The sequence below is a fragment of the Clytia hemisphaerica genome, unplaced genomic scaffold, assembly GCF_902728285.1.
Source record: "Clytia hemisphaerica strain Z4C2 unplaced genomic scaffold, Clytia hemisphaerica genome assembly, whole genome shotgun sequence".
NCBI classification, from domain to species: domain Eukaryota; kingdom Metazoa; phylum Cnidaria; class Hydrozoa; order Leptothecata; family Clytiidae; genus Clytia; species Clytia hemisphaerica.
In genome coordinates this window covers 882,678-954,766 of record NW_027103564.1, presented here as the reverse complement: position 1 = coordinate 954,766, position 72,089 = coordinate 882,678, and the positions used below count along the sequence as shown (strand labels likewise).

General features: G+C 33.4%; 1 long non-coding RNA gene across 2 annotated transcripts; it reads left to right on the top strand.

Annotated features, from left to right (window-relative positions):
• Window positions 1-35,767: 35,767 nt before the first annotated feature.
• On the top strand, window positions 35,768-70,379 carry LOC136800914 (uncharacterized). Of its 2 annotated transcripts, XR_010845774.1 has the most exons (4): window positions 35,768-35,936; window positions 39,681-39,858; window positions 42,781-42,970; window positions 69,661-70,379. It is a non-coding gene; the product is annotated as an uncharacterized lncRNA (long non-coding RNA). The 2 variants fall into 2 exon arrangements; XR_010845773.1 differs by lacking the exon at window positions 69,661-70,379 and having other exon boundaries at window positions 42,781-43,040.
• The last annotated feature ends 1,710 nt before the right edge of the window (window positions 70,380-72,089 follow it).

The window sequence follows — 72,089 nt, the reverse complement described above, 5'->3', positions numbered from 1 at the left end:
TCGAATTAGATGTACATAGACCCCCTTCATGTAATTAATCACTAAAGTGATATAATGTGATAAGTCACCATTAAGTGCGTCCTTAAACAAGCAGTCATCAAACAATAAAAGAAATCTTCAAAATGGATGACCTTGACAGTGACTTTTTTACGGACGTACTGTAAACTTTTTACATCAAAGGTTACTATTTGTCAAGAGTAAGCATTAATTTTTCTAGTGCTGTTAATATCAATGTCTATTATTCTAAATCGAACATTTCATTCTGGTTTTTAAATTGATCACAACCAATAGGAATTTTAATTAAGGTCATCCCATTCTCTCCTACCGTGTACATGTAAATTTTAATGGTCAAAGAGAATTATTGAAGTAATTTTTTACACGTAGATATTATATCATTTTGTATGTTATGTTTTTTATAGATTTGTACACTTTATATTACAGACTTTTGCCCTTTTAATCATAATTACTCAGATTAGAACTGACTGTCATAAACACTTCTAACAATGGATGGAAGAATGGAAATATGGAAAAATGATTCATTAATCTGCATTAGTCATTATCGATCGATTGAGGAGACTCAAACGCAACACCCTCTGATTACTGATTAAATTCTATTGTGAAAAGTCACATTTCATTTCATCGTTACGTTACATTTATCACTAATACATTTCAAAGCAACTGAAATTTCCAGATTCATCTCGGGATACTTATCCTAAATCATCTTGGTTTACTCGTACGTAAAGTGTACTAATTCATCTCATAATAACTCATTCTGGTTCATAATTGACAATGAATCAAGTGGAATTGATTTACAAGATTTACAATGATTTACAAGATAGAAAGTAACATATTTCTTATTCAATATATGTTATATCACTTCATGTCAGATGGTCCCTATCAATTCGGTATTTATGCTCGTTTATTAAATGCTCACTTCAACCGCTTCCTCGCCATACAATCCAGAACTTCGAATAGCGAATAGAATTGGTTGCCAGTTTGTTTATGTTTCAAAGAATGACTTGGTTTGTTGATTTACTTGTTATAAATAGAGAGACACTTTGTTTAACAAAATACATTTATTTGTTTTATGTTTGGAAGCCGGAGATCCACCGGATGTGAAAAAAAAAGCCAAATTTGCACTCAGTGTTTTTATTTGTAATTTTAGTTTTATTGGATTGTATCCTGAAACGCGTTGTCAACTGTTCATAGAAAAATGCTTTATGTTATATGACAAGAAAATTATGTTAAACAAATGAACATTGTATCTTTCTAAAATTCGTCATCGCAGTCATCACTTTACCCCTTTACCAAATGCTACTTTTAGGCTGGTTTTTCCACGAATAACAGATTGAAACCAAAATTTACCACCAGATTACGAAAAAATATTTATCGAAAATAGAGTAACTGCTAGATTCAATCCGTCGTCAAAAATAAGCGCACACAGTGTTTTATAAGGCTTTACTTTTTCTTGCCTGAAAAAGGTTAGAGATTCGATTCTAACACCCTTCGGGCTGCTTATATCATGCTTATATATACTTCATTGCGCGAAGCTTTGGAATCGAGCGTTAAGCAAAGGACGAAGACTAATCTCGGGCGTTGTTTTACCGCCCCCATTACCGGAATTACAATTTTAAGTATATTAATGAACATCCATCTCCTTTGTATTTTTGTAGAAAGCACTGCTACCTTCGTTGCAGCCTGGTTAAAGGGATAATCAAATGGTTTGAGATATCTGGCAAACTTTCTATTGTCCTAAGCAAAACCTCAAAATATTTTTGCCTAAATATTTTCCAAAATCGAGATATTTAAATATTACAAGTTTTCGACTTTCAGTAACAAAACAATAGAATTTCAACGTAAGAACCCTGTGAGCACCCGGATTTTCAGAAATTTCAAATTGTGATATCTCGGCTGGAGAATATTTACCCAAAAATGCATGTTTTACCCAAGCCCACACAATCTTTCTGTAGGTCAAACATCTCAAACCATCTGATTATCCCTTTAAAATAAGCAATGGATTTTGATAATACACCTCTTGGGAATACATTGCTAACTAACAAAGTCAAAATTTCGACAAAAATAATCTCTGTTTTATGTTCTACTGTTCTCAATATTTCTAAATTTTGACCTAAAAGTGTCGAGTAATTTTAGAGAGTGTCACATTAAAATTTTGATATTCTTGCAGAGGGTCTCAACTTTTTGGCAAGCTATTTTTTTTTCAATTTACAAATAAAAAATTCCTGGAGTGAAGAAAGTGATTCAAAAGTATGCACGCAGTTGAAATTATGAAAAATTTTAATGAAAACGATTGCAAGGAAAGACGAGATAACACCCCCAAAATGCATGGTGTATGGGGCATAATAAAATAGAGATTCCCGCAACCTCGTCCCCATCATGATTACAGGCTTTATTTACGTTGCGATTGACGCCAGAGTAATTTTACGCGTTCGAAAACCAGACAATGCCTAGTACTATCAGTAAGAGCATAAAAAAGCTGATAATGCACAGGGAACGAGGTTGAGATTCGCTGCAACAGTCTACAATATTAATTACATTTACAATTAATGCTCATCTTTTACGCCCACACGCCCAAATCTGGCTAATTAAATTAGCCAAGAAACCCTCAATTTCCTGGCTCGGGGAGGGCTGAGGGTTTCCTGGCTATTAGCTACCTAATTTGCATATTTGCGTACACCAATAATTCCCACCATCCTTTTCGTCCCATTTTTTTTTGACGTGATTGGTCAGATACAAAGGCCCCCAGCAAAGAAATGTTTTGAAAGTTCGCCCAATTCCCTGAACATTCCTTTCACCTTCCACCTTTGATCTGAAAACAACGCAAGTGAAAATGAAGAAAGGTAAGCCAAAATTTGATAGTTTTTTATGTTTGTCAAAGAAGAAACAAAACAGGCATGAAATCTAAAGAATAACTTTAGTGACCTATATAAAATAATTAGAGCTTTGATTTTTTTTGTAAGATTAAATCAACTTTTTTGTCTTCCTTAAAATTTTTAGAACATTCCCAAAAAGGAGCTGTGGATTTGACGAACACTGTTCAATTTTCAACTACCAGCCCTGATGAATCATCCTATTCCAAGCCTAGTGAATTATCTCAGGCAAAACCTAGTGAATCATCTCAAGCAAAACTTGGCGAATCATCTCATGCAGAACCTCGTTCAAAGCCTGGTGAATCATCTCGTGCTAAACCTGGTGAATCATCTCGTGCTAAACCCAGTGAATCATCTCGAGCTAAACCCGGTGAATCATCTCGTGCTAAACCCGGTGAATCATCTCGTGCTAAACCCAGTGAATCATTTCGTGCTAAACCCAGTGAATCATTTCGTGCTAAACCCGGTGAATCATCTCGTGCTAAACCCGGTGAATCATCTCGTGCTAAACCCGGTGAATCATCTCGAGCTAAACCAGGTGAATCATCTCGTGCCAAATCTGGTGAATCAACTCGTGCTAAAGCAAATTCATCCTCTGCAGGTATGTAAGAATTCTTTTACTTTTCAATCTGGACTGACCATTTCACTCCTAGATTCCAGTCAAGTGCAAGAAAATTAACATTTGAATTGGAAGAGTGCCAGTTTTCATGTATACCGGGGGTATTAGGTTTGCATGGTGACTGGTAGTTCCAAGCCAAAAATTCAAAATCGACCCTTAGAGAGAGTAAAAGAATTGTCGTTTTTGAGAGACTTTCTCAAAATTTTTGCTTGTTTTTTGTAAAAATTTTGGATATCACGACCCTTTGAGGCAGTCTAATACATGATATGCACCATTGCAATGTCTTCCATGCCACCCAATAGCTTATTGGTTGTATTGACTGATTTTACGTCACTTACAACCAATCAGCTATTAGATCCGTGATGTAATGTCAGAAGACATTGCAATGGTGCATATCATGAATAGCAAAACCTCCCTTTCAAGGCTCACCCTAATTTTCAGGGTAGCTCTGGTATTTTATATGATTTTTTTATATTGGGGTATTTTTTTACCACTGCCTGTCATGCCCTATTGTATTATGTCCATTTATAATTTAATTTGAGTTAGTTGAAGGCAAAAATGAATCACAAATACCTTCACTTCGCCTCACCTGGCTGACTCAAAAATTGCTGAATTCTGAGTCAAAGAGTTGGTAAATTTGTCAGATTTTTTTGTATTCATGATGTATTTTTTCATGGGTTCCAGCTTTTCAGTTTGCAAGTTTGTTTACATTTTATTCTGACATTTTAAAAATATGAGCCATTTTTGCTGTCGAAAGTTCAAAAGTCATGTTTGAAACCACACGAGAAACCTTTTATAGCTTGGCTGTCCGTGCATGGCAAAAGATAAAAACAGAAAATCCCAACTAAAATTTGTCGACCGACCGACTTTAAGATATTTGTGATTGTCCAGACTATTATCCAAACTGATAGCTCAATTAACTTCCCTCAGTAAAATCTATTTTTTAAATGGTTAATTTAAAAGTTTGTTCAATTTGTTTGAATAACCATACCGGCTGTAATTTATTAACATTATTTATCAATTATAATCCATAGCTAAATGATGTAATCAATGCCAAAAAAATTGGATATGGATTGGTTATCAATTTGTTTAAATCTATAACTAATCCATTGATTATAGATGCTGAATATTAAAGTATAATACTAAATTTTGTTTTTTTGCTCATTCAAGGTATTTGCTATGTCCACAATGTATCTCCGGTGAAAAGAAGCAGTTCAAATAATTCAGATTACTTTGAATGTATGCTGCAATTTGAGGATAGTGCCAAGAAAAGTTTGTGCTTTGTGCCCAACAAGATTAAAAATAAGTTAGTTTGATATTCAGTTTGATATTCAGTTTGATATTCGAAATTCAGTTTGATATTCGACTTTTTCCTCTACGAAGGAGAGCAGACATTTATAGGACTTCTAAACTTCAAAATATGTTAGCCACTATTCCTAAGTATCATCTCCACCAAAAAGGGTCGCTCTCCACCGCAATGGGGGAGCTCTAAAATTATACAACCACTTACTTTGAAAATCGACTAATTAGCGTTTTGAGCCCTATGATGGAGAGCAGTCATCTGTTGTACTTCTAAACTTCAAAATATGTTAGCCACTGTTCCTAAGTATCATTTCCACCAAAAATGGTGGCTCTCCACCGCAATGGGGGAGCTCTAAAATTATACAACCACTTAGTTCGAAAATCGACTAATTAGCATTTTGAGCCCTATGATGGAGAGCAGTCATTTGTTGCACTTCTAAACTTCAAAATATGTTAGCCACTATTCCTAAGTATCATTTCCACTAAAAATGGTCGCTCTCCACCGCAATGGGGGAGCTCTAAAATTATACAACCACTTAGTTTGAAAATCGACTAATTAGCGTTTTGAGCCCTATGATGGAGAGCAGTCATTTGTTGCACTTCTAAACTTCAAAATATGTTAGCCACTATTCCTAAGTATCATTTCCACCAAAAATGGTGGCTCTCCACAGCAATGGGGGAGCTCTAAAATTATACAACCACTTAGTTTGAAAATCGACTAATTAGCGTTTTGAGCCCTATGATGGAGAGCAGTCATCTGTTGCACTTCTAAACTTCAAAATATGTTAGCCATTGTTCCTAAGTATCATTTCCACCAAAAATGGTCGCTCTCCATCGCAATGGGGGAGCTCTAAAATTATACAACCACTTAGTTTGAAAATCGACTAATTAGCGTTTTGAGCCCTATGATGGAGAGCAGTCACTTGTTGCACTTCAAAACTTCAAAATATGTTAGCCACTATTCCTAAGTATCATTTCCACCAAAAATGGTCGCTCTCCACCACAAAGGGGGAGCTCTAAAATTATACAACCACTTAGTTTGAAAATCGACTAATTAGCGTTTTGAGCCCTATGAGGGAGAGCAGTCATATGTTGCACTTCAAAACTTCAAAATATGTTAGCCACTATTCCTAAGTATCATTTCCACCAAAAAGGGTCGCTCTCCACCGCAATGGGGGAGCTCTAAAATTATACAACCACTTACTTTGAAAATCGACTAATTAGCGTTTGAGCCCTATGATGGAGAGCAGTCATCTGTTGTACTTCTAAACTTCAAAATATGTTAGCCACTATTCCTAAGTATCATTTCCACCAAAAATGGTGGCTCTCCACCGCAATGGGGGAGCTCTAAAATTATACAACCACTTAGTTCGAAAATCGACTAATTAGCATTTTGAGCCCTATGATGGAGAGCAGTCATTTGTTGCACTTCTAAATTTCAAAATATGTTAGCCACTATCCCTAAGTATCATTTCCACTAAAAATGGTCGCTCTCCACCGCAATGGGGGAGCTCTAAAATTATACAACCACTTAGTTTGAAAATCGACTAATTAGCGTTTTGAGCCCTATGATGGAGAGCAGTCATTTGTTGCACTTCTAAACTTCAAAATATGTTAGCCACTATTCCTAAGTATCATTTCCACCAAAAATGGTGGCTCTCCACAGCAATGGGGGAGCTCTAAAATTATACAACCACTTAGTTTGAAAATCGACTAATTAGCGTTTTGAGCCCTATGATGGAGAGCAGTCATCTGTTGCACTTCTAAACTTCAAAATATGTTAGCCATTGTTCCTAAGTATCATTTCCACCAAAAATGGTCGCTCTCCATCGCAATGGGGGAGCTCTAAAATTATACAACCACTTAGTTTGAAAATCGACTAATTAGCGTTTTGAGCCCTATGATGGAGAGCAGTCACTTGTTGCACTTCAAAACTTCAAAATATGTTAGCCACTATTCCTAAGTATCATTTCCACCAAAAATGGTCGCTCTCCACCACAAAGGGGGAGCTCTAAAATTATACAACCACTTAGTTTGAAAATCGACTAATTAGCGTTTTGAGCCCTATGAGGGAGAGCAGTCATATGTTGCACTTCAAAACTTCAAAATATGTTAGCCACTATTCCTAAGTATCATTTCCACCAAAAAGGGTCGCTCTCCACCGCAATGGGGGAGCTCTAAAATTATACAACCACTTACTTTGAAAATCGACTAATTAGCGTTTTGAGCCCTATGATGGAGAGCAGTCATCTGTTGTACTTCTAAACTTCAAAATATGTTAGCCACTGTTCCTAAGTATCATTTCCACCAAAAATGGTGGCTCTCCACCGCAATGGGGGAGCTCTAAAATTATACAACCACTTAGTTCGAAAATCGACTAATTAGCATTTGAGCCCTATGATGAGAGCAGTCATTGTTGCACTTCTAAATTTCAAAATATGTTAGCCACTATCTCTAAGTATCATTTCCACTAAAAATGGTCGCTCTCCACCGCAATGGGGGAGCTCTAAAATTATACAACCACTTAGTTTGAAAATCGACTAATTAGCGTTTTGAGCCCTATGATGGAGAGCAGTCATTTGTTGCACTTCTAAACTTCAAAATATGTTAGCCACTATTTCTAAGTATCATTTCCATCAAAAATGGTGGCTCTCCACTGCAATGGGGGAGCTCTAAAATTATACAACCACTTAGTTTGAAAATCGACTAATTAGCGTTTTGAGCCCTATGATGGAGAGCAGTCATCTGTTGCACTTCTAAACTTCAAAATATGTTAGCCACTATTCCTAAGTATCATTTCCACCAAAAATGGTCGCTCTCCACCGCAATGGGTGAGCTCTAAAATTATACAACCACTTACTTTGAAAATCGACTAATTAGCGTTTGAGCCCTTGATGGAGAGCAGTCATTGTTGCACTTCAAAACTTCAAATATGTTAGCCACTATTCCTAGTATCATTTCCACCAAAAATGGCGCTCTCCACACAAAGGGGGAGCTCTAAAATTTACAACCACTTAGTTTGAAAATCGACTAATTAGCGTTTTGAGCCCTATGAGGGGAGCAGTCATCGTTGCACTTCAAAACTTCAAAATATGTTAGCCACTATTCCTAAGTATCATTTCCCCAAAAATGGGCGCTCTCCACTCGCAATGGGGAGCTCTAAAATTATACACCACTTAGTTTGAAAATCGACTAATTAGCGTTTTGAGCCCTATGATGGAGAGCAGTCATCTGTTGCACTTCTAAACTTCAAAATATGTTAGCCACTATTCCTAAGTATCATTTCCACCAAAAATGGTGGCTCTCCACCGCAATGGGGGAGCTCTAAAATTATACAACCACTTAGTTGAAAATCGACTAATTGCGTTTTGAGCCCTATGATGGAGAGCAGTCATCTGTTGCACTTCTAAACTTCAAAATATGTTAGCCACTATTCCTAAGTATCATTTCCACCAAAAATGGTCGCTCTCCACCACAATGGGGGAGCTCTAAAATTATACAACCACTTAGTTTGAAAATCGACTAATTAGCGTTTTGAGCCCTATGATGGAGAGCAGTCATCTGTTGCACTTCTAAACTTCAAAATATGTTAGCCACTATTCCTAAGTATCCTTCCACCAAAAATGGTCGCTCTCCCACGCAATGGGGAGCTCTAAAATTATACAACCACTTAGTTTGAAAATCGACTAATTAGCGTTTTGAGCCCTATGATGGAGAGCAGTCATCTGTTGCACTTCTAAACTTCAAAATATGTTAGCCACTATTCCTAAGTATCATTTCCACCAAAAATGGTCGCTCTCCACCGCAATGGGGGAGCTCTAAAATTATACAACCACTTAGTTGAAAATCGACTAATAGCGTTTGAGCCATAGATGGAGAGCAGTCATCTGTTGCACTTCTAAACTTCAAAATATGTTAGCACTATTCCTAAGTATCATTTCCACCAAAATGGTCGCTCTCCACCACAAGGGGGGGAGCTCTAAAATTATACAACCACTTAGTTGAAAATCGACTAATTAGCGTTTTGAGCCCTATGAGGAGAGCAGTCATCTGTTGCACTTCTAAACTTCAAAATATGTTAGCCACTATTCCTAAGTATCATTTCCACAAAAAATGGTTCCTCTCCACCGCAATGGGGGAGCTCTAAAATTATACAACCACTTAGTTTGAAAATCGACTAATTAGCGTTTTGAGCCCTATGAGGGAGAGCAGTCATATGTTGCACTTCCAAACTTCAAAATATGTTAGCCCAATTCCTAAGTATCATTTCCACCAAAAAATGGTCGCTCTCCCCAAATGGGGAGTTCTAAAATTATACAACACTTGTTTGAAATATCGACTAATAGCGTTTTGAGGCCCATGAAGGGGGGCAGACTCTGTTCAATTTTGATGAATATTATAATGTCTCCTTTTTGGATTATCAGCTCAGCAATGTTTTTAAAAATGTTCATATTTTTTGCCTTTTGTAAAATGGTATTTAAGGTATTATTTTTTGAGAAATTGTTTGATCTAAAGACTTGCAGAGCCTTAAAATGTTCTTCCGATGTTACCTAAAATTTTTAACTTGAAAACCTCATCTTCTTAATATACGTTGTTCTTATAAAAGTACATGTTGTAATTTCTTTACAATAAATCTAGTCGGAGTAATTTGCACCAGTCAATTTTGAGTGGCATTGTTTTTCTATCAATAACATAAGTTTAAGTAATAAGTATTTTCGTTTTTCATAACATAAATTAAGTATATACAATACGTTAAATTATTACTTACGTCGACAGTGTATAATTATAAGCGGTAAGTCGACCTTGCGTAGTAGATGGTGGAATTATTTACGATATTAAGGGAAAATTGAGGGGAAAAAAGTTATGTTAACATTACTACAATTAGTCGACCTAACGTTTTATCAAAACTTTTGGTACGAAAGTCGACACAAAATTTTTGTCGACTTTCATCACTATTTTTTAACTTGATAATATCGTTTGTAAAAATTCTTTCTGATTTCAATGGAACAGCCATCCTAGTCAACATTAGCTTCCGAAGGAAAGAAAGTAATGACTACTTATTGATTGTTTTTTTTTGACTGTCGACTTCGAATATAAAAATTTTGAATGTCGACGTTAGATCAGAAAGTCAAAAGTCAAGGTTGACTCCCAAGTGACCATCATTTGTAGGAGCAAAATTATACACACGGTGTTCAACAAGAAGTCGAACCTGCCGCGTTTTTTTTCAGGCATTATACAATACCTGAAATGCGAATTTTCGCGCATTCGAAGATAATGCGAAAATTGGTTTCTCCTCGTTCTCGCTCTTCTCATTGGTAGGGCATTTTGACGGTTCAACGGGAGGAAAGGAGTGGAAAAAACTTTTAAAGATGGTAGATGCTACACCAAAATTAGCTCGGGTTCTCTGCAAGACATCTAGACATAGTCAAGCACAATATCAAAACTCGCGAACAAAGTTAACCACAAGCCCCGGGGGGAGGGGGTACTAAGGGTTGCGAGCTGACGGGGGGGTGCCGCCCGACTTTCGAACTTTGGACCCTTACCGGGACTAAAAAGGAGAAAACAAAGGAAATTTTTAGGAATTTTACGACCCTTAGCGGGACAAATTTGACCAAATTTTGATCTTTCCGGGTGTAAAAAGTTGAAATTTTCCTATTTTTCCGACCCTTAGTGGGACTGAAATTTGATTTTCTGATTTTTCCGACCCTTGGCGGGACTTTGGAAGTCCAAAAAGGTACCCTTAAGGGCGGCACATACCGTACCCTCCATTTGCCTAAGTACCCCCCCGGGCCACAAGCTGTACACTCAAAGTTTCCAAACATGCATACAACGTACTTATCACGAGAACTGCTATTATTTTACAAACACTACAGTATATGGTCCCCAAAACGGAGACGGCCCCAAAAACGGAGGTCGTTATAAAAATGAGGATTCTGACTTGTAGATTTATCAGAATTAAACAATTTTTGTTTACTTTGAGAGAATGATGGTTATACTTAAAAATGAGCATGTTTTTGATGGTTTTGGAGACAGCTTCAAAATAACATATTTGCGTCTAAACGAAATATTTTTAATACGATGAATCCGATTACAGTGTATTTTAACACCAAAATTAGATAAAAATTGCATATAACTCACTCTAGCTGCTTGGATATTGAAAATAAGTAATGAAAATGGGGTATAGGAAACTTTCTACACCTAATGCCGTTCAGAAAATGCAGATACATCTGTGACTTTAGATGATGGGTAAAAGATATCGCATCTTAAAGGTCAACCAGTATATTGGGACCCTAGAATCAGCATTGATAAAACCGAAAATTCTAATTATGAGAAACAGCAAAAATTCTTGGAATTCCATTCCTATCAGCTTGAGTTAATAGTTTATAACAAAAAATTAACATTATATATAAATTTTTTCGCTGAATCAGCAAAAAGGGCAAATTCTATCATTTTTTTGCAAAATATAGGAGAAAAATACCTTTAAAGCTTAATATTTTCAGTTTCAATAAGCTTTCTCTAAAATTTTCACAGCCTATTCCATACATAAATGAGACTATCTTAAAAAGAGATTGGTTTTCAGAAACTTCATTAAGACGTTTTTAAATCAAAATTGTCATTTTGAAAATTTATAAAATTTCAGTTTGGACTTTGCAATATCAAAAATCTTGAAATATTTCATAAAAATCATAAATTTTACATCCATCGGGTCGTAAATTTAAGGCAAAACACAAATATGTTCGTAGTTTTCCCCCTATTACCACTGGGCTTAATAATTTGATTTTAACTACACCTACGTTTTGGGGGCCCCAAACCTCCATTTTGACAACCAGGGCTATACTGTAAAAATTTTATCAAACAAATTTATGCCCAGAACCCTCTAAATCACATTTCCAAACTATGGTCAAAATTTTGTATTCATATCTTAAAGATATCTCGAGAAATCGCTAAAATCGCAAACCTCCGTTTTGGGGGCCGTTAGAAAAAAGCTACCTATCTTTAAGCAATTGAAAAATATTGTTGAAATTGAAAATTTAAAAAAAAAAACTTCCGGGAAATAAAGTAGAGATATTAAAGTTTTTCATGCAGCAAAAATTTTTGTAAAACCTCTTTTCCTCTAGATTTGAGAGAAATTTTAAATTTGATCGACGTTTTGGGGGCCATATAATGTACATACTTATTTTACATCGCTATGTCCAGAGTCCATGTCGAAACAGAACCAAAACTACAATTTATAACGAAAATAATTGGGAGAGAGTGTCCAACCATAGCATGTACATATGTACTATTGTCCAATAGTGTAATCCGTGTGTTTTGTGGGAAACAGGGGAAGTACATGACATGTAGGACATGTACAATATGTTGGGTACAGAGTTAGAGGAGAAGGAAATCTTACCCACACTCTTATAACCAATTCTTCTCGCATAACACAGGGATGACATGGATATTTCAGTAGACTCCTGGTTATTCAAAGCTCCAAGGGGGGGTGTAGAGATGAATAGAAATAATTGAGTAATAATAGAAAAAACCTTTTTTTACTACGCCCACCAAAGCCACATTATCTCAAATTTTTCGTGATAAACTCAAACAACCCAAAATAGGTTTCGAAAGTTCTTACTAGAGACAAGCCGATATCCTTAAAGGCTACTTTATCTCGGGATATATACATTGCTTTCGGGTTACCATATACCTTGTAGAAAAGTGTCACGGAACGAATGAAGAATGCCGTAACATCGTACATCGTCGCAAATTACAATCAAAGTGATAAACTTTCTCGTCTTTAGGGAAACTTTCTGATATAAATTAAATCATTAAATTATAAAATAAATTACAATAATTTCTAAGTGAGTTCTTGGCATTACCCTACCCGTACTTTTTGTTCTATTCTCTTTAACCCTGAACATCAAGGATGGATTTGATGATATGTGTAACTAAAGAAATTAAATTAAGGAAATGAAAACTCTCAAGTAGTAGTGTACTGTTGTTAACCGGTATGCCCAGCAAAAACAACAGGAATGTCAATGGAATGATTCAAGAATTAGCAAGTCTTTTACTTTAACGGTATTTACCGATTTCTAACCGCAATAAGTGAAGTGTTACATTTTCGTCCGTCGTCGTGATTATACCGATGCACTATTATCTCTGCATAACGCTAGAAACAAGACACTTGAATTGGAAATACTCTTAGGTACCTTTATACCCTGCTACTAATTATTTACGAACATTTTAATTTACCCCCCCCCCACCGTGGTTTTCACAAAGTAGAGTAAAATGTACCGTAATAATCTTAAGAAGTATCCCACTCGAAAGCAAAGAAACCGCTGGAGTCAATCCGGAGTCAAAGTTGCGACACGCATAAAAATCTATCTCTATAAATAATCAACCAGACCCAGGAAAATCAGAGGGAAACCTTGGAGGAGCATCTAACGAATCGAAGGTGAAATTGCAAAACATATTTTGATCATTTTAGCAAGTATATGACCGATTTGGGAGATAGACAGTGAAATGATTATTTGGTAAAAACCTTTTTAGAAAGTCTATTTCTTCCTTTAAAAAACTTTTCTCTGCTTAACAGAATCAGAAGTTAAAGATTATTAGTCAAAGCAATGTTGGATACATTTGCGGGAGCCTAGGTGGTAAAACTGAAGAGGAGACAGGAAAGTTTTCATTTTAGACATGGCGGGACAGGGCAATGAAAGAAGGTAGGTGCTCTTAAGTTTAAAAAAAGACAAAATCACCTCTTTGGAAATTTAAGTTTTCCCAGTGTTTACAGTTATTGCGTGGACTATAGAAATAAAACAAAACAAATAGTTCAAAATGTTCAAAATTTTACATTTCTTGACTTTGACCTAAATATTACTCGTCTACGCTTAATTGTAGGGGGCGTGGAATAAGCAGGAGTGCAACAAATGACTGCTCTCCATCATAGGGCTCAAAACGCTAATTAGTCGATTTTCAAAGTAAGTGGTTGTATAATTTTAGAGCTCCCCCATTGCGGTGGAGAGCGACCATTTTTGATGGAAATGATACTTAGGAATAGTGGCTAACATATTTTGAAGTTTAGAAGTGCAACAAATGACTGCTCTCCATCATAGGGCTCAAAACGCTAATTAGTCGATTTTCAAACTATAAGTGGTTGTATAATTTTAGAGCACCCCCATTGCGGTGGAGAGCGACCATTTTTGGTGGAAATGATACTTAGGAATAGTGGCTAACATATTTTGAAGTTTAGAAGTGCAACAAATGACTGCTCTCCATCATAGGGCTCAAAACGCTAATTAGTCGATTTTCAAAGTAAGTGGTTGTATAATTTTAGAGCTCCTCCATTGCGGTGGAGAGCCACCATTTTTGGTGGAAATGATACTTAGGAATAGTGGCTAACATATTTTGAAGTTTAGAAGTGCAACAGATGACTGCTCTCCATCATTGGGCTCAAAACGCTAATTAGTCGATTTTCAAACTAAGTGGTTGTATAATTTTAGAGCTCCCCCATTGCGGTGGAGAGCGACCATTTTTGGTGGAGATGATACTTAGGAACAGTGGCTAACATATTTTGAAGTTTAGAAGTGCAACAAATGTCTGCCCTCCTTCGTAGAGCAAAAAGTCGAATATCAAACTGAATTTCGAATATCAAACTGAATATCAAACTGAATATCAAACTAACTTATTTTTAATGGAAATATCACATTTTCAATATTTTTCCAGGATTGGAAGTCTTTTATTTCGCCCAGTGTTGGATATTATAGAGATAGTTTTACGAAAAATGACGATTTATAACTCAAACTGGGTATTACAGGAGGGCTTCGCCCTCCTACTCCTACATAGCCCATGTCTGATATATTCGACATTGGTACTTTTAAAAAAGGTTAATCTGAAATAATCTATACGTTTCAATGAAATTTTAACCGCCTCCTCTAACTATTTACCTTTGCTCAAGAATATCAAACCAATCATTTTCAAGTGATTCCACGAATTGCTCTCTGGTTCTTTTTCTTCTTTAAATTGTCCAAAAATGGAGTCGTAAGTTTGGACAAGAGAACTATTATCCTCATCATAAAAGATACTATCTTGATGGTGTTGAAGTTCTTGTGTTTTCTTACTGAGGGCGAAGATATCGAGTGTCAAAGGCTGTTGTTGACGTTTTTCTGGACTTTCGAGGAATGTATAGAATGGACTTAAGGAATATTTGGGTTCTAATTTACTTTTGTTGGTGTCTAATGCGTTGGTCTTCTCCATTTACCTGTTGAAAAAAAGATTTCTTTAAGAGGTCCATGGTACTGTAGGTTCGTTAGTAGATCTTATCTGATTCTAAATTTAAAACAATAAATTTCAAAACAAATCAAATATCTTTTCTTGTCAATGCTTATTTACATCCCGTGTGCACGATTTAAATTAAAAGCTCGTCTCTTGAGTGAAGATGCTTTTCGACCCCAAATTGTAAGCTTTTGTTGTTTTCCGCTTTTATTATTCCTTTTTATTATCATCATTATTACTTTAACAAACTTGAGAAGCAAGAAGGCGACCCCTGAATTATAGTAAACACAAATCCTCCGTACACTGTACACGAAAAATTAATAATTTTGTGCGATAATTACTTACAATAACCTATACTGGGTCCATGAACAGCTATAATACATATGTTCGAGCTGAAGGTGTTATTTCAAATAATGCAAGTTGACGAAAGCTTTTCCCTCTTTACCAACATTTTAATGCGACTTAATTTCGCAAATCTGCCATTTTAGTTTTTTTTTCGTTTAGAGAGGTTTTTCTAAACATTGGTTTTGCTTTTTTTGTTTGATTTGTTTTGTTTACCAGAGATTCATTAATTATTTGTTCCCGAATTAATGCCGAATAATTTGTCTGAAAGTTTATCAACTCAATAAAAGAATTGAACTGTTGGAAAGTACATACACATAGTGGGGGCGTACGGTATTTTGGTATTGCGGAAAGCGACCTCAGGCAAATTAAGGCCTGTCCAGATTTTTTAAATTTACGTTAATTTTTTATCACCGTTTCCACTTGTCATAGCATATCACTTCATACATCGAAAGAAGCGTATTGGAGTGTAGATCACTGGAATTGCTGTGCCATAATTAATTTTTTAACCCAAAAAAGATATAAGGCAAAAACCAAAAAATGCTGACGTCAGCAAAACTTGTTTTTTGAATAACTCCAGTTTGGCTTATGGTAAAAACATGAAATTTGGACCAAAGTTGCACTCTTTTAGAAATTAGATGAGTGATTTTTGATAAAAAACACAATTAAAATGTATCAAAAAATCATTCAATGAGAGAGAATGTGATGTGGTTGGGGGGACTTGTAGCTCTTTGAGCTACCTTTGCCCAGTGAGGTTTGTGAGTGTGTGATTTTTGTTTATTTTTTATGTTTCCGTATCCAGCCCACTTGAACGATCTAACATAAGAGCCTTTTTTATTTTTTTGTTGACGGAGAGGATCTAGGAGGAGAGGAGAGGGATTAGAAGGTGTGGTTAACGTTAACGTTTAACGATGATGAATCGTGTAGGATAGTAATAATAATAATGAATAATAAAATAATAATAAAATAATGAATAATGGATAGTGTATAACGAGTAATGAAAAATGAAAAATGAAAAATGAAAAAAAGAAGAGAAGAGAAAAAGAAGGATGGAAAACGAAAAAATGAAATATGAAAAATGAAAAATGAAAAAAGAGAAAATAAAAAAGATAATTAGATTGTTGCTAATATTTCATATAGTGTTTTTTTATCTGGGTTTTGTCTATTTATATAGTTAAAGTTATTTAGAGGGTGGTGTTCTGTTAGGCGCGCCTTTTCAAACCAGTTTTTTGCTAGTTGTTTGAATCTATCTTCTAGTGATGTTATGTTTGCTTCTTTGTACATATTGGTTATTCTGGTCCATCTAGGTTTGTCTAGAATTATACGTAGAACTTGGTTTTGAATTTTTTCCAATCTGTACAATTGAGCGTTTGAGAGAGATAGGAGACAAATATGTGAATACTCAAGTCTTGATCTTAATAGACTTTTATAGAGCATAAGGAGTTTATTTTTTTTCATGTTATATTGGTTTTTAAGGGTTCTGATGAAGTTTAAGAATTGATAATATTTATTGATCTTGTCTGTGGTGTGACTGATCAGATTGAGTTGTTTGCTGATCTTTAGACCGAGAAATTTGATTTCTGTGTCTTTTTTTAGCCTAACATTTCTTATCCAGATTGTAATTTTACTGTTGCCAAAATTTATGTGTTTGGTTTTTTCAAGATTAACCACCAGACCCCATTTTTCAAACCACTCGAACAGAACTTCCATATATTCATCCAGTGAGGATTCGTTGGCTCGTTTATATCTTTCCCAAGCTGCAAGGTCGTCAGCGAATTGGGACATTTTTATTTTTTTCTTTGTGGGTTTTGGGATGTCGGAGACAAATAGGGAGAAGAGAATAGGAGAAAGACAGGATCCTTGGGGGACTCCTGCCTTTAGATCAAAGATACATGACTCGAAGTCACAGTGTTTAATATATGCTTTCCTTTCTTTCAGATATGAGTGTAAGATATAAAGAAGGTATTTTGGAAGATCGAGTTTATATAATTTGAAGAGAAGAAGACTATGATTTACTTTATCAAAGGGGTTGGTGTAATTTAAGATGCACGATCTAACGATTTACGATGCACGATTCGCGATCTGTGCATAAAATATGTTAATTCATGCGTAATTATGCAAATTATGATTAAATATTTAGGCAATTTACAAACTTTCATTTGCTGAAACTCAATTATTTTTGAAAACATCATTTATGTAAGATTATACAAATTATATTTAAATCAGTCATAGATAAAAAGAAAGTGAAAACCACGTGCATTCACCTTCTGTACTCTCTCTCTTTTTCATAACTTGAATCAATATAGGGGAATTGTTTACCGAAAGAAAATTCTTTCTCATAATAGAGCACCAGTTTTTTTGCTTCGTACATTACGGTCCGCAAAACATATTGTTTGCCAATATATTCTTTTATTTGCTTTAAGAAAGAAAATCCTATATTCGATTATGATTGTTAAAACTGAGGAGAGCAAAAATATTTCTTGTGTATTGTTTACTTTCACTCTCTGTCTATTGTAAGATGTTCACAAGTTAGCTTCCATTATCAACATTATGCAAGTTAGTTTTTTTTCATAATTTTACGGTCGTTATTATTCGTAGTTCCATTTCTTTTTTGTTGCATGAATTTACTGTGGTAAACAAAAGCGAGAAAAGATTATGCCATTGTTTTAGAATTATGTTATATAATTTAAGTTATATGATAATTATTAGGAATAATCAGCATACTTTATGCATGGATCGCGCATCGTGAATCGTAAATCGTTAGATCTTGCATCTTAAATTACACCAACCCTTATCAAAGGCCTTTTCGAAATCTACAAAAACTGCGTGCATACGTTCTCCTTTTATTTTAGATTCTTGGAAGTCGTTTATCAGTTGGAATAGGTTGTCTATAGTACTTCTTTTTTATCTAAATCCTGATTGCTCTTAGTCTGGAGACCATACTCTGTTACAAAAATATTTCTATCCTGTTAAAATCCCAACAACTTCACTGAAATACAGAGTATGGAATTATTGACTCCATTCAAATCACTTCAAATCACAAAAGAAAAAACCGTTATTTTTTCAAAACAATTCAAAAGCTCGCGCCACTTCTTGAAACAATAGAGCTGTTTGACGTCATACTTTTGTTTATCAAATCATAACAATAAGATATTAGCCAATCAAATTCTGCGATTAATTCTTGCATCTTGTATAATTCCCGGCTACTACTGTCTATACTTTGATACTTTTTTGAAACCACATAGACAGAGAAGTCGGGTCTCCCAGCTAGATTGCTCTTTGTTGAGTTTTTTGTTTTCCTCTGCCCAAAGGTAGATTCTGTCAGCTAAGATTCTCTCAAACATTTTGCCTATTGTTGGTAGTAGGCTGATTGGTCTGTGCTCTGATATCTTGTTTGTATTTGCTTTTTTTGGAATCATAGAGATTTTTGCTAGTTTTAGACAGGAAGGAAAGTAAGAGTTGTTTAACCAATCATTATAAAGGGAGGTAAGTGGTTGTATAAGAGAGGTTGATATAGTTGAAAGAAGTTTGTTCTGAATAGCGAAATGTCCTGGGGCTTTGTGAGGTTTTAGAGTTGTTAGAATTTTTTTGACTTCTTCTTCTGTTATTGGATTTTCTATTGTATGTTTTGTCAATCTAGGAATTAGATGACTAGTTTCTCTTCTATGAAATTTTGTGTTGTTAAACCAATGGTCAGCGACGTATTTATGCCTTCTATCTTTGGATTCATTTGGAGTGAAGATGTCTTTTTGTCGGTTTTTGAAAGAGTTTGTTATGTCCTGTTTGTCTTTAATCCTATTACCATTTGGTTCTATGTATGTTTTGTTGGTTGTATTTTGAGTAGGCTTTTCACCATCAAGTATGGTTTTTATGTTCTTCCATGCTTTTTTTGTTGTTTCTCTTTCGTTTAATCTCGATTTTATAAGATTGAATCTTTTTTCTTCGGTCTTTTTTATTTCATTTTTTATTTCTTTGTTTAAGGCATTTTTCTTTGTTCTGAGGAGGTACTTGTTTTTGTGTTTTCTTTGAAGATTTATTATCGATCTTCTTTCTTTGATCATTTCTCTACATTTTTTTGAAATACCAAGATTATCCTTCGGGATTAGTTTCCTTGGAACATGATGTTCTATCTCTTGTAGAAGTGAGATGAGGTGGTTTGTTTGTTCTTCTACTTTTTTTGCACCGAAAACTTTATCACAGGAGAATTTGCTTAGTATGCGTGTAACTGTATGTTGGTTTAGCTTGTGATATAGTTTCACTGATTTTGTCTTTTTTGGAGCAGATGGGTCAAAGAATGTGAATGTGAGTGGAAGGTGGTCAGAACCCATTTTTTTCAGAGATTTTATATTTTCGATTTGGAAGAATCTGTTAGGTGTTGTAACTATTTGTTGCAAGACTTCTTTGTACTCTCCTTTCCTGTTTTTATAATTTGGAGGCATTTTGTATGTTTCTATGCTGTTATTGTCAAAGATTTCTCTGAATCTCATTCAATGAGGGAAGGAGAGTGAACAATAATATCATTACTGCGGACATAGCTAGAACATGAGAAATCAGCAAAAATCAGGCACTTGTATATCCAGTGTATAATAAATCGTTGCTTTGATGGGTTATATTTTCTGGGGACTTATTTTGCGCTGACATTATCAGGAAACAATATTTTTATTGGTTTGTGTACTTTTATTGTGAAATTATAAATAAAGCTCGTTGAAATACGCATTATTAGCGCTCATTTGATGCCAGTAAACATTTCAAAAGTAGTTATCTGACACTTTTGGAGTTTTGTTCAACCGAATAGATTTAGAAAACAAATAGTCCTTTCCAAATTTCCATCGGGACTAATTTCGCCGATGGCATTTTAAATCCGCAAAGTCCACGAAATTCAATCCCTGCGAAAATTTATCCAATTAAAATAAGACAAGATTAGGAGGGTGTCAAAACTATCAGAGAGGGAAAAATGGAGGTTTTACCTTTTCGTGTACAATACTTAGTTCCATACGTATGCCTAGTGTCCTCAAATTGTTTGCCTGCATTTATCCTTTTATCCTTTGAAAACTTAGAATAGGAAACATCATAGGGCAATAGTACTGAAGGTTTCTAGGAAAAATAAAACTACATGATGGCGATCAAATAATTGGGTAATTAAGTGATACATTTTCAGTATCTTGCCCAAAATTTTTCATCGTCATAAAAATAATATATAACACAACAATATGAAATAAATGTTTATAAGAAATTACCTAATTATAAATTTTTATAGGGAAACTAATAAAATATTTTCCTTATTCTTGTCATAAACATAAAAGAATCCAAATTGTCATCCTGTATGAGGATAACGTTTGAAATGGCCAGATAAACCGCAAAGATTAATACACCTTAAAAGTACCAGTAAATCTTTGGCTTAGCCCCTGTTGTTGTTATTTTTGGTAATAATTTAAGCCCTTTAAGCTTCGATGTTCTCAAAATGTTCTTAACAAGGCTAAAAGTATTTTTTCTTGAGGGCTTTCTATAGAGCAGTTTTAGTTTTTATCATGGGAGATCTGATTGTTCTTACTTTACTTTTGGTCTTGGGTAAATTCAATCTGGTGGTCTTATAAAATAAATTTAAAAAATTCTGAAAAAGTCCCAAACTGATTATTTTCAAATTTTACTTATCAACCATCTAAATTTAAATCATTGATTTACAAATCAACAATTAGAATATACACCATCGATAACAACACGGAAAAGGGATCAAGTAATATTCCAAATATCTGAAATTAAGGGCTCTGACCATAGTCAGAAAATTGATTTTAGTATCTGAACATAAAAGTTATGTTTTAGATTCTTTAACACTTTTAACAAAGAATTGCCTTTATAAATTGCTTCTTAATCAAACCCCTTAAGAGTAATTAAGAACTTAATTGCAAAAATGACGTTATGAACTTTAAAAAGACGTTAATAATATGTTGCATCACCTTCTTTTATAAAAAGTGCTAAGTTTTAATGGGTAATTAACCTTTTTGTTTCAAACTTTTTTCAAACTGTCCGCAAAGAATTGAACTATTTTAAATTTGAAGATGTGTCAAAAGTTATGACTGTTTTTTTAAGCAAAATCCAGATGCAAAATTGATGAAAAACCACTATTTTGAAGATTTTGAGACAAAGAAAAATTTACAAAAGTTTTCCGCAAAGATTTCATTGTTCGGTAGAAGATACACCATCAACTTCGAAAATTTTTTCAAAATGCTTTTTCTTCGCCGAAACTAAGCTCTTCAAAATTGAAATACTCTTCCTCGCAAAAGTCTTCATTTTCTTCTTCATCAATTTTGTTCAATGCAATTTGTGAATTTTCAGATTCAGGAATAGTTTGTCTAACAGAAAATGTATAACATGCCATAGTTTTGTTGGTTAATCAGTCAGAAAACGCATTTTAAACACGGCAATTATGAAAAATTCACTATGGTCAGAGCCCTTAAGTAGGAATTGAACCTACGACCTCTCGTTACTATTATTATCCATATTGGACATTCAAACAACGTTTTTTTCTAGCGTCAGCCAAGTCTTTTTGCTTCAATGCAATGTCTTCAACAAGTTTTTAGCACTTTGCGAGCGGGCCGCAAACGATCAAAAAGTGTTTTTTCTAACGTTAGTTTAGTCTCTTCGCTTCAATGCAACGACTTCAATCCAATTCCGAGCGGGCCGCTCTGAAGCCTGCCGCTTTAGTTTCCTCAGCGCGGGTATGACTATTTGAGTTAAAAAACTTTTCAATACCGCCCGCCGATTGAACCTTTAATGGCTTACTTAATGACCGCTATATGGATAATAATATTCTATAAGATCACGAGGCACAAATGATCCAAAAAATAAAAATCAAATGTTGATAACACAGCTAGGTCGAATATGAGCAAATTCTTTAAGCAAGGATCTTATTTAAGTCCTGCAAACGGCATTTTCGCCGGACTAAAGCACGATAAAAATTTCACTTCACCAGCTCAGGTACATATTCACGCAAATCAATACACTGAGAGTTCATCGGCCTAGAATCTGGAATTCGCCTAAGGTGATTCTTCATTCACAAGCCTATCAAAAACAAAGCAAAACCCCTGCTAAAGTTAAGAAAAGGGAGAAATTGCTCAGCCCAAAAGCACTGACACATCGAGCCTCCTACAAATCACCTCAGGACCAACAAAATATTATTTACAAAATAAATTGATTCAATACGAAATTTTTAAATGCCCATATAATCAAATAGGATACGAGGTATATTTTGTCTTAAGATATAACTGTTTGAAAAATTAGTTAAGACTGCAAGAGCAGCTAAGTGTTTCAGAGATTTGCTTTTAAAGATGTTCGTTTTTACCAGTTGGAAATAAAAAGAATCTGTCATGTCCTTTATATATACAACCCCGATCTCTTCCAAGTTCCAATTCACAATTGACTTTTTTTGATCGTTTATATATGTTAAAAATCCATGTTGAATTCCCTCATGTACAACCTCGCTTGTTTTTGCATCGATAAGGTGCAAAAATTCATCATTATCAATACGAAGTAGTTGTAACAATAACATTCCAAATCTTCTTACAAGGTTATCAAACTCCAAATCAATGGTTTCAAATGTTTTGTTTCGGACTTTATATAGCTTTCTTGACATTCCGTCTTTTAATAAATACACATTTATTGATGGGGTATTATTCTCAAGATAGTCTGTCACACAAAGGAAAGGTAAATCATTTGCATTATATATCTCAACTGGATCAATAAATTCATCATCTATATCTGATGCAGTGTATACGTGACACTCACTGGTCTCGTATTCATAGCTCCAGATCTTTAATGGATTATATCGGATAATGAAAAATCTTTCACAAAAATAACGAGCCTCACAGAAATCGCTTATAGAGAGTGAATCTAAAGCTTCGGGAAAACACACATGTATGCGTTTGCTATGTCTAAGATTGTTCTTATCAGCGACTGCAAAATCGATGTAATGTGTTTTTCCATAGCCAAACACAATCAATAAAAAAGTAGTCTTTCCATGTCGATGGAAATGTTTAAGAAGATACTTTTGTGGTGTCTCCTTTTCGTTATATGTTATCGTCATGTCTGGCTCAACGCTTGTTTCAAGCCGGATTGTTTGGAAATTGACATCTATCATCTGAGATATATCAATAAAATGAATTAGAATATCGTTCTCTGATTTTCTTGCGCGAATAAATTTTTTGCCAACGAAATCAAAGTTCCAACAGGAATTCTGCTGGCTTGGGCTAGAAATTATGATACTTTTATTTTGTAATGTTTTTTTATTTTGATTGAATGAAACAACGCAAATCGTTATGTCTTCCGTTTTTCTTCCCCTAAATGTTATTAAATGGTATTTCCCAGTGGCATCAAAGTTGTTTTCCAAGAAGCGGTTATGCCCATCGTCAATAAACAAAGGCTCGATCTTTTCAATGTCTGTACTAGGTGGCACAAAATAACTTCGTTTTTCGCTGTCCATTATATTTTGATTTTACTAAAATTTAAAGCATGATTGTCAATTTCAGAAAGGAACTTTGAGTTCCTTTTTAAAAAGATTCAACAATTTATTTCAAAATATTAAAATTAAATTTGGACCGAAATCTCGCAAAATTGATCCAAAACTTTCGCCACCCTTAGGGGGGAGAGTCCTAAAATCTTTTATTACCAATAGGGAGGGTGGATGCCAAATTTTATTGACATCACAGGACGATTCAAAATGGAGACTTTTTAGTCATTTATCAGAGCCTTTTTAAAAAAACATTCAGGCCTCTCTTTACCAATTTTAATAAGAATTAAAGTCCATTCGCTTTAAGTATGCACTAATGTTTATTTAGCTTGCTATTTTCCAACAAATACTTCAAATATTTTAGACTGGAGTCGTTTATAATGCGTGTAATACTAACAATACCAATACTAACTAGCCATAGCTTTCACTAACTGCCACCCGCTACCTAAATGCTGATTAAAGCTTTTTAATGCTTTATAGTGAAAGTTTGGAAATTTATTAGGAACAAGAATTGCAAAATTGCGACTAAATCTAAATATTTCCTTAAAAATGAAGGTCATTATCAACATATACTAGCAAGTCGCTATCGCTAAGAATGCCCCGCAGAGCTTCCTATCGAAATATCCCTAAGTAAGCAAAATTACGCATGTGTAGATTTTAAATTCGTTTTATCGATAAAATTTAAGTTGGAGGAAGAAAGCTTGGTTTCAACTTTACTTTTGAGATGACATGGGATAGATGGTCGCTCACATCTCAAAAAGAGAAGTTATCGCTCACATTAATCACAGTGAAAACGCAAAAAATTCTGAAATTGATTTGATTCTTATAAAGTAGACGCTTATAATAAAAAGTAAATATGTTCATCTTTTTCGCCATCCTTTGTTTACTTTGTAAGAACTAATTACCGAAAGGCATATTGCCTTTAATCAAGAGATATTGATTTGATTCTTATAAAGTAGATGCTTATAATAAAGATAAATATGCTCATTTTTTCGCCATCTTTTGTTTACTTTCTAACAACTAATTACCGAAAGATATATTGCCTTCAATCAAGAGTTATTGATTTGATTCTTATAAAGAAAATGCTTATAATAAAAATAAATATGCTCATCTTTTTTGCCATCCTTTGTTTACTTTCTAATAACTAATTACCGAAAGGCATATTGCCTTTAACCAAGAGATATTGATTTGATTCTTATAAAGTAGATGCTTATAATAAAAATAAATATGCTTATCTTTTTCACCATCCTATGTTTACTTTGTAAGAACTAATTACTGAAAGGCATATTGCCTTCAATCAAGAGTTATTGATTTTATTCTTATAAAGCACATGCCTATAATAAAAATAAATATGCTCGTCTTTTTCGTCATCTTTTGTTTACTTTATAACAACTAATTACCGAAAGATATATTGCCTTCAATCAAGAGTTATTGATTTGGTTCATATAAAGTAGATGCTTATAATAAAAATAAATATGCTAATCTTTTTATCCATCCTTTGTTTACTTTCTAATAACTAACCGAAAGATATATTGCCTTTAATCAAGAGTTATTTATTTAATTCTTATAAAGTAGATGTTTATAATAAAAATAAATATACTCTTCTTTTTCGCAATCCTTTGTTTACTTTGTAAGAACTAATTACCGAAAGGCATATTGCCTGCAATCAAGAATTGATTTGATTCTTATAAAGTAGATGCCTATAATTGTTCATCGAAAATGTGCATAGAATTACCTGCGTTTGAAAACTTAATCTACAAATTAACGCGAAAGCTACTTGCTAGTTTGGTAAGCTATAAACGTTGCCGGATACTTACGGAACACTAATTAACCGGAAGATCGATTACAAAACACAAACGCAAAAATCGAGATTCCTGTCCAATATCCTTGCGTGAAGCTATGTAGGCCACCCTATGCTCGCAAGCTCGCTACGGGCGGCAATAACAATAATAATAATAATAAAAATAATACGGGATTTAGTTGGTATAAACGACTGGAAGAATCCGGTGTTCCAGCCTTATAGATACAGGGGCTAGCTACGCAGAAACTTGCGTAGCGAGAAAACAATTTATTAAGCAACAACAAACTATCAAAACGAAATCAACTCAAATGAAAAACTTTCAATACACAAATGCACACATATTTTTTTTCTCAAGAATTATTTTGAGCTGGAAAAAATTAGGTAGTACGGTGGCCGAGAAGGGCCACACGAAATAAAAAATTCCAATACAAAATAACAAATTCAAATACAAAATAAAAAATGTTCAATACAAAATAAAAAAAGTTCATGAATACAAAATAAAAAGTTCAATACATACAAAAAGGGGGACCCAAAAATGGCCAAAGTCTTATGTTGTGAGCCTGGATACTTATCATTTACTGTGATACTTTTAAGGTTTTAGTTAGTTAGGTTGATCTTTTTGGCTCCCATTACTTCAGGCTTCCCTGGAGTCCTCAATTGCAAGATTTTGGGTCCCACTCTAGCTTTTCAAAAATTTAGGGCCCCTGGTACCAATTTTTGAAAATTTTCAAAGTCCGGGTCCAAACCTAAGGGGGTTCCAATTTTTAAGAATTTGGGACCTTTTTTGGTGGTTCACGAGTCCCGATATTCAAAAATGCCATTTTTCATTTTGTGTTGTTTTTTATTTCGTATCGGAAGTTTTTATTTTGTATTGACATTTTTTTTATTTTGTATCGGAATTTTTTATTTTGTATCGGAATTTTTTATTTTGTATATATTGGAACTTTCTATTTTGTATTGGAATTTTTTATTTTGTATTGGGATTCTTTATTTTGTATTGGAATTGTTTATTATGTATTGAGGTTTTTTATTTTGTGTGGCCCCTCTCGGCCACCGTACAAAGGTTTCTAGACGACTAAAATTGTTCCATTCATTACTTTTTGCTTTATTTCTACTATGTATAAATTAGTCGTCTAGCTTGCTAGACTAAAAATATCTATAACTTATACACGGAAAGCACTCAAAGCACTACATGCAAAATCCTCGAGAAAAATATTCTAATGACTTTAGAAAATAAAGAAGAAAAAACGAGCTTTATATTCTTTAGTGCTAAAAATTTCAATCTATTTAACCTTAAAGTTTTTGCATTTAAAATGACAGCCTCTGAAAAGTAGCCCCGTTGGAGTCGAAAAACCCCGATTTTTGATGATTTTTCACTCTAAATCGCGCCTCAGTTGTAACCCTCAAAACAACACAATTTCGCAAAATGAACGTGGCTAATATTTTCAGGGGGATGTGAAAAACCTTGCAACTTTATTAACCTCTCCCATCATCTAATTCCCCCCCCCTGGGGGGGGCACTCGATCTGAAAACGACCATATGTTCGGCCCAAAATTTGGCTTCTAAAATCGGACCCTTACAGTGTAGTGAAGTTCCATGAAAAATCATACCCTTACAGTGCACTTTTTCCAAATTTCTCACCCGTAAGGGCGAAAATTTTTGCAATTTTCCAAGAAAATTTGTGCCAATTTTACCAAAAAAATGGCCTTTTATCACAATTTCCTACCCTTACAGTGCAGCTCAGTGCAGTTTTGTAATTTCCTACCCTTACAGTGCACTAGCTGAACTATGAAAAACCTACCCTTAAGGGCCGAACGTCTGGTAGGTCATTTACCTTGAGTGCCCCCCCCCCCCGGGAATTTCCCTCGCTTAACTACTAGGCTAAGTATATCAAACAGAGTTCTGCTATGTCAGAGGCGTGAAGCTGAGTACAGGAGTGCAATGGGAATAGTCTTTGCAAGAATTTCATTGGAAAATTAAGTACCGGGTGCTGCAGACGAAAGTCCTCAACTTTGAAGTGATTTTCTCGATTTATATGAACTGTTAAAGAATCAATTTTTGGCATTGAAAAAAGGAAGGATAAACTTAAATTTTGAGGAGTCATTTGTCAAATCTTGTCAACTAGATCAAAAGTTATGGTCTAAATGCTAAAACATTACCTTTCAAAAAAGTCGAAAAAATAATTTTGATATTCATTTTCTCAAAATGTTTCAATTAGTTATGATAAAAAAATGTCACACCTGTCTGAAGCCTTTTTCTGCAGCGTTTTTTTTTGCTACAATCGTGGTCTGAATATGTTGAATTTTTCTAACCCAGAGAAAAAATTGCAAATGGGTCACTGAGAGGACCAGCGTCAGTTGAGAGCATTTTACTGCTTTACAGACTCGAAAACACCCGGTTCCTTAGGAACATGGACAAAAATCAAAAGCAGCCGACGAAGCATTTTTTTAGAAATATGTGTTCTGATTTTTCCAGTTCTAGGGGACCACATGTTGTGACCCTCAATTTTTTTATACAATGACGTGTTCTGATTTCTAGGAAGCTTTTATCACACTATTTGTCTCCCTTAACTTATTATTACTTCCTTACTATATTTTATGGCTGGAGTTGTGAAGCTTTCTAGTGTTGCCAAGACACGAAGAACACCTTAGGTGACCTTGATTATAACCCTGTCTCGTCAGAACACATCTGCACATCATGTCTAGTTGATTGATTTGGGAAGCGCTTATCAAAGTAGATTAAGAGTTAGTTAGAATTAAAGTTTAGTTGAAACATACTCTAAGAACACAATGGAAAAAATGTCGCCTTGCTGGCCGCTTTTGAAAATTGCTCACAAAATGGTGGAAATTAGAACGTGTTAAGAACATTCTTTAGACTTAAAACTCAAAAGTTAAGAGAATCTGAAGGCTTCAAAAATTTTGCATACACACTTACACTGACTTACAGCAAATGAACTTTAAAAATCATGAGAGAAATAAGCAAAAGCAAAGTCCTCCAAAATAAAATAACATAACAAGCTAGCAAAGTTAATTTCGAAATTACAGATAATCATCTTAAAGAATTTCGTCTTGCAATCGCAAACGCAAATCGTTCATACTAACACAGTCATTGTATGAATTATTTTTTTCATACTTTATATTTTCTATTCGGAAGAAAATTGGTTGCACTCACTCAAGTCGAATAATAAAGAATATTTCAAAAACCTTTTGTTATAAACTCGAGCTGACAATACCTCAATAGCGCACCGCGCTGAATCTAAAAATATATTTTATTTTTGACATAATCATTGGGTGCTTTTTCACTACGCTAGATAGATAAGTGGTTCTCATCAACTGTCCTTTTCATAAATTTCTAAGGGTTGTAAAAAATATACAATGAAGATTCGTGCTTAATATCAGATTTTGATCGCTTCATATCAGCATTCCAGATTTAACGTCGAAAATTGGTCATTAAACCTTTTGTTCTCCAAGAGAGGGCTAGACCAATTAAGCGAAAAAGGCAGCATAAATAAATCGGTTGCCATAAAAGTAGCAGAATGTGCAGTGGGGTTCTTTTGTAAAAAATTGGTCATATGGGAAAAGTGTTTTCTTTCCCGATGGAGTTGAAGAGCAAACTTTTCTCTGTATTGATTTGATACAAAAGAGGAGGAATCTTGTCACAGAAAATGTTCATTAGAAGGCTGTAATTCTAAATCCCTTGATACGCGAGTTGATGATTTTTAATAAAATTTTCTTCAAATTCAAAGGGTTGTAAACGCTTTGACAACTGTTTTGGGAGTCAGTAATGCTTTCCTATCAATTTTCTTTGTTTCAGCTAATCGATTTTCGCCAGACAGTCTCAGTGAAAAACCACCCATTACTCTCGATGTGTTTGTACGAGTTCCGCATCAACCCATCAACCTTTGCGTTAATCTCTTTTGCAAGTTACTTACATCATTTGACAAAAGATATATAAAAATTTGCACGTATCTTTAATTGAGCTGCATTGAATTGTGGGATCGCAACTCGTACAAATGTAAAAAAAGTGAAAAGTAATAATTATGACGTATGCGTTGTGGAGCGCTATTAACTTTTGTCAAGGATAGAGGGTGTATTTACACTGAAAGTTTCAAGTTAACGCCTATAAACCTTAACGTGTATAAATCATGATAATGTTTCGTGTAATTCTTTGTTTTCGTATTTTCAAGAAACAGCGCGAATACACTCTGAAGTAACCTACGAAAAGATAATTGTGACATAACTAAGATAAAGTTGAAAAGTATACCTGCTGACCAGCCACATGAACGAGGATTTGATACCACCATCATCGAGACCATCATGTCGTTAGGAGGAAATACACATTTTTTTTAAAGAAACACACTTTTAAGAAACATAAGGATCAGAATGCTTAAAAACTAAGATACATCTAAGAAACATGCTAAGGCTGAGAATAAGAAAATAACATTTTTCAATTTTTTTTTTATGAACCTTCCAATTACCGTGAGTATCACAGCGCAAATAATTTCGTTAATATTTTCTCTTTGAAAACTTGACCTCTGATACTCAGGGTAACTTCCAATCCAGCCTTCCAGGACATGAGGCTGATTATGTCAAAAAGGTTAGAAACATATAAGAAACATTTAAGGCTCAAAAGGCCGATTTCTTAAGAAACATTGAGGCTGCTTGGTAAAATTAGTTTGTTAAAAAAATGTGTATGCCAGCGTTTTGGCCTCTACTCTACTCTGTCGATGACATACCGAGGCCACCCGTCTGCGTGAGCTCATGATGATGGTTGTAGCTGGTTCTGGTTGGGTTGGTTGCGAGGTTTCATTTGTCTATCAGAGTATTTCTGTATGTCATTGTTCAGCGTTCTGATGTCTTTTGCATTCATTCTTAACCTCTTCAATGATATGCTCAAACTGCATCCGATGAAACCTCTCGCTCCAATATCAATAGTGATGTATTCGGTATTATTCCTTCTGCAAGGTATTGGTCTCCTGGAGGGGGCATTGAGCTTGACGACCGACGGGGACTTGTCGCTGGAGTTTGAAAAGTGGACCCTATCAGATCTGAATGTTTGTTAAATTTTAGACCCAGTCAGAACGAAAAATCAAAAATTTTTCCTATTTTCGCCCTGCTAAAAATGACTAAAAGTAGAAAAAAAGTTGAAACATTTCCAAATTTCTACCCTTGAAAATTGTCAAGAATAACCAAATGTCGACCCTCTGTCAGCCACACATCTTATAAAAGTATAGTAGATTTGGGACCCTGTCAGATATCTTCAGAGCCTAAAAAAGGGAAAGGTTTCCTTTAAGATTTGATTGCGCTTTCCACTTTTCCTTCCATTCGTCATCCAAACAAACATTACTCCGGTCAAGCTTGATGTGTAGTTCCTTTGGCCCGGTTTAACGAGAAGGGGATGTGTGCTCTTACAGTTTCTGCTAGAGGGGCGTCATCTTTTTTCCTTTTCAGAGAAGTGTTCTCGAGGGCTCAAAATATCAAATTCAAGCAGTACCCACAAGTATCTACCGATCCCGGTTCCCGGGACTGGTCCTTCACTTACAGTTGGGATTGGTTGTCCTGCAATTTTGTACTTGTCTCTCACTTTCCCGAATTGAAGGTAACGCTTCTTGACTTCTCTTGGCCTTGCATTTCATTCTCAGGTATGTCAATGCATGTCCCAGAATTGCATTAACTTTTCCGCCCCAGTTACAGTCCCTAAACCATAACAAACAAGAAAGCCTAAGCGGCGTAAAGACCCAGCAGTGTTGGCACTTTCAGCATATTTTTCCACTGCAGAATCGCCATACAACAGGAGCGAATTTTTTCAATGTATAGACTCGAGTCGGGCGAGCAATAAAGATTTAATTACTTTAAACTTTTTTCTACTAAGAAAGAAAGATTTGACCATATAAGTTGGAGGTAATAATTATATGTGGTTTTTTCCTACGCATGCGCACATTAGAAAGTCGGGTAGCTCGATTTTAGCCTGGGATCATCAATTAATAATAGGCATAGGCCCCGACAAAGTCAAATTTTTTCGACCAGTTGTGTTTTAAAGGCCCATTGCGCTGCGCGCTGGACCAACTATACATTATTGGAAGCTAATTTTTTTCTCAGCAGAATTTGATTTTTTTTAAAGAAAGCGTGATTATGACGTCATTATTTATATGACGTCATAATTTTAAAAAGTTGTTTCTATAAGAAACTTTTTCCGCTAGAGGATGAGCAGAAGCCTACGGGGATTCCAGCTTTCTGAACGCTTCCGTCAATGCAATATGTCCATTCGCTTGTAGAAACCGAAAGCATCCACCAAAGGGGGACTTCAAAATATCTGTTCTAAAGGCACGTTCCAGCTGGATATGGCAGTCTGTTCTTAGCGAACTAAAGAAAAAAGTCTGCTGGAAAAAAGTGGTCTCTTCTACTGAAGATTGGGACCAGCTGGAAAATATGATATGTTGTTCTACTGAAGATTGGGACCAGCTGGAAAAAAGTGGTCTCTACTACTGAAAATTGGGACCAGCTGGAAAATATGATCTGTTCCTTACTGAAGATTGAGACCAGCTGGAAAAATATGATCTACGTTCTACTGAAAGTTGGGACCAGCTAGAAAATATGATCTGTTCTTATGAAAAAAAAGTTTGATTTCCAAAAAATAAGGTGTCTAAGAATTTTCTATCTGTTCTGAGGGAATTTCAAAAAAGTCAAAAAGTTATTGAGATCGGTTCTTTTCCTTCTGAATGTGATTGCCTGGAGTGGCAGCTGAAAATTCTCCATCTGTTCTACAAAACATCTGGAAATTGTCGATCTGTTTGCACAGATATTTAAACTGTTAGCTGGAAATTAAGTTTCTGTTCTTAAAAGTCCTTCAGTTCAATAGCGATCTGTATTCTTATAAGATTTTGTCAGCCCTGGTAGATAAGAACAGTTAACTCGCCTAAAATCAGTCGCCTGGTAATTTCGTACCTGTTCCGAATTTTTTTTTACGTCCTACAATCATGGACGAAAATTGTGAGACAACCCTCCTTCCCCCCCCTTCCCCCCAAGGGGGGACCATTCCATGGTTTTTCCAGAGCATTTTCCAGTGTTTTTCTCAAACATTAAAGTCCATGATTGTAGCTGGAAAAATATAACTGATCTGAAGCAAAAATTTCTCCCCTGGAAAACAAGGAACTCTAGTTCTTAATTTTGAGGAAATCCTTCCATCTGGCAAATCAGAACAGATATTTGCAAATTATAAGGGCCCCCCAGCGGTTTGCGTGAATGCGTAAATGGGCTTTTTTGGTTGCGTGAATGCGTGAATTGAAAAAACTTAAGTGAACGTGAAAATCCATATTTCTATTGCGTGAACGCGTGAATTTTTCCTTTTCACTCAAGTGAGTTACGGCATGTCCGAAGTAAAAGTGAAGCAGTTCCACTCACTTTCAAAATGTCAAACATAGCTGGAAAGAAGCGCCTTGGGATGTACAATCGTGGTCAAAACTGATGTCCAATAACTCTTTTCCACCGACAAGTCCCCCCTCTCCCCCCAAAATCAATGTTGCAGTTGAATTTTTACACCTTCACAAGACTCAACATCAACACTGATATTGGGGGAGGGGGTGGACAAACAGTTCTGTCCAGGATTGTAGATCAACGTGATAGCTGTTAGAAAAATTTAACTTGAGGTTATAAGAAGTTATATCCCAAAAACCTGTATTATGACGTCATAAACATTACGTAACATTACGTAACATTACGTCATTAAACTAAAAATTTGAATATCTCGTGAACTAAAAGTCATATACACGTCAAATTTTGACCATTAATAGATATTGATGTAAGAACAATTTTGAATTGAAAATTTTTTGAAAAAAATGATGAGGTCATTTTTTAGAGCCGAAAATCGAAAATAGCATAAAAACGCTGACGTCATTATTTTTCAGGAGATTCGGAAATTTTTACGTCGAGAATTACGATATATTTGTTCTGTCAAAATTTCATATTGATATCATAAACAGTTTTTGAGTTATTCAAATTTTTAGTTTAATGACGTGATGTAACGTAGTGCTTATGACGTCATAATCCAGGTTTTTGGGCTATAACTTCTTATAGCCTCAAGTTAAATTTTTCTAACAGCTATCACGTTGATCTACATCATAAGGCGCTTCTTTCCAGCTATAATTGACATTTTGAAAGTGGGTGGAACTGCTTCACTTTTACTTCGGACATGCCGTAACTCACTTGAGCACAGTTTGTAGAAAACCCCAAGGTGCGCACTTATCCCAAATTCAAGGGATGCCAGGTGAAGGTGCACAAAAAAATCAGCAACTTTATTTCAAATTCTCTATTTTATAAAACGACTCATGATTTAGATGCGCTTTCTAGCAATCTAGACAACTTAAATTTCCAGATTTTTACGCTCGGGCCAAACATGTCCCGAATCTTAAATAACTCTAATTTTCCCTCTTGAAAGTGTTTGTTTAAGATAAAACCATGGTTATGCATGATGAGTGATTCAGGGCCAGGGCCAGCCAGGGCCAGAGCCACTTGGGGCAGGAGGCGGCCATGACTTCACCACGTGTTTGCAAATAAAAAGAAACTTATTTCAAAGAAATTTTTACCCATGATGTAGACTTTCGATAACCTGATTTCTTGGCAAAATTAGTCTGAAATGGAGTCGTATTTAAGTGTACATCAGAGGGTTAAAATAGAAATTTTCTCCTGTCGGCGCAAAACATGGTTGCGCCTCCTTAGTCACTATGTTTTCGCCCCCTCCACGTTAGAAAATTAATTCGCCAGCCCTGATTAAAACCTTTTTTTTTAATTTTTTGATCGCTTCGCTCGCAACAAATGTTCATTCTTTTACCTCATTTTACAAGCTATCAAGCGATCGTACTTTGCCTCTAATACGAATTTAGACTACATTCTTTTTCAATGGTGTTAAAGAGAGCATTTTTAGCCAAGCGCGAGTGACAGAAGTGCAAAAATTTCCTCTTTGCGTAAACCATGGTTGCGCCTCCTTACCCCTGAGCTATTAAGCATCATGGTGTCATACTCGAGTTTTGACCTATATTTTTGATAATGTTTAAGCTATTTTTTGTACAAAAATTTCACTTACACTATCGCGATACGTTAACTGCAGAAGCTTCACCTTTTCCAAACGATCGTGACAAGTTAGAAGAATCAAATATTTTGCGTGATGGCATTAAAGTTGAAAAATTACGTAACGCTTTCTATTTGGGGGCTTCTTATGACGCTACCAAACACGGTGTTTTATAGTCAGGTCTACATGAAAAATCATTACTGAGTTAAGTTTTTCTCAAGTGCATGACCAGATCCGGTCGAATAATATCTCGAGCACAGCCTTGTCATACCATTTTATGCAAATCGAACGTTTTACTCTATAGTGGCGGAAATTACGTAAATTACGTAACTTAGCGAAATGTGCAAGACCTCTATTTTTGACATTTTCCCCGATTTTTTCCGAAAGTTTCACCGATTTCCCAAAAAAATGGGTTTGCGTGAATTTCGAGAAAAACTTGCGTGAATGCGTGAATTGCGAAAATTTTTTGCGTGAACGCGTGAAATGTGGGTCCGCTGGGGGGGGCCTCATTATAGGTCGGTGACTGCTTCTGAGAAACCATCTGAGCCGATATAGTCCCCCCCAGAGATGAAAACATATGCATATGTAATCACCTCCCGCCCTAGGAGGACGCCCTATGCCTGAAAACCGCCCTTTTCGAGAGGCCTGGGGACTAGACCATAATTAGACCACAATGCACTTAGAAGTTACAATTCACATAGGCCATTTCACAGTCGCAAAGCGTAATGGGTAATCAGGACCACTGCGCGCTAATAACGACTTACTATTGGTCCAAAGTTTTGAAAAAATTGAAGATTTTTGCGTCTAGCCAACTAATCTCATAACAGATCACCATTGCTACGGCCAGTGAAACCACGGGGTTTACAGCGCAGCGTCCCGTGAGTGGAGCGGAGGATCTGCTTGGAGATTACTAGCCAACGGGAAGCCGTAATGGAGGCGCAATCAGTCCTGATTACCCATGATCCATTTCGACCGTGAAATGGCCTATGCAAAAAGCCGCGAACTCTGAAATGCCTCGAGCTCAAGAAAAAAATACGAGAGAAATCTCAAACTCAAAAGATGCTGTCAAATCATGGAAATCATTATCGTTCATGCAAACATGTTCATGATGCAAAATAGCAAGTCGAGAACACACCATTGGTAGAACACTTGACGAGAATAAGAAAGGTAACTACTTAATTTTCCTGTAATTTCTCTCCCGATAATTTATACTGTGGTGAGATTAGATTGATGGAAATGAATGGGCAGTTAAAAGGGGGTGGTAATCTAAAAAGTTTTACTTTTTTTTGAATAAGCAACTCAAATTTTCGGCTTAGGCCTGGGGTTTGTTTAGCATTCTAGCTCATTTTCTGAAAAAATTACCCTGAGCCCCCTGAATTTACACTATATTTATGCTTATTCGTCCAGACCCAACAATCGAACTTGGTGATAGTGAGGTCTTCTGTTAGCACATAAAAACGTAAAGAATACTTCAGATGGTGATAAAAGCATGAAATTTAGCACAGATGATCCTTAGAGAGTCTAAAACTTATTTAAACAGTAACACCAAATTTTGCCACCTGCCAGTGCCAGATGACGTCATCAGGTGACTGGGCAAAAAATAATTAGTTTGAAAATATTCAAAATCTGATGGTTCCAGCGGAAAGAGCATAGAATGCTGATGAAAATTGAGGTCTGAAACATGCCTTTAAAATCTTTCTATCAAAAGTTATGAAGGTTGAAAGTTAAGTCTTTTCAGGCAAAACTTAAAAACCTTGAATTTTAAAACAAATTTACCAAATTTGATGTTAAAGTTCAAATAGTGGAGAACAAGCTCTGACCATGTATTTTAAGTTGAATCGTTTAAATAATATCTTCTGCATCATACCCTTCAATGAGGATTATCATATTTAAAAAGTTTTTTTTTGCTCGGGTGCGTGAAATACATGGCTACTCTACAACCTAGTTCAATTAGCTACCTCAATTGGCTACCTTACTTTTTAAACCAACCCATTTGAGAGCCCCCCCCCAGCGGAACCTGGATTCACGCAATCATAGAATTTTTTTCAAAATTCACAGAATTTTTTTCAAAATTCACACATTCACGCAAATCTTCCTCCAGTTTCTCGCAATAGCCTGATTTTTTTTAAAAATCGGAAAAATTTCTGGAAAAAATTGGGAAAAAATTGAACAAGCAGGAAAACTGCACATAATTGGTAGAAAAATATGAAAGTTCACATATTCACGCACAAAATAGCCAAGATTCATGCATTCACACAATCAAAAAGTGGATTTTCATGTTCACGCAAATTTTTGAATTTTCATGCAATCACACAACCATATTCACGTATTCACATAAACCGCTGAGGGAGGCATCTGAGTAGACTAAATATTTTTTTATTAGGTAAAATATTTTATATACACGCAGATTATCGCAAAATGCTTTTTTTTGGCTCAGAACTTTTATCTACAAGAATCACTATTTATAAGCATATATATGAATGCTCTTTTAACTAAATTATTCCTATTATGTTATTGCTGTTTTCGGATTTTAAGATTAAATTTTAGAGAGGATTTATATTTAGCTTTTATTTTGGGTGGCTAGAAGTGTTTTAGATTTTCTTGGCTCTTATTGTTAATTTTCTTTGGTATTTGACCAGGGGGGGATACAGAGGCAGGATATTAACCAATAGGGTACTAACTTGATTTTTTACTAAAGTTTTGTTTAGTACCACCCACCCATATTTAGTACCGGGTATTACTTCATTTGTAAAGTGACTTTTATCAAAATATATTTCAAAAACAAAAATAAAAAGTACAAAATTTAATTTATAAATCATGAAACAAAAAAATTGTTGCACCTTGGAAATAGTGTTTATTTATTATATACTTACTGTAACTTATCTCATTTGTGTGCCATTAGGCTAGGCTAGCTAGACTAGGCTATATTTATTCATTCATTTTATTTTAGTACGTTAGGCACACATGGTTTCCAAGGCCTCATTTTCAGTATCATGTCACAGTGTGAACTCAGTCTATTTAAGGCCTCACTTCAGTCACACCTCAGAGCTACTATTTTGTGTCATGTCATGCTGACTGACCATAATGGCATCATAATTCATAAGGCTCTAACTTTAAAGTAATTCAATGTGTCAATGTCAACTTCAACTCAAGTCAATCAATAGTCAATATTCATTCACATAATTCTTATATTGGCTACCTGGTAGGTTTTATTTCTTGTTCTTGTTCTTTGGCAGCCATTTTGTTTTGTTATTTCAGTTCACACTGATACATTAGGGCCTTGCCTTGACATGATTCATAGGTTCAGTATTTCATTCAAGCCTTTATTTTCATTTAAGAACTTAACTTTTTCAATCAGACTTATACTTTTTCATTGAATTCAGACATTTTCATTTTTGAACTTAGACTTATTTTTTATAAACACAATACTCCTAGACCTTTGTTATTTATTTCTAAAGTTTGAACACATCAACAAAATATCAATCAAAGATAGTTACAAACAGCGTCATTTCCTGTAACGCCACATCATTTTTGCTGTAAAAAATAGGGACACCACCCCTAAAATCTTAAATTTTACAGATTAAGACCAAGAGATGGGTACTATGTTTTCGTACTGAAAATTGACAGATAATTCAAGGAAACTATCAATGATGGAGTTAGAAGCTTTTGTCCTTTGATTTTCATCACACACCTCTTAACCATTTTGGAAGTTTTGTCTTCAAAAAAATCAAAAAATTTCTCAAAAGAGTAAAAAAAATTAATATTTGAAAAAAGTCAAAATATTACAGCAAACTACTTTTTTATTGGAAAACAGCAAAACTCTGCGAAAAAGTACCCAAATAGTATCCTGTACTTGCTTGAAGAGTGAAAAATACACACTCCCACCCCCAAAGTAGTACCGGGTACTAACTTTTTTGAAATGCAAAAATAGACACCACCACCTGGCTATGGGTCAGTACCCTGTGTCTGTACCCTCCTCTGATTTGACTTAAACATGTGGAGTTACAAACATTTGAGTATGACCTGGCCTAATTTTCACATTAATATTTATAAGAAAGGTTTTTTATAGGCAGAGATAGAATAATTAATAACTTGTTTGTTAATGTCACACACAATAATGATTTTTGACCAAAAAGTGAGCTCACAAAAACTGAAGTGTTTGTTCTATTTAGAAGTTCCTTCTAGAATGTTGTTATGAGAATTAGGCCTAAAACACATGCTTTTTATAAGCCCATCGATCTAGAAAACGGCTTAATATCAATTTTTCCATATATTTCCCATAAATGAAATGATACAAGGAGACATCCTTGTTGTTTTTTATTATAACCCTTAGCCCAGGAGGGATGCGTATTATGCATCCGTCCCTTTGTAAACATGAGGTTTTTTTGCCTTGAAATATTTCTATGGTTTTGCTTAAAATTTGAACTTGTGTCACAATGCTTATTTTGTGTGCGTACATATTTAAGTTATTTGACTTTTGCAGCAGCTAAAAGACTTTTCAAATACCACCTTTTAATTGACCTTAAACTACTTGATATCAATGATATTTTCTCAAATGTGCTAATAAACGTCCAAAATGATTAGAGTGCTAACAAATAGATAAATCAAAAAACATGATTTTTCCAGTTGTTTCACCCCTTTTTTGGAAAAAATAATAAGAGTGAAAATCAACAGAAACTTTTGAAAGAATTCATGTCTTTTGATTTATTGATTTTTTGCGCAGGTCGTAACTTGCTTGAGGAAGGAATAACGACCTTTTAGTTAACAATGTTCATGTCAATAATTAAAGTTGTTAAAAATCTTAAAATTAAAGGTGATCATTATTTATAAGTGACACAATTCGGCCCTCTTTGACTCACTTTTAGCTTTGTTACTGTCTGTTAAAATGAATTTTCAATATTTTTATTTAAGCTTGTCACCACATTAGCAACTACACGAGGAAATATGAATATTGCAAATTGTCCCTCATAATTAAACACAAGAATGAATCAATAATGACACAAGATAATGTACAACATTGGACACAAGTCCCTCTAGCAAAGAAGTTGCTCTGCTGGTGCTCAATAATTATGCTCAATGTTTTTAACTGGCAAGTTACATTTTTCTTGTTTGGAAATTACAAGAATTACTAATTTAATTTTTCTTACCATGTAAGAAAATCTTATCCCTGTATTTTGATACATCTATATATTATTAGTCTGTATGTCTGTTTTCTGATTTCTGTTTGTGTGTCACTTTCGATTTCGCAAGCAAAGTTTTGTTTTCGATAAGTTTGTTTTGATTGACAGATGGGATAGAGCCCAGGCTCTTATTTCAGCCTCAGACTTTATTCAGCCTTTGTTTTGAAATTTAAGGCCTATATAAATTTAGTAATTTTAATTTCTTCCTAGCTTTGCCCGATCTCGTTTTCTCTTTTCTTTTGTTTGAAATGTTTTGGAACGTATTTAATGATCGCATTTATTAATGACATTCAAATTCTTTTAAAAACAAAACAAGTTTCATTTATAGAAAAGAACATTTAAAATTTAAATCAAAACATAAAAATTAAAACGTTTGTCGAATAAGAGAATACTGTAACAGCATTCAAATGGCGATAAAAAGCAAGAGACGAAATTAGTCCATCTTTCTTCATTTAAAAACATTCAAGTGGTTGGTACTGTTAAAAACTGTGTACGTCATTTTACATGTTTAAATTTGAAAGGTTATGACAAGGGTTTAAAAAAAGCATTTTAGAATTGACTTTATTTATCTTTTTAAATCTGATAAAAACAAAGTTGCACTATTCTTTGTGGCTTTCCCGTTTATTTTCCTGAAGAATTGTCATTTCTACATTTCACTCCTCTTTACCATGACATTTTCTCAAATTGTCGAAAACTGGACGCCACAACGTATTTAATGCGAGCGAAGCGAGAAAAAGATCTCTGGGGAGGATTTGAGTCAAACTTTAAAGATATCTTTTTATTTATTTGATCGTTTTTCAAGGCAGCTTCAATGTCCAACAGCTTAACCGGCATGCGACGCCTGGTACTGGCTAGCTATATATTAATAGCGGTACTGTGTGTGTCATTTTGTCTGTGTGTCACTTTCGCTTTCACAAGCAATGTTTTAGTTCTTTTAAAAGATGACTTTGAGTTATTCGATAATTTTGTTTTGATTGATATATTATAATTTTTGCCCTGACCTGCCCGGGCCACCTATTATGTTTTTCTTTTTTTCTCTCTTTTTTATTTTGTTTCATGTTTTCGAATGTAATAATTAACGACCTTATTTGATTTGAGACATTTAAATCCTTTTCAAAACAAAATATTTTAAACAAGATCTGTTATAGCAAAGAACATAATAAAATAAAATATAAGAATCACAAGACAAGCTTGTTAGAATAACAGGAGTTTCTAAACAGCGACCAGAAATGGCAACCACGGCTAGTGACCACGACCGGCGACCAGATAAATTTGGGTTATTGAGTTTATCTGCTCTTTCCACTGTAGAGAATGTTTAAATCAAGTCCTCAGAATAATAAAAGTGACCTTTGAAGTAACCAGTCATTTTCTTGACAAAGTGACACTATTTGACAAAAGTATTGACATAGTCTTTAAGTATGATGTTTGTAAACTTTGTTAAACCAAATATTTCAATTATGCTGAATGAGATGTCTTTAGTATGAATAGATAGAACTTGTCAGTAGGAAAAAATTGGGAAGGCCAGTTTTAGAGATATGAATCTAATCAATTATTCTATTGTCTTTATGCTGACAAAATAATTAATTTCGACAGAAATAACAATCTGATGATGAAATACAAAGCTTCTCAAACCATTTTCAAAAAACTTTGTGCCACTAATTATTGTGATGCTGATAATTCAAAAGGATAGAAATTGACACCATAATCAAGCTCCAAGAGCGTCGAAATAGTTGTTTTAAATATTTGGCACGTGGCTTTAATTAAATGAGACAGTGGTGAGCTTACTCTTCAATACAATAAAACAATAAATAATATGTTCAACAACAGCTAAATCAACGTGTAACGCCGGGTATCGTCTAGTTTACTCTTTAATAAAAAAAGTGATTAAAAGTAATACCTTCTTAATCGAAAGATAATTTTGAGTAGATGAATCTTTAAAACTAATAAGGGTCTTTAAGGTCGTTCAAATCTTTTATACATCTATTGAAACCGGCTTTCCTTTGATGTACTATCATTGGAAGGAGACAACTCAATTAATAACTTGATAAGAACTGTTTAAGGCTGTACTATTGATTTAGTTGAGATATTTTTGACTGATGTGTGGTTAAAATGACGGAGTAATTTTATAAGGATACATTTGAGTTGACACATTATGAATATTGAGAGTTTCATCACATTTTCTTTGAAAGATTTTTTTCTCTAAAATCTTCACGTTTTTAAATGGGCAATGGTTTTAAAATTCTGACAAAATTATCCATACAAGGTTCCCAATCGTAACATTATGTAACTGTTTTTTAAATCTAATTGATGGTTTTATGAGAAGTGACCCCTAAAATTTTATGTCTCAAATCAAATAAGGTCATCTTTTGAATCTTTTTCAGAATTTTTGTTATTTCTCAAAAAAGATTAAAATTTTTGCACTTATAGAAAAAATTATTTTTGCATTCATTCAAATGTCTTTAATGTTTGCTTAATTCATAAAGAAGCATTGTTTAAAAATATCAACTTTTTCAAAAAAATGAATATTATGTTGCAAAAATCAGCAATTTTGGGAAGAATGGTCCCGAGAAAACTAAATTTATCCTTGGAAAGACCAAAATTAGGTGGTCTCTGTGTCTAATTGCGTATAAAAATCTTAGTACATGGGTACTAAAATATTTTAGTACAGACCCCCTGAATATATTATACTGTGCAGTCCGAGATTACTCGGTTACAATAAAGGCTATTTTACAAATCTGATCACGATCCTAAGTCACAGAGCCTTAATGAATCTGAAGATCTTATTCAAAGAGCAGATTTGCCTCATATAATCTTCTATCTTTTTTCAAAAGGTGAACCTCAAAATCAAACACGTGACAGGGAAGATCTACATATGGGCCGAGTGCGTGGAGATCATGTGCTATGTTCAAGTCCGAATTTAATGCCTTTGGTTTCTAGTCAGCTTGAAACAGGAACAGCTTTCATGGAGAAAAAGGTCAATCGTAACGACAAGCAAAATGGAAAAGTCAAAATTTGGTATTGGTAATGGTTTTATTTATTAGTCGTCATTTATTTTTAACCTTTTGGTTAGAATAAGGTTCACGTTGTACAATTTTCCAAACATTTCCGATTAATCATCTCACTATACAAATGAGACCAAAACCAAGGTATTTCCACACACGTAATTCTAGGAAGAAACAAGTGATACTTTTATGGACCTACCTGGTTATGCATTTAACACATATATAATTGATATCTACGTGAGCGTGACCATTAAACAATCATTCAGAACACTAATAGTGACGATCTATTAAAATTGGTCGTTTGTTTCTTATAAAAAACCGTTTAGAAACCAAAATTTCATGCTCTATAAATATTCTTTCATATTCAAGACTTCGTGAGCAAAAAAAACATCGATCTCATCAAAATATTGAGTAATTTGGCTAAGAACATTGTATGCTTATTAATAGTGATTCTAATACAATGACCGGTTAGTGAGGGCTGTACTGAGAGATATTGCCCGAGGTCAAGTAACGACCGAGCTTGCGAGGTTGTTGCGTTGACCGGGGGCAATATTTTCAGTACAGCCCGAAAAAAACCGGTTATTATTGTATTTGTTAACCGTTTCCTTCAGCTTCGACTGATTTTTAGCGCTTTATCCAGAAAAAATAGCGAAATAAACCAAAAAAAACAAGCGAAAAGAGATAAAAAATTTTATAATTTCTGACGTCAGAAATAAAAAGAAAAGCTAATACCTAAGTAATTGATAATGTGCTTATAAAAAAATATCGAATTTGGCCATTTTTTCTACAAACACACGCCAAGCAACCAAAGGTTCATGTCTAAACACATATATTCTTTAAAAGTAAGCCCTCATGAGCAAAAAAAAAACATCTATCTCATAAAAAAAATTAGTAATTTGACTAAGAACATTGTATAATATTGATTCTTATAGATAAACATGCGTTTTTTAAGCCAACAAAATTTCTTTGCAAAAATCTGCTTGAGCCATCATTCACCTATAATGATCCAATTTTTCACAAAGTTCAAAAAACCTATTTTTTAGCCGTTTTTTGGCCCAAATTTGCCTAAAGATTTTTTTTCTCGAAAATCGGGCTCCGTCACATTCGAGGGTTTATAGTTATGCATCTTTGTGCAAAAAATCATAAAGAATGAAAGCGCCAACCTCGAAAAGCTAATACCTAAGTAATTGATAATGTGCTTATAAAAAAATAACGAATTTGGCCAGTTTTTCTATAAAAACACGCCAAGCAGCCTAAATTTCATGTCTAAACACATATTCTTCAAAAGTAAGTCCTCATGAGCAAAAAATACATCTATCTCATAAAAATGATTGAGTAATTTGACTAAGAACATTGTATGCTTATTAATAGTGATTCTTATAGATAAACATGCGTTTTTTGAGCCAACAAAATTTTTTTGAAAAAATCTGCTTAAGCCATCTTTTACCTATGATGGTACCCTACTTTCATACAAAAAATCAGAAAAAATTGATGTTCCAATTTTTCACAAAGTCCAAAAAACCCGTTTTTTAGCCGTTTTTTGGCCTAAATTTGCCTAAATTTTTTTTTTCTCGAAAATCGGGCTCCGTCACATTCGAGGGTTTATAGTCATGCATCTTTGTGCAAAAAATCAGAAAAAACTAATGAGCCAATCTCGAGAAAAGCTGGTAACGAACGAACGAACGAACGAACGAACGAACGAACGAACGAACGAACGAACGAACGAACGAACGAACGAACGAACGAACGAACGAACGAACGAACGAAACGAACGAACGAACGAACGAACGAACGAACGAACGAACGAACGAACGAACGAACGAACGAACGAACGAACGAACGAACGAACGAACGAACGAACGAACGAACGAAAACGAACGAACGAACGAACGAACGAACGAACGAACGAACGAACGAACGAACGAACGAACGAACGAACGAACGAACGAACGAACGAACGAACGAACGAACGAACGAAACGAACGAACGAACGAACGAACGAACGAACGAACGAACGAACGAACGAAAACGAACGAACGAACGAACGAACGAACGAACGAACGAACGAACGAACGAACGAACGAACGAACGAACGAACGAACGAACGAACGAACGAACGAACGAACGAACGAACGACGGTTAATTTATAGGACCTCCACCGGGGTAGGTCCAAACAGGATGTTGTTTTAAAGCTAGATTTAGTAGAAATTCGTGATATTGATTTTTTCATTTGTTTGTATTTGAGAGTCATGCTTTTCAGTCTGTTGTTTTGAGCTTGAAGTTGAGAAGAATTCCAAAAATTTGTCTCGTAATTTGTGTGACGTAGATCGGCTGTAGCATGTGGCTCTTTTTAATCAAGTTTGTAGAGTACGCACTTCTTCGTTGGTGTGGTGTTGTTTGAAATGTATTCATCGATTTTTTTTAAAGGAAAAGTTTTTCCTCGGGCTCTATTTGAAAATTTCATAATATTTGTAGTCCATTTTCGGTGACAATTATTGTTATTCGGTATTGCTGCAAATCATTTCCCTTGTCTGGAATTCACCACGGTGTTTTTATCTCCCTCATTTGCGAATTGCACTTTCATTGGTCGATAATTTTTCTTTTGATTTTGAATTTGATTGAATTTAAGCTTTCTTTTGAAAACTTTTCGATGGGGGATGATTTAATGATCTCTAGTTACAAACGTTGTCTCTCATTCAGCAAAATATAATAGAATTTGATATCATTTCGGAATCTCCTATGATTCGTTTAACCCATGGAAGAGATTGCTGTCGTCTACTGAATTGAATAACCGAGTAACTTTGTGGTTTTCATTTGACACATTTTGATACTTGAAATTCTAGTTTTGGTAGTTTGGCAACTTTGTACAGAAATAATGAACTTCAAGGTGACACTCTCAGAGTATCCTTACTAATGAGCAGTCGGAAGAGTAAAATCGATCACAGTCAAAGAAAAACCACTTTCCAAATTAGTGTTTCTTTCTCGTTTTTTCCAATGAGAATATTTCCTGTGTGAAGGTCTCAACGCTTGAGCTCGAGGGCTGCAGCTGATAATGAAATGTTAAATGAAATAAACTCTACTAGCCGGTACCCGACGTTGCATGCCGGTTAAGCTGTAGCTAAACGCACTAAAATTACTTTGGATGTTGAAGCTGGCTTAAAAAAGCGATCAAATAAAAAGAAGGAATCTCTACAACGTTTAACTCTAACCTTCCCCCGGGTGTCTTATCTTTTAACCATATTTGGATAGTGTACTGTCCCCCCCGTGACATAATTTTTTGTTTAAGTCAAAAGTTATCAGAAAGAGCATCGTTTACTGTACCAGTGTCGTTTGAAACGACTTTGCAGGTAGTTATTTTTCTCGCTTCGCTCGCGTTAAATATGCCGTCCAGTTTAAATGACAATTTTTCAGGAAAAAGTGGGAAGGTCACAAAGAATAGTGCAACTCATTGTTTTTTATCAGATCGAAAAAAAATAAGACAATTTAAAGTTGCTTTTTTAAACCCTTGGCATAATTTTTCGAATTTAAACATAAAAAATGACAGACTAAACGACGACTTGAATATTTTTTTAAGAAGAAAGAAGTAAACTAATTTTTTCTTATGCTTTATATCGTCCTTTGAATGCTGTTGTTGTCCACAAACTTTTTGATTTTTATGTTTTGATTTACTTTTGAAATATTCTTTTCTATGAAATGAAATTGTCTTGTTTTGAAAAGAATTCGAATGTCATTTATAATAGTAGAGGGCATTTTGTAAAATCGCTCGACTGTTTTGTTAAAAGCACTTGTTATACATTTTTGGAAAGCTAAGGGGTAGGGGAATCGAAATTACTATGTTTCCAATTTTTTTTCGGACACTTTGGTGTGATTTTCGGACAAATATGACGGTCTCAGGCAAAATTCATAGGGTTAAAGATTAATGAAAATTTTAGCTCGAGAAAACGGAGACCTGTTGTATATTTTTGGAAAGCTCTCAAAAAATTAAGATTAGAGATATATTGCAAGTATAGGTGATTTCTGTACCTAACTCGAGATATTAACCCTTGAAAACCGTGTTTTTCAGCCAGAAACAGCTATTTTGTCCAGTTTTTGCGCTTTTTGAAGCTCAATATCTCGAGTTAGGTACTGAAATCACCTATACTTGCAATATATCTCTAATCTTAATTTTTTGAGAGCTTTCCAAAAATATACAACAGGTCTCCGTTTTCTCGAGCTAAAATTTTCATTAATTTTAACCCTATGAATTTTGCCTGAGACCGTCATATTTGTCCGAAAATCACACCAAAGTGTCCGAAAAAAAATTGGAAACATAGTAATTTCGATTCCCCTACCCCTTAGCTTTCCAAAAATGTATAACAAGTGCTTCTAACAAAACAGTCAAGCGATTCCAAAAATCGAACAAAATTCCCCCTACTATAAATACGATCGTTAAATACATTCGAAAATATTTAAAACACAAGAAGAGAGAAAAAGACAACTCTGGGCAGAAATTAAAATTACTAAAATGTAGATGGGCCTTTAACTTTCAAAACAAAGGCTGAATAAAGTCTAAACCAAGCTCTATCCGATATTTTGCAAATCGCGCGAATCCAATTGAACAAATTTGTGGAGCAAGAGACTAAAAGTCATAATTTTTGAACACAAACAAAGCGAAAACGAAAGTGGTGACACACAGACACACAAAGCACCGCTATTAATATAAAGATGTAATCCAACAAACAATTAATTTCGATTAAGTAATCACTAACCCCTTTTATTACAGATAAAGCTTCATCCTTCCGGCAGACCTTCCAATCTTGAAGACTAACCCCCCCGTATCCAAAGACAAAAAACAGCTGACCTTTTGTGTAGGATTTTTGAAATTAATATACTGAATCATAGCTTGTTATGACCTATACAAATCCGAAACTATCATATAAACATATTTAGAAAACGCCACTAGTTAAAGTAGGATTCTACAATGTATTTATGGGTTTTACCTTTAAAACCGCATTGCCACCATCTTCATCAGCATTCTTTTCTAAAGCTATAGAAAGATATTTCTTTCTAAAGAAAGCTACAAATTTTGATAATATAATTCAATAAATTAGGCTTCATGGTTCAGCAGTTTTTCAAACGATGTCATTTGTCGTAAACACATAATAAATAATAAGAAAATAAAAGTAAACTTTAAAGTGTACCCTACTATACGTTTGCCGGTTTGCCCACAATATCTGTAATTGTAATTATCTTCTTCAGTTAAAAACGCATTTTCAAAACCCTTAGATATTTTGAATTTTAAACTTAACGTTGTTAGTTTTAATGGTTCTTTCGCTTAGTGGCGACAACATATAGAAGTCAATCGACGATAAAATAAAGAAATAACTAAATAATTAGAAAATAATTAAACAAAAATTAAATAAATGATTAATACATTGATTATTGAATTAGTGAGAGCCACTATGTTCTAAAAGCATCGTTGGTGTGCACAGAGTTGTTAAAAGCAAACTAACTTTTTTAAATGATCAATTAGGTCCATAATAGAGGCCCCCTAGCGGACCCTCAATTTACGCAATTACGCAATTTTTTTCGAAATTCACGCAAATTTTCCTCGAGTTTCACGCAATAACCAAATTTTTCAGAAAATCGGAAAATTTTCGGGAAAAATCGGGGAAACATTGGAAAATCAGAAACACTGCACACAATCAGTGGAAAAAAGAGAAAATTCACGTATTCACGCACAAAATAGCACAGATTCACTCATTCACGCAGTCAAAAAGTGGATTTTCACGTTCATGCAAGTTTTTTCAATTCACGCATTCACGCATTTTTTTTTCAATTTTCACGCATTCACGCAACCGAAAATGCCCATTTACACATTCACGCAAACCGCTGGGGGGGGCCCATAAGATCGCAAAACGAGTGGTGAGAAAAATTTTGACCATTTTGCCATGTGAAAATTCAAGGTTTTCCGTAGTAGTAATATTTTTTGTTCCCAAGCTCTTTCAAATGAAACAAAAACTTTTTGATTTCAACGATTTTTTAATTGCCGATGACGTCATTTTTTCAGCTATTTTCCATTACCGCTTCTCAAATATTGATTTTCAGGTATATGTTGTGATATTTTTCGGAATCCTTGAATAAATATCTTTTATTTGAGCCATATATGAGCTTCTAATTTTCACTTTCATTTTCAAGCCCCAGCAAAAGTGATGACGTCACATGGGGACCAGCAAAATGGTCAAAATTTTCCTCACCGCTCGTTTTTGTGATCTTATGGACCTAATTGATCATTTAAAAAAGTTAGTTTGCTTTTAACAAGTCTGTGCACACGAAGAACATTTTAGCTCTCACTAAATGAATGAATGTAAAAATATCAAACCAAGCTCAAATCTTACACCCGTCTGTTTTATCTTTTCTTCAACCAATTCATGGCAAAGGTATCTAAGATGTTTGAATTTCCTAGGCTTATTGTAGATTGATGTATGTAGATGTTTTTCAACACGTAAAATGAATTTGTGGTTGTGAAGGGTTTTGACGGAAAGCCATTTTCTGCCAAAACCTTAATATTGTCGGTTGAATTTTAGCCTGATTGACTGGCCAAAACCAACAGAAACCAGTAAACCTGTCATGCAAGAACAATATTGATGAGAATTCGCCACCCTTTTGCATTGGGATCAAATCTTATTGTTAAAAATAGATTTATTGTAGCTTGACGGATGCAGATTTTTTTAAACACAGCAGAATTTTTGGTTGTGAACAGTTAAGACGGAAAGCCATTTTTTTGTGGTTGTGAAGAGTTTTGACGGAAAACTATTTTCCATCAAAACTCTTAATATTGTTGGTTGAATTGTAGCCTGATTGGCTGGCCAAAACCAACAGAAGCCAGTAAATCTGTCGGTCAATAACAGTATTGAAGTATATTCTCCATCCTTTTGCATTGGGATCAATGTAATTGTCAAAAATAGATTTATTGTAGGTTGATAGATGCAGATTTTTTTCAACACGTCAAATGAATTTGTGGTCGTTAAGAGTTTTGACGGAAAGCCATTTTTGATAAAACTCTTAATATTGTCGGTTGAATTGTAGCCTGATTGACTGGCCAAAACCAACAGAAGCCAGTAAATTTATCGGTCAATAACAGTATTGAAGTATATTCTCCATCCTTTTGCATTGGGATCAAATGTAATTGTTAAAAATAGATTTATTGTAGGTTGATAGATGCAGATTTTTTTCAACACGTCAAATGAATTTGTGGTCGTTAAGAGTTTTGACGGAAAGCCATTTTCGATAAAACTCTTAATATTGTCGGTTGAATTGTAGCCTGATTGACTTGCCAAAACCAACAGAAGCCAGTAAACCTGTCATGCAAGAACAATATTGATGAGAATTTGCCAACCTTTTGCATTGGGATCAAACCTAATTGTTAAAAATAGATTTTTTGTAGGTTGATGGCTGCAGCTTTTTTTCAACACGTCAGAATTTGTGGTTGTGAAAAGTTTTGACTGAAAGCCATTTTCTCCCAAAACCAACAGAATCCATTATCCCTGTCATTCAAGAACACTAACCATTTTCCACCAAAGCTCTTAATTTTGTCAGTTAAATTGTAGCCTGATTGACTGGCCAAAACCAAGTTTCTCTCTTTAAAACTAATTTACTCGAAATCTAAAAGTTTTAAAGGAACAATTCCTATTTCATTAGAAAGAAGAAAGATAAACTCAAATTTTGATGGGTCACTTAATAAATTCGGTTCATTAGATCGAAAGTTATGCTCAATTGAATATAAAAGTTACTTTCTGAAAGTGCTCAATAACGTTAAAAATCGACCTAAATTTTAAGTTGTTTTTTTAATTCTAACTAGAGTATATTTAATTATGTTTCAAAAGTTCATTTTTTCTGTACCTCAAAGGTTTTCAAACTTAGCCCTTCTCCTTTCAAAATGTAATATTTTGATTTTGTCGATTGTGATTAACTGAAAAGGTTCGTGCCATTTCCCTAAATTTTAATTTCCTCCTTTCTCCAATTTATGTATTTTTTCGTCTAATTTTTTTCAAGTAGTTCGAAAAGAAATTCGTTTGAAACCAATTGATATGATTTTTTCCCTCCAAAGTTTCAGAATTTAAATTAACAGCTTTCTCTCGGAAAAAAGCAGTGGTTATTCATAAAAACTCTGTTAATACCATAATACCATAATGACACGACGGAATGTTTATAAAATTATCTTTGACCTTAGTGTTAATGACATCAATATGGAGCATTTGTAGAATTTTGATTTATTATCATCCAACCATTTATAAACTATTCAAAAAATTATTCACTTTTGATCCTAAACTTATGAAGTAATGATGCTGATGTAAAAGAAAAGTGCGACAAGATTAGAAAAAGTTTTTGAAAATACAAATACATTAAATAAAAATACATTCCTCAAACAAATAGAATTTTACTGATACTCTTTCGAATGTTTTTGTTTTTATAATAAGTATAATGTTTTCTATCTTAGAATCAAAACATTCGATTGTAAATTTGCTCGGAATCAACTTTGCTGCTTTTTTGTTTACAAAAGCAATATAACTTGAGTTCACATCTCGAAACAATTTTCGATCTTTCACTTGTTTGGAGGATGTCGCTGCGTAAAAAAAGTAGCTTTAATTTATCTGACTCAGCATGCAGACACTGCCTAGAATAAGCTCCTTTTATTTCGTAGAAAACCTTTAAGCATAGTAATTTAAGAAGCAAAGTTTTGAAAATAATTTTAAAAAGACAGCATCCTTAGTGGTAAGTCCCCAAAATAATTTCTCTCCCCATTAAGTCAATCTTATATTTCTCTTCGCCAGGTTCTTTTGGCTTCTTTTTCACCTCTTCCTTTTCAAACTTCATTGTTGCTTTGTTAAAGAAAAAAATTATTAGTGCTATAGCATCAACTCTCGCTGTCTCCTTTTTTTTACACATGATGAAGAAATATTTTCCTGTTGCATCAAATTCTTCAATATGGTGTGAGTAGTTTTGATAACTTAGGATGTCTTTTACAATAATTGGTTCTATATAATCCACATCACTTGGAATAAAGTTTAAGTTTCTTTTGACTGACATATTTCTTTCGGTCGTATAATTTTTCTTAAAATGTCCTTGACACATATAGATAAATTGAAGGAAAAAAGGGGAAAGATTTGTTGGATGAATTCGAAAAGTTAAAAATCCAAGAAAGGGGAAGCTTTAATTTTTCACCAAAGAAAGAAATGAAGAATCTGAAAATATAATAGAAATCAACTAAGTTTAAAAGTGTAATTTTGAAACTTTTTGTCAAAAAATCTTTATTTATTATCCATCAAATTCTTATTTCTCATAACCCACAGTAATAGGCTCTTGTCCTAAACCACAATCAACTATTCCGTTTAAATGGGAATGATAAAGCTCAATAATTTTAGCAAGACATTTTTCGTAATTTCTCACGAAAACTGTTTCTCTCCCCACTAAGTCAATGATATATTTCTCTTTACCAGGTTGTTTTGGCTTATTCAATGTCAATATCACTTTTTCTTTTCAAACTTCATTGTTGCTTTGTTAAGAAAAAATTATTTAGTGTTATAGCACCATCTCTCGCTGTCTCCTTTTTTTTGCACATAACGAAGAAATACTTTCCTGTTGCATCAAAATCTTCCATATAGAGTGAGTAGTTTTGATAACTTAGGATGTCTTTTACAATAATTGGTTCTATATAATCCACATCACTTGGAATAAAGTTTAAGTTTCTTTTGACTGACATATTTCTTTCGGTCGTATCATTTATCTTAAAGTGTACTTGAACACATATAGATAAATTGAAGGAAAAAAGGGGAAAGATTTTTTGGATGAATTCAAAAAGTTAAAAATCCAAGAAAGGGGAAGCTTTAATTTTTCACCCAAGAAAGAAATGAAGAATCTGAAAATATAATAGAAATCAACTAAGTTTAGAAGTGTAATTTTGAAATTTTTTGTCAAAAATCTTTATTTATTATCCATCAAATTCTTATTTCTCATAACCCACAGTAATAGGCTCTTGTCCTAAACCACAATCAACTATTCCGTTTAAATGGGAATGATAAAGCTCAATAATTTTAGCAAGACATTTTTCGTAATTTCTCACGAAAACTGTTTCTCTCCCCACTAAGTCAATGATATATTTCTCTTTACCAGGTTGTTTTGGCTTATTCAATGTCAATATCACTTTTTCTTTTCAAACTTCATTGTTGCTTTGTTAAAGAAAAAATTATTTAGTGTTATAGCACCATCTCTCGCTGTCTCCTTTTTTTTGCACATAACGAAGAAATACTTTCCTGTTGCATCAAAATCTTCCATATAGAGTGAGTAGTTTTGATAACTTAGGATGTCTTTTACAATAATTGGTTCTATATAATCCACATCACTTGGAATAAAGTTTAAGTTTCTTTTGACTGACATATTTCTTTCGGTCGTATCATTTATCTTAAAGTGTACTTGAACACATATAGATAAATTGAAGGAAAAAAGGGGAAAGATTTTTTTGGATGAATTCAAAAAGTTAAAAATCCAAGAAAGGGGAAGCTTTAATTTTTCACCCAAGAAAGAAATGAAGAATCTGAAAATATAATAGAAATCAACTAAGTTTAGAAGTGTAATTTTGAAACTTTTTGTCAAAAAATCTTTATTTATTATCCATCAAATTCTTATTTCTCATAACCCACAGTAATAGGCTCTTGTCCTAAACCACAATCAACTATTCCGTTTAAATGGGAATGATAAAGCTCAATAATTTTAGCAAGACATTTTTCGTAATTTCTCACGAAAACTGTTTCTCTCCCCACTAAGTCAATGATATATTTCTCTTTACCAGGTTGTTTTGGCTTATTCAATGTCAATATCACTTTTTCTTTTCAAACTTCATTGTTGCTTTGTTAAAGAAAAAATTATTTAGTGTTATAGCACCATCTCTCGCTGTCTCCTTTTTTTTGCACATAACGAAGAAATACTTTCCTGTTGCATCAAATCTTCCATATAGAGTGAGTAGTTTTGATAACTTAGGATGTCTTTTACAATAATTGGTTCTATATAATCCACATCACTTGGAATAAAGTTTAAGTTTCTTTTGACTGACATATTTCTTTCGGTCGTATCATTTATCTTAAAGTGTACTTGAACACATATAGATAAATTGAAGGAAAAAAGGGGAAAGATTTTTTTGGATGAATTCAAAAAGTTAAAAATCCAAGAAAGGGGAAGCTTTAATTTTTCACCCAAGAAAGAAATGAAGAATCTGAAAATATAATAGAAATCAACTAAGTTTAGAAGTGTAATTTTGAAACTTTTTGTCAAAAAATCTTTATTTATTATCCATCAAATTCTTATTTCTCATAACCCACAGTAATAGGCTCTTGTCCTAAACCACAATCAACTATTCCGTCTAAATGGGAATGATAAAGCTCAATAATTTTAGCAAGACATTTTTCGTAATTTCTCACGAAAACTGTTTCTCTCCCCACTAAGTCAATGATATATTTCTCTTTACCAGGTTCTTTTGGCTTATTCAATGTCAATGTCACTTTTTCTTTTCAAACTTCATTGTTGCTTTGTTAAAGAAAAAATTATTTAGTGTTATAGCACCATCTCTCGCTGTCTCCTTTTTTTTGCACATAACGAAGAAATACTTTCCTGTTGCATCAAATTCTTCCATATAGAGTGAGTAGTTTTGATAACTTAGGATGTCTTTTACAATAATTGGTTCTATATAATCCACATCACTTGGAATAAAGTTTAAGTTTCTTTTGACTGACATATTTCTTTCGGTCGTATCATTTATCTTAAAGTGTACTTGAACACATATAGATAAATTGAAGGAAAAAAGGGGAAAGATTTTTTTGGATGAATTCAAAAAGTTAAAAATCCAAGAAAGGGGAAGCTTTAATTTTTCACCCAAGAAAGAAATGAAGAATCTGAAAATATAATAGAAATCAACTAAGTTTAGAAGTGTAATTTTGAAACTTTTTGTCAAAAAATCTTTATTTATTATCCATCAAATTCTTATTTCTCATAACCCACAGTAATAGGCTCTTGTCCTAAACCACAATCAACTATTCCGTCTAAATGGGAATGATAAAGCTCAATAATTTTAGCAAGACATTTTTCGTAATTTCTCACGAAAACTGTTTCTCTCCCCACTAAGTCAATGATATATTTCTCTTTACCAGGTTCTTTTGGCTTATTCAATGTCAATATCACTTTTTCTTTTCAAACTTCATTGTTGCTTTGTTAAAGAAAAAATTATTTAGTGTTATAGCACCATCTCTCGCTGTCTCCTTTTTTTTGCACATAACGAAGAAATATTTTCCTGTTGCATCAAATTCTTCCATATAGTGTGAGTAGTTTTGATAACTTAGGATGTCTTTTACAATAATTGGTTCTATATAATCCACATCACTTGGAATAAAGTTTAAGTTTCTTTTGACTGACATATTTCTTTCGGTCGTATCATTTATCTTAAAGTGTGCTTGAACACATATAGATAAATTGAAGGAAAAAAGGGGAAGATTTTTTTGGATGAATTCAAAAAGTTAAAAATCCAAGAAAGGGGAAGCTTTAATTTTTCACCCAAGAAAGAAATGAAGAATCTGAAAATATAATAGAAATCAACTAAGTTTAGAAGTGTAATTTTGAAACTTTTTGTCAAAAAATCTTTATTTATTATCCATCAAATTCTTATTTCTCATAACCCACAGTAATAGGCTCTTGTCCTAAACCACAATCAACTATTCCGTCTAAATGGAAATGATAAAGCTCAATAATTTTAGCAAGACATTTTTCGTAATTTCTCACGAAAACTGTTTCTCTCCCCACTAAGTCAATGATATATTTCTCTTTACCAGGTTCTTTTGGCTTATTCAATGTCAATGTCACTTTTTCTTTTCAAACTTCATTGTTGCTTTGTTAAAGAAAAAATTATTTAGTGTTATAGCACCATCTCTCGCTGTCTCCTTTTTTTTGCACATAACGAAGAAATATTTTCTGTTGCATCAAATTCTTCCATATGGTGTGAGTAGTTTTGATAACTTAGGATGTCTTTTACAATAATTGGTTCTATATAATCCACATCACTTGGAATAAAGTTTAAGTTTCTTTTGACTGACATATTTCTTTCGGTCGTATCATTTATCTTAAAGTGTGCTTGAACACATATAGATAAATTGAAGGAAAAAAGGGGAAAGATTTTTTTGGATGAATTCAAAAAGTTAAAAATCCAAGAAAGGGGAAGCTTTAATTTTTCACCCAAGAAAGAAATGAAGAATCTGAAAATATAATAGAAATCAACTAAGTTTAGAAGTGTAATTTTGAAACTTTTGTCAAAAAATCTTTATTTATTATCCATCAAATTCTTATTTCTCATAACCCACAGTAATAGGCTCTTGTCCTAAACCACAATCAACTATTCCGTCTAAATGGGAATGATAAAGCTCAATAATTTTAGCAAGACATTTTTCGTAATTTCTCACGAAAACTGTTTCTCTCCCCACTAAGTCAATGATATATTTCTCTTTACCAGGTTCTTTTGGCTTATTCAATGTCAATGTCACTTTTTCTTTTCAAACTTCATTGTTGCTTTGTTAAAGAAAAAATTATTTAGTGTTATAGCACCATCTCTCGCTGTCTCCTTTTTTTTGCACATAACGAAGAAATATTTTCCTGTTGCATCAAATTCTTCCATATGGTGTGAGTAGTTTTGATAACTTAGGATGTCTTTTACAATAATTGGTTCTATATAATCCACATCACTTGGAATAAAGTTTAAGTTTCTTTTGACTGACATATTTCTTTCGGTCGTATCATTTATCTTAAAGTGTGCTTGAACACATATAGATAAATTGAAGGAAAAAAGGGGAAAGATTTGTTGGATGAATTCAAAAAGTTAAAAATCCAAGAAAGGGGAAGCTTTAATTTTTCACCCAAGAAAGAAATGAAGAATCTGAAAATATAATTGAAATCAACTAAGTTTAGAAGTGTAATTTGAAACTTTTGTCAAAAAATCTTTATTTATTATCCATCAAATTCTTATTTCTCATAACCCACAGTAATAGGCTCTTGTCCTAAACCACAATCAACTATTCCGTCTAAATGGAATGATAAAGCTCAATAATTTTAGCAAACATTTCTCGTAATTTCTCACGAAAACTGTTTCTCTCCCCACTAAGTCAATGATATATTTCTCTTTACCAGGTTCTTTTGGCTTATTCAATGTCAATGTCACTTTTTCTTTTCAAACTTCATTGTTGCTTTGTTAAAGAAAAAATTATTTAGTGTTATAGCACCATCTCTCGCTGTCTCCTTTTTTTTGCACATAACGAAGAAATATTTTCTTGTTGCATCAAATTCTTCCATATAGTGTGAGTAGTTTTGATAACTTAGGATGTCTTTTACAATAATTGGTTCTATATAATCCACATCACTTGGAATAAAGTTTAAGTTTCTTTTGACTGACATATTTCTTTCGGTCGTATCATTTATCTTAAAGTGTGCTTGAACACATATAGATAAATTGAAGGAAAAAAGGGGAAAGATTTTTTTGGATGAATTCAAAAAGTTAAAAATCCAAGAAAGGGGAAGCTTTAATTTTTCACCCAAGAAAGAAATGAAGAATCTGAAAATATAATTGAAATCAACTAAGTTTAGAAGTGTAATTTTGAAACTTTTGGTCAAAAAATCTTTATTTATTATCCATCAAATTCTTCTTTCTCATAACCCACAGTAATAGGCTCTTGGCCTAAACCACAATCAACTATTCCGTCTAAATGAATGATAAAGCTCAATAATTTTAGCAAGACATTTTTCGTAATTTCTCACGAAAACTGTTTCTCTCCCCACTAAGTCAATGATATATTTCTCTTTACCAGGTTCTTTTGGCTTATTCAATGTCAATGTCACTTTTTCTTTTCAAACTTCATTGTTGCTTTGTTAAAGAAAAAATTATTTAGTGTTATAGCACCATCTCTCGCTGTCTCCTTTTTTTTGCACATAACGAAGAAATATTTTCCTGTTGCATCAAATTCTTCCATATGGTGAGTAGTTTTGATAACTTAGGATGTCTTTTACAATAATTGGTTCTATATAATCCACATCACTTGGAATAAAGTTTAAGTTTCTTTTGACTGACATATTTCTTTCGGTCGTATCATTTATCTTAAAGTGTGCTTGAACACATATAGATAAATTGAAGGAAAAAAGGGGAAAGATTTTTTTGGATGAATTCAAAAAGTTAAAAATCCAAGAAAGGGGAAGCTTTAATTTTTCACCCAAGAAAGAAATGAAGAATCTGAAAATATAATTGAAATCAACTAAGTTTAGAAGTGTAATTTTGAAACTTTTTGTCAAAAAATCTTTATTTATTATCCATCAAATTCTTATTTCTCATAACCCACAGTAATAGGCTCTTGTCCTAAACCACAATCAACTATTCCGTCTAAATGGGAATGATAAAGCTCAATAATTTTAGCAAGACATTTTCGTAATTTCTCACGAAAACTGTTTCTCTCCCCACTAAGTCAATGATATATTTCTCTTTACCAGGTTCTTTTGGCTTATTCAATGTCAATGTCACTTTTTCTTTTCAAACTTCATTGTTGCTTTGTTAAAGAAAAAATTATTTAGTGTTATAGCACCATCTCTCGCTGTCTCCTTTTTTTTGCACATAACGAAGAAATATTTTCTGTTGCATCAAATTCTTCCATATAGTGTGAGTAGTTTTGATAACTTAGGATGTCTTTTACAATAATTGGTTCTATATAATCCACATCACTTGGAATAAAGTTTAAGTTTCTTTTGACTGACATATTTCTTTCGGTCGTATCATTTATCTTAAAGTGTGCTTGAACACATATAGATAAATTGAAGGAAAAAAGGGGAAAGATTTGTTGGATGAATTCAAAAAGTTAAAAATCCAAGAAAGGGGAAGCTTTAATTTTTCACCCAAGAAAGAAATGAAGAATCTGAAAATATAATTGAAATCAACTAAGTTTAGAAGTGTAATTTTGAAACTTTTTGTCAAAAAATCTTTTTATTATTATCCATCAAATTCTTATTTCTCATAACCCACAGTAATAGGCTCTTGTCCTAAACCACAATCAACTATTCCGTCTAAATGGGAATGATAAAGCTCAATAATTTTAGCAAGACATTTTTCGTAATTTCTCACGAAAACTGTTTCTCTCCCCACTAAGTCAATGATATATTTCTCTTTACCAGGTTCTTTTGGCTTATTCAATGTCAATGTCACTTTTTCTTTTCAAACTTCATTGTTGCTTTGTTAAAGAAAAAATTATTTAGTGTTATAGCACCATCTCTCGCTGTCTCCTTTTTTTTGCACATAACGAAGAAATATTTTCCTGTTGCATCAAATTCTTCCATATAGTGTGAGTAGTTTTGATAACTTAGGATGTCTTTTACAATAATTGGTTCTATATAATCCACATCACTTGGAATAAAGTTTAAGTTTCTTTTGACTGACATATTTCTTTCGGTCGTATCATTTATCTTAAAGTGTGCTTGAACACATATAGATAAATTGAAGGAAAAAAGGGGAAATATTTTTTTGGATGAATTCAAAAAGTTAAAAATCCAAGAAAGGGGAAGCTTTAATTTTTCACCCAAGAAAGAAATGAAGAATCTGAAAATATAATTGAAATCAACTAAGTTTAGAAGTGTAATTTTGAAACTTTTGGTCAAAAAATCTTTATTTATAATCCATCAAATTCTTCTTTCTCGTAACCCACAGTAATAGGCTCTTGGCCTAAACCACAATCAACTATTCCGTCTAAATTGAAATGATAAAGCTCAATAATTTTAGCAAAACATTTCTCGTAATTTCTCACGAAAACTGTTTCTCTCCCCACTTAGTCAATGATATATTTCTCTTTACCAGGTTCTTTTGGCTTATTCAATGTCAATGTCACTTTTTCTTTTCAAACTTCATTGTTGCTTTGTTAAAGAAAAAATTATTTAGTGTTATAGCACCATCTCTCGCTGTCTCCTTTTTTTTGCACATAACGAAGAAATATTTTCTTGTTGCATCAAATTCTTCCATATGGTGTGAGTAGTTTTGATAACTTAGGATGTCTTTTACAATAATTGGTTCTATATAGTCCACATCACTTGGAATAAAGTTTAAGTTTCTTTTGACTGACATATTTCTTTCGGTCGTATCATTTATCTTAAAGTGTGCTTGAACACATATAGATAAATTGAAGGAAAAAAGGGGAAAGATTTTTTTGGATGAATTCAAAAAGTTAAAAATCCAAGAAAGGGGAAGCTTTAATTTTTCACCCAAGAAAGAAATGAAGAATCTGAAAATATAATTGAAATCAACTAAGTTTAGAAGTGTAATTTTGAAACTTTTGGTCAAAAAATCTTTATTTATATCCATCAAATTCTTCTTTCTCGTAACCCACAGTAATAGGCTCTTGTCCTAAACCACAATCAACTATTCCGTCTAAATTGAATGATAAAGCTCAATAATTTTAGCAAAACATTTCTCGTAATTTCTCACGAAAACTGTTTCTCTCCCCACTTAGTCAATGATATATTTCTCTTTACCAGGTTCTTTTGGCTTATTCAATGTCAATGTCACTTTTTCTTTTCAAACTTCATTGTTGCTTTGTTAAAGAAAAAATTATTTAGTGTTATAGCACCATCTCTCGCTGTCTCCTTTTTTTTGCACATAACGAAGAAATATTTTCTGTTGCATCAAATTCTTCCATATGTGTGAGTAGTTTTGATAACTTAGGATGTCTTTTACAATAATTGGTTCTATATATCCACATCACTTGGAATAAAGTTTAAGTTTCTTTTGACTGACATATTTCTTTCGGTCGTATCATTTATCTTAAAGTGTGCTTGAACACATATAGATAAATTGAAGGAAAAAAGGGGAAAGATTTGTTGGATGAATTCAAAAAGTTAAAAATCCAAGAAAGGGGAAGCTTTAATTTTTCACCCAAGAAAGAAATGAAGAATCTGAAAATATAATTGAAATCAACTAAGTTTAGAAGTGTAATTTTGAAACTTTTTGTCAAAAAATCTTTATTTATAATCCATCAAATTCTTCTTTCTCGTAACCCACAGTAATAGGCTCTTGGCCTAAACCACAATCAACTATTCCGTCTAAATTGAAATGATAAAGCTCAATAATTTTAGCAAAACATTTCTCGTAATTTCTCACGAAAACTGTTTCTCTCCCCACTTAGTCAATGATATATTTCTCTTTACCAGGTTCTTTTGGCTTATTCAATGTCAATGTCACTTTTTCTTTTCAAACTTCATTGTTGCTTTGTTAAAGAAAAAATTATTTAGTGTTATAGCACCATCTCTCGCTGTCTCCTTTTTTTTGCACATAACGAAGAAATATTTTCTGTTGCATCAAATTCTTCCATATGGTGTGAGTAGTTTTGATAACTTAGGATGTCTTTTACAATAATTGGTTCTATATAGTCCACATCACTTGGAATAAAGTTTAAGTTTCTTTTGACTGACATATTTCTTTCGGTCGTATCATTTATCTTAAAGTGTGCTTGAACACATATAGATAAATTGAAGGAAAAAAGGGGAAAGATTTGTTGGATGAATTCAAAAAGTTAAAAATCCAAGAAAGGGGAAGCTTTAATTTTTCACCCAAGAAAGAAATGAAGAATCTGAAAATATAATTGAAATCAACTAAGTTTAGAAGTGTAATTTTGAAACTTTTTGTCAAAAAATCTTTATTTATTATCCATCAAATTCTTATTTCTCATAACCCACAGTAATAGGCTCTTGTCCTAAACCACAATCAACTATTCCGTCTAAATGGGAATGATAAAGCTCAATAATTTTAGCAAGACATTTTTCGTAATTTCTCACGAAAACTGTTTCTCTCCCCACTAAGTCAATGATATATTTCTCTTTACCAGGTTCTTTTGGCTTATTCAATGTCAATATCACTTTTTCTTTTCAAACTTCATTGTTGCTTTGTTAAAGAAAAAATTATTTAGTGTTATAGCACCATCTCTCGCTGTCTCCTTTTTTTTGCACATAACGAAGAAATATTTTCCTGTTGCATCAAATTCTTCCATATGGTGTGAGTAGTTTGATAACTTAGGATGTCTTTTACAATAATTGGTTCTATATAATCCACATCACTTGGAATAAAGTTTAAGTTTCTTTTGACTGACATATTTCTTTCGGTCGTATCATTTATCTTAAAGTGTGCTTGAACACATATAGATAAATTGAAGGAAAAAAGGGGAAAGATTTGTTGGATGAATTCAAAAAGTTAAAAATCCAAGAAAGGGGAAGCTTTAATTTTTCACCCAAGAAAGAAATGAAGAATCTGAAAATAATAATTGAAATCAACTAAGTTTAGAAGTGTAATTTTGAAACTTTTTGTCAAAAAATCTTTATTTATTATCCATCAAATCAGATCAAATTCTTATTTCTCATAACCCACAGTAATAGGCTCTTGTCCTAAACCACAATCAACTATTCCGTCTAAATGGGAATGATAAAGCTCAATAATTTTAGCAAGACATTTTTCGTAATTTCTCACGAAAACTGTTTCTCTCCCCACTAAGTCAATGATATATTTCTCTTTACCAGGTTCTTTTGGCTTATTCAATGTCAATGTCACTTTTTTTTCTTTTCAAACTTCATTGTTGCTTTGTTAAAGAAAAAATTATTTAGTGTTATAGCACCATCTCTCGCTGTCTCCTTTTTTTTGCACATAACGAAGAAATATTTTCTTGTTGCATCAAATTCTTCCATATGGTGTGAGTAGTTTTGATAACTTAGGATGTCTTTTACAATAATTGGTTCTATATAGTCCACGTCACTTGGAATAAAGTTTAAGTTTCTTTTGACTGACATATTTCTTTCGGTCGTATCATTTATCTTAAAGTGTGCTTGAAGACGTATAGATAAATTGAAGGAAAAAAGGGGAAAGATTTTTTTGGATGAATTCAAAAAGTTAAAAATCCAAGAAAGGGGAAGCTTTAATTTTTCACCCAAGAAAGAAATGAAGAATCTGAAAATATAATTGAAATCAACTAAGTTTAGAAGTGTAATTTTGAAACTTTTTGTCAAAAAATCTTTATTTATTATCCATCAAATCAGATCAAATTCTTATTTCTCATAACCCACAGTAATAGGCTCTTGTCCTAAACCACAATCAACTATTCCGTCTAAATGGGAATGATAAAGCTCAATAATTTTAGCAAGACATTTTTCGTAATTCTCACGAAAACTGTTTCTCTCCCCACTAAGTCAATGATATATTTCTCTTTACCAGGTTCTTTTGCTTATTCAATGTCAATGTCACTTTTTCTTTTCAAACTTCATTGTTGCTTTGTTAAAGAAAAAATTATTTAGTGTTTATAGCACCATCTCTCGCTGTCTCCTTTTTTTTGCACATAACGAAGAAATATTTTCTTGTTGCATCAAATTCTTCCATATGGTGTGAGTAGTTTTGATAACTTAGGATGTCTTTTACAATAATTGGTTCTATATAATCCACATCACTTGGAATAAAGTTTAAGTTTCTTTTGACTGACATATTTCTTTCGGTCGTATCATTTATCTTAAAGTGTGCTTGAACACATATAGATAAATTGAAGGAAAAAAGGGGAAATATTTTTTTGGATGAATTCAAAAAGTTAAAAATCCAAGAAAGGGGAAGCTTTAATTTTTCACCCAAGAAAGAAATGAAGAATCTGAAAATATAATTGAAATCAACTAAGTTTAGAAGTGTAATTTTGAAACTTTTGTCAAAAAATCTTTATTTATTAATCCATCAATTTCTTCTTCTCATAACCCACAGTAATAGGCTCTTGCCTAAACCACAATCAACTATTCCGTCTAAATTGAAATGATAAAGCTCAATAATTTTAGCAAAACATTTCTCGTAATTTCTCACGAAAACTGTTTCTCTCCCCACTTAGTCAATGATATATTTCTCTTTACCAGGTTCTTTTGGCTTATTCAATGTCAATGTCAATGTCACTTTTTCTTTTCAAACTTCATTGTTGCTTTGTTAAAGAAAAAATTATTTAGTGTTATAGCACCATCTCTCGCTGTCTCCTTTTTTTTGCACATAACGAAGAAATACTTTCCTGTTGCATCAAATTCTTCCATATAGTGTGAGTAGTTTTGATAACTTAGGATGTCTTTACAATAATTGGTTCTATATAGTCCACATCACTTGGAATAAAGTTTAAGTTTCTTTTGACTGACATATTTCTTTCGGTCGTATCATTTATCTTAAAGTGTGCTTGAACACATATAGATAAATTGAAGGAAAAAAGGGGAAGGAAAGATTTGTTGGATGAATTCAAAAAGTTAAAAATCCAAGAAGGGGAAGCTTAATTTTTCACCCAAGAAAGAAATGAAGAATCTGAAAATATAATTGAAATCAACTAAGTTTAGAAGTGTAATTTTGAAACTTTTGTCAAAAAATCTTATTTATAATCCATCAAATTCTTATTTCTCGTAACCCACAGTAATAGGCTCTTGGCCTAAACCACAATCAACTATTCCGTCTAAATTGAAATGATAAAGCTCAATAATTTTAGCAAAACATTTCTCGTAATTTCTCACGAAAACTGTTTCTCTCCCCACTTAGTCAATGATATATTTCTCTTTACCAGGTTCTTTTGGCTTATTCAATGTCAATGTCACTTTTTTTTCTTTTCAAACTTCATTGTTGCTTTGTTAAAGAAAAAATTATTTAGTGTTATAGCACCATCTCTCGCTGTCTCCTTTTTTTTGCACATAACGAAGAAATATTTCTTGTTGCATCAAATTCTCCATATGGTGAGTAGTTTTGATAACTTAGGATGTCTTTTACAATAATTGGTTCTATATAATCCACATCACTTGGAATAAAGTTTAAGTTTCTTTTGACTGACATATTTCTTTCGGTCGTATCATTTATCTTAAAGTGTGCTTGAAGACACATATAGATAAATTGAAGGAAAAAAGGGAAAGATTTTTTTGGATGAATTCAAAAAGTTAAAAATCCAAGAAAGGGGAAGCTTTAATTTTTCACCCAAGAAAGAAATGAAGAATCTGAAAATATAATTGAAATCAACTAAGTTTAGAAGTGTAATTTTGAAACTTTTTGTCAAAAAATCTTTATTTATTATCCATCAAATCAGATCAAATTCTTATTTCTCATAACCCACAGTAATAGGCTCTTGTCCTAAACCACAATCAACTATTCCGTCTAAATGGGAATGATAAAGCTCAATAATTTTAGCAAGACATTTTTCGTAATTTCTCACGAAAACTGTTTCTCTCCCCACTAAGTCAATGATATATTTCTCTTACCAGGTTCTTTTGGCTTATTCAATGTCAATACACTTTTTCTTTTCAAACTTCATTGTTGCTTTGTTAAAGAAAAAATTATTTAGTGTTATAGCACCATCTCTCGCTGTCTCCTTTTTTTTGCACATAACGAAGAAATATTTTCCTGTTGCATCAAATTCTTCCATATAGTGTGAGTAGTTTTGATAACTTAGGATGTCTTTTACAATAATTGGTTCTATATAATCCACATCACTTGGAATAAAGTTTAAGTTTTTTGACTGACATATTTCTTTCGGTCGTATCATTTATCTTAAAGTGTGCTTGAACACATATAGATAAATTGAAGGAAAAAAGGGGAAAGATTTTTTGGATGAATTCAAAAAGTTAAAAATCCAAGAAAGGGAAGCTTTAATTTTCACCCAAGAAAGAAATGAAGAATCTGAAAATATAATTGAAATCAACTAAGTTTAGAAGTGAATTTTGAAACTTTTGGTCAAAAATCTTTATTTATAATCCATCAAATTCTTCTTTCTCATAACCCACAGTAATAGGCTTGGCCTAAACCACAATCAACTATTCCGTCTAAATGAAATGATAAAGCTCAATAATTTTAGCAAAACATTTCTCGTAATTTCTCACGAAAACTGTTTCTCTCCCCACTAAGTCAATGATATATTTCTCTTTACCAGGTTCTTTTGGCTTATTCAATGTCAATGTCACTTTTCTTTTCAAACTTCATTGTTGCTTTGTTAAAGAAAAAATTATTTAGTGTTATAGCACCATCTCTCGCTGTCTCCTTTTTTTTGCACATAACGAAGAAATATTTTCCTGTTGCATCAAATTCTTCCATATGGTGTGAGTAGTTTTGATAACTTAGGATGTCTTTTACAATAATTGGTTCTATATAGCACATCACTTGGAATAAAGTTTAAGTTTCTTTTGACTGACATATTTCTTTCGGTCGTATCATTTATCTTAAAGTGTGCTTGAACACATATAGATAAATTGAAGGAAAAAAGGGGAAAGATTTTTTGGATGAATCAAAAAGTTAAAAATCCCAGAAAGGGGAAGCTTTAATTTTTCACCCAAGAAAGAAATGAAGAATCTGAAATATAATTGAAATCAACTAAGTTTAGAAGTGTAATTTTGAAACTTTTGGTCAAAAATCTTTATTTATAATCCATCAAATTCTTCTTTCTCGTAACCCACAGTAATAGGCTCTTGGCCTAAACCACAATCAAACTATTCCGTCTAAATTGAATGATAAAGCTCAATAATTTTAGCAAAACATTTCTCGTAATTCTCACGAAAACTGTTTCTCTCCCCACTTAGTCAATGATATATTTCTCTTTACCAGGTTCTTTGGCTTATTCAATGTCAATGTCACTTTTTCTTTTCAAACTTCATTGCTTTGTTAAAGAAAAAATTTATTTAGTGTTATAGCACCATCTCTCGCTGTCTCCTTTTTTTTTGCACATAACGAAGAAATATTTTCTTGTTGCATCAAATTCTTCCATATGGTGTGAGTAGTTTTGATAACTTAGGATGTCTTTTACAATAATTGTTTATATAATCCACGTCACTTGGAATAAAGTTTAAGTTTCTTTTGACTGACATATTTCTTTCGGTCGTATCATTTATCTTGAAGTGTGCTTGAAGACGTATAGATAAATTGAAGGAAAAAAGGGGAAAGATTTTTTTGGATGAATTCAAAAAGTTAAAAATCCAAGAAAGGGGAAGCTTTAATTTTTTACCCAAGAAAGAAATGAAGAATCTGAAAATATAATTGAAATCAACTAAGTTTAGAAGTGTAATTTTGAAACTTTTTGTCAAAAAATCTTTATTTATTATCCATCAAATCAGATCAAATTCTTATTTCTCATAACCCACAGTAATAGGCTCTTGTCCTAAACCACAATCAACTATTCCGTCTAAATGGGAATGATAAAGCTCAATAATTTTAGCAAGACATTTTTCGTAATTTCTCACGAAAACTGTTTCTCTCCCCACTAAGTCAATGATATATTTCTCTTTACCAGGTTCTTTTGGCTTATTCAATGTCAATATCACTTTTTCTTTTCAAACTTCATTGTTGCTTTGTTAAAGAAAAAATTATTTAGTGTTATAGCACCATCTCTCGCTGTCTCCTTTTTTTTGCACATAACGAAGAAATATTTTCCTGTTGCATCAAATTCTTCCATATAGTGTGAGTAGTTTTGATAACTTAGGATGTCTTTTACAATAATTGGTTCTATATAATCCACATCACTTGGAATAAAGTTTAAGTTTCTTTTGACTGACATATTTCTTTCGGTCGTATCATTTATCTTAAAGTGTACTTGAACACATATAGATAAATTGAAGGAAAAAAGGGGAAATATTTTTTTGGATGAATTCAAAAGTTAAAAATCCAAGAAAGGGGAAGCTTTATTTTTCACCAAGAAAGAAATGAAGAATCTGAAAATATAATTGAAATCAACCAAGTTTAGAAGTGTAATTTTGAAACTTTTGTCAAAAAATCTTTATTTATAATCCATCAAATTCTTCTTTCTCGTAACCCACAGTAATAGGCTTTGGCCTAAACCACAATCAACTATTCCGTCTAATTGAAATGATAAAGCTCAATAATTTAGCAAAACATTTCTCGTAATTTCTCACGAAAACTGTTTCTCTCCCCACTTAGTCAATGATATATTCTCTTTACCAGGTTCTTTTGGCTTATTCAATGTCAATGTCACTTTTTCTTTTCAAACTTCATTGTTGCTTTGTTAAAGAAAAAATTATTTAGTGTTATAGCACCATCTCTCGCTGTCTCCTTTTTTTGCACATAACGAAGAAAATTTTTCCTGTTGCATCAAATTCTTCCATATGGTGTGAGTAGTTTTGATAACTTAGGATGTCTTTTACAATAATTGGTTTTATATAGTCCACATCACTTGGAATAAAGTTTAAGTTTCTTTTGACTGACATATTTCTTTCGGTTGTATCATTTATCTTAAAATGTGCTTGACACATATAGATAAATTGAAGGAAAAAAGGGGAAAGATTTTTTTGGATGAATTCAAAAAGTTAAAAATCCAAGAAAGGGGAAGCCTTAATTTTTCACCCAAGAAAAAAATGAAGAATCTGAAAATATAATTGAAATCAACTAAGTTTAGAAGTGTAATTTTGAAACTTTTTGTCAAAAAATCTTTATTTATTATCCATCAAATTCTTTCTCCTAACCCACAGTAATAGGCTCTTGGCCTAAACCACAATCAACTATTCCGTCTAAATTGAAATGATAAAGCTCAATAATTTTAGCAAGACACTTTTCGTAATTTCTCACGAAAACTGTTTCTCTCCCCACTTAGTCAATGATATATTTCTCTTTACCAGGTTCTTTTGGCTTATTCAATGTCAATGTCACTTTTTCTTTTCAAACTTCATTGTTGCCTCGTTAAAGAAAAGATTCTTTAGTGTTATAGCACCATCTCTCGCTGTCTCCTTTTTTTGCACATAACGAAGAAATATTTTCATGTTGAATCAAATCCCTCCATATGGTGTAGGTCATTGTCATAACTTTTATATCTTTGACAAGAATTGGTTACATTATTTCACAATCCACACATAGATTATCAAACATTGAAATTTAAAAAATACTAGCCTTTAGTACTGCCTTAATCGAGAAGGGCTAATACAATGAGCCTTTAGCCGGTATGTTAAATGGTTTTTGGACTTATTATCTGTGATTTGAATTTCGAGCCTCTTTAGTACTTGTATTCCATATGTTGTTGTCGCTTGTTGTTTTTATTGCTGAACATGTTGGCGATTCGATTTTGAACTTTTTCATTACTGCGGAGTAAGCTAACAACTCTTTTACATACAGTTGTCCAGGTAATGTTCGAATATGTCTTTGAAAACTTTCATATACTTTGCCCCAAAATATACTAGCCTTTGGTACTGTCTTAATCGAGAAGAGCTAATATAATGCGCATTTAGCCGGTATGTTAAATAGCTTTGGACTTATTGGACCTACCTCGGAGGTCCTTTGAATTAACCTATGTTCGTTTTTCCGTCCGTCCGTTCGTCTGTTACCAGCTTTTTACTTCATTAGTTTTTTTCTGATTCATTGCATAGTTATGGGAAATGACAGTACCCAAAAGTGACGGAGACCGGTTTTTGAAAACCATATTTTGGGTAAATTTAGGCCTAAAACTGCCTAAAAATAGAGTTTTTTGGATTTTTTTTTTTTTCATAAAGATAGAAGGCAAGGTTCCTTCGGGGGCTTTCAAAGGTGAAAAACCAGCCCTTATCGTCTGCACATACTCAGCACCCATTTTCGCTAAGTACCCCCTCCACTCGGAACTCCTGGGTTTCATTATTTTGCTCATCACTAATTATTTCATAATCAATTAATTACAGCCAACTTATCCTTCTTCCTTGTTCAATGCCATGTTTAGAGAAGATTCGAGTCTAAAATTTCATAATTGTTCATCGTCCACATAATATGGGACTTCCGGTAAAACCAGCCTTTTCCAGAAGACAAAAGCTTTTATGTTGGATTTTCTTTCATCATTTCGGGGTAAAGGGATTATTTTCTGTCTTTAAATTTGATCAATTGACAGCGAGATGCGAGGTGCGATGGCAACCAATGATTAGAAGAATCTCCAAGACCTTTAAAACGGAAATCAAGGGCAATTAACTACAATTCTTCGCGGTAATCTTTTTGTAAAACCAATGACCAATCTTTCACTAAATCTGAACGAGAATGAAATCGTAAAGATTAATGAATACTACTTTTTTGCTTGGTTTGAAAAAACGACCGATATGTAATTTAACCAAGTTTCGGTTTATTTTCCCAACGCGATACCAGGCCTCATCTTCAGCTCCGTCATTTCCCCTTTTAGTGCAAGGTTTTGGAATTGTTCCAGTTTCTTGTGTTTTGAACTGCATTCAAAGTTTAAAATGTTGTGAATCAACAAGACGTTTCTTCAGGATTTTTACATCTAAGGATTTTACAATTAACCAATAAGTTCTAATTCTAAAATTTCGTGCATGGAAATACCAGTTATGATAGGTTTTAGTTTTTTTCAAAGAAGGTTGCCTTTCAAATGTTCAAGTTAATCTTTTAGAACGGTCTAACTTAACTTAATTGCAATATTTATCACTTGTTATTTTACAATTTAGAATTAGGTTGTTAATTTTGTATTGGAATTTTCCATGTATTATATTCAGTTACATTACATTACAGAGTATTTGATTTAATGATAATTTATTGAATAATACAAAAACAATCGTACCAAACATTTCAAATTATATCCGTTAAATCTCTTTTGTACTTGGTGTTCAGTAAAGTACTTAAAGACATACTTTTGCGTTAATTTAGACAAACTCCAGGGTCCTTATCCAGAATAATAAGGATTTTTTTCGAAATTATTTTGACACGAGTTTGGGAAAGTTAACTTAAGTGCTTTTACATAACAATAAGAAATAGTCGAACGTGCGCAACGCACTGGGCTCTACTTCAGTGCCTTCAAATTATTCATAGGCCCAATTGTAGAACCCCAGATATTCACCCAAGGAACAAGTGTGCCAAATTTCAGCCAAATCGAACAATTTTTGAAGTCTCCAGGCTGCCCCAAAGCTTTAGCCTCGTTTTGGAGAAAAACTCGTCCCCAGGCCCCAAAAATCAAAATTTTTGAAAAATGAAAAAAGTGCCCCGAGATATTCACCCAAGGAACAAGTGTGCAAAATTTCTGCCAAATCGACCAATTTTTGAAGTCTCCAGGCTGCCCCAAAGTTTTGGCCTCGTTTTGGCGAAAAACTCGTCCCCAGGCCCCAAAAATCAAAATTTTCAAAAAAATGAAAAAAACGTCCCCAGATATTCACCCAAGGAACAAGTGTGCCAAATTTCAGCCAAATCCGACCATTTTTGAAGTCTCCAGGCTGCCCCAAAGTTTTAGCCTCGTTTTGGAGAAAAACTCGTTCCCAGGCCCCAAAAATCAAAATTTTTGAAAAATGAAAAAAGCGCCACCAGATATTCACCCAAGGAACAAGTGTGCAAAGTTTCTGCCAAATCGAGCAATTTTTGAAGTCTCCAGGCTGCCCCAAAGTTTTGGCCTCGTTTTGGCGAAAAACTCGTCCCCAGGCCCCAAAAATCAAAATTTTCAAAAATTGAAAAAAGCTCCCCCAGATATTCACCCAAGGAACAAGTGTGCCAAATTTCAGCCAAATCCAAGCATTTTTGAAGTCTCCAGGCTGCCCTGAAGTTTTTGTGACAGACAGACAGACAAACAGACAGACAGACAGACAGACAGACAGACATTGTCAGATTGTAGCTCAACTGAAGTTGAGAACTACAAAATTTTCTTTTTAAACTATTTCCGTTGAGAATTTGATTATAAAAATTACTTAATGAACTTAAGACGTCAATTGATATATGTGTAGATTGCCTCTCCATTTTCAATTGGGAATAAACGAGCTGCGCTGGAAGGTCGCCCTAATAGCTTAATAGCTTGAAAAGCTTCAATAAGTTTAGAAATATGAAAGACTGAAAATTGGATTAAAGTGTTTCTAAACAGGAGAAGTATGCTATTGTAACCAAGCTCGCTCTACGATTAAAAAAGTTACGGTGTATGCATGCTCATAATCTCATATATCGTGCATTTTTAATGAGCTCTTTTATCCATAGGTGAAATCTTATTGGCTCATTTAAGCTTTAGAAATTAGATGAGACGAGATTCATTGTTTCTGATTTGGAAACATTAAACTAAAATGGTCATATCGGTTAGACGCAACCGATATGGACACTTGCATGTCATCCAGCTCAGAGTCACTTATATGAAACATTC